Below are 62,790 nucleotides of genomic sequence, written 5' to 3'. Positions count from 1 at the left end.
TGCTCTGTGCTCCAGGCTGATGAGGACCTCAAGTCCCCGTGGCCACCTCTCACCAGCTCCAGCCTCCCTAGGATCTGTGGAGTGCACAAGCCATCCTCAGTTCCAGACCAATCCCTGGGTCTCTCCTTTTCTCTCTCCCTCCCAGTTGTGAAATCTGCATCCCTGTTGGCCCTGCCTCTGGGCATAGGACCCAGCCAGTCAGTCTGAGTCTCTGCTCAAGGGACCAAATGGAGGAAACCTCTCAGTGACAAGTAGTATTATACCATTAGAGATGGGGTGGGGGGGGGGGGGCAGGACATCCTGTGGGGTCTTAGTGGAGTAGGAAAAAGGGATTTCCAGAAGTGACCCTTGGATAGGCAAGGGGGAATCACATAGGCCAGGGCTGGCAAACTGGCAAGGTCAGGCTGGAGGAAGGAGAGCAAGAGGGCAAGTGAGGGAGGTGAGTGGGGCCCATCTCAGAGGGCCCTGCAGGCCACGCTAAGTGTAGGCGACCACAGTGGAGAGGTTTAAACATCCTGCTTTATTTATTTATTTTTTTAAGTTTATTTTATTTCTTTTTTTTTTTTTTTTTTTAATTTTTTTTTTTCAACGTTTTTTATTTATTTTTTGGGACAGAGAGAGACAGAGCATGAACGGGGGAGGGGCAGAGAGAGAGGGAGACACAGAATCGGAAACAGGCTCCAGGCTCCGAGCCATCAGCCCAGAGCCTGACGCGGGGCTCGAACTCACGGACCGCGAGATCGTGACCTGAGCTGAAGTCGGACGCTTAACCGACTGCGCCACCCAGGCGCCCCTATTTCTTTTGAGAGAGAGAGAGAGTGGGGTGGGGGCAGAAGGAGAGAGAGAATCCCAAGCAGGCTCCGTGCTGTCAGCACAGAGGCGGACATGGGGTTCGATCTCACAAACTGAGATCATGATGGGAGCCGAGATCGAGAGTCAGATGCTTAACAGACTGAGCCACCCAGGCGTTCCCTAAGCATTCCTGCTTTAGGAAAAAGGGTCCAGATCTTAGAGGAGAGTGGTTGGCAGGAACCAGTCAAAAGGCAGGGGACAGTGTGCTGCTGAGGTGTAGTGGGCATGGGTCCCGCCAGGGGGAGAGGGAAAGGAGGACAGATGTCAGGATGTGGCAGCAGCAGGCTCCGTGGTGTGGGGTAACAGACTGCAGTGTGGGGATGTGGGGGGCAGGGAAGAAAGGGATCCGCTGAGGCTCTGAGCCCTTGACTCTTGTGGCTTCCTGCCCAGGTTGCTGATCTCAGTCTCCGTAAGTCCAGGCAGACCCCCAGACCTCTGCAGCTGGGGAATGAATTGTTTCCAGATAGCATCATCTTCCTTGCTACAAAATCGACTCAGGCAGGGTTTGCCAGGCACAGACTTCTCCATGGAGAGGTTGGGGTGGGAAGCAAAAGCCCGAAGAATGGCTGCAGAGGACCCTAGTGCTGGGTCCAAAGGGCATGGTCAGAGCACCTGTGTGATGGGGAAGGGGCAACCAGGCAGAGAAAGGAGAAGGCAGGACCGGAGCCTGGCCCATGGTTGATAGAGACCCCGGACCCCCTGGTCTGTTGGCAGCCACCCAAAGTCTCCTGGCAGAGCCTAAGACAGGGCAGGGCTCAGGCTGGTCAGGGTCCCATTGGCTCACTTTACCTTGGACTCCCCTACACCTCCCTACCCTGCCCCACCACCCCATGCAATTGGTGGGACCTGGGAATCTGAGACAGCTCCGGAGCTCAGGGCTTGGCCTCTGGCCCAGACTTGCACAGCAGCAGTGAGCTGCCAGCTCAGGACCAAAGCAGGGAGGAAGCTGCATAGGTGAGGGCAAGCCTAGGCTGGTCTTAGCCAGAATCTGGCACTGGGCCTGGCAGCTCAGACCCAGTGAAATGGGGGCTAAGCCCCACTCCCCCTCCCATGCTGCCCTCCCAGGAAAGTGGCCCCCCACCCCAAAATATATACTGTCTGTCCACCAGACAATGCCCCTGTGTGCCAGTCCTGAGGAGCACAGGGTTAAACGGGGGGAGACCCACACATGAGCAGGAAATATCTCCATCCCCAGCACAACCCTCTTAGCTAAGGGCTCTGGGTCCTCCCTTCTTCCATCTGGCCAGGTGACTTTGGATTTCACTGCGTGCATCTCACTCTGTATCCCAAGGATGAGCCATGTTCTCATGGGCTTCTCACGAGACAGTTCTGCCAACCATTCCTTGTGCTGGGAGAGCTGGCAGCGTGAAAAATGCCAGGAATCCCAGGCTTGGTGAAGAAGGGACAGCTTCAGATCAGTAACAGAACCGCTGGATGGTTTCATGTAGGAGCATGGAGGGCAGAAGAGCCCTGGCCAGCCAGTCACCTCCTTCTCTTCCGAGGGGCAGACTGAGGGCAAAGGAAAGTCAAGTGCCCAGCCAGGGCTCCCAACACCCAGAGAGAAAAGGTCACGTCTGGGGACCCTGGGGAAACCCACCAGCCCTGGGAGGAGTCTCTGTAGCATAATGGCCCCTGCCACCCTTCCTTCCAGCCTTGTACACCTACCAGCCTGACATAACCACCCTGTCCAGACTATGGTGGCAGTAATTGGATCAAGATGTGGCACCAGTGGTCCAGGGGGCTGCTTCAGAGGAAGAAAGTCTACCCCCGCCCCTTCCCCTAGGCCAAACAGGGCAGAACTTACTAGGAAGGCTTGGATTAAAGAATGGATTGAGGGGCGCCTGGCTGGCTCAGTCCAGGGAACATGCGACTCTTGATCTCGGGGCCGTGAGTTTGAGCCCCGAGTTGGGTGTAGAGATTAAATAAATAAAACTTAAAAACAAAATGGATTGAGGTGGCATAAGCAGTTGTGTTCAGGAAAAAGCACTGGGCTGAGGCCAGCTCCATCCCTGTTGGAGATATGGTCTGGGGCCCACCCTGCTCTGGGCTCAGTTTCCATTTTGAGAGTCTGGGTGACCTCTGAGGCCCCCCTTGCCTTGGGTTGTCAGTGTTGTCAGCCCTATGCAGAATGGGCATCAAGGGAGAATCGTGAAGATTGGCAGCTGCCCAGGGTCTCCTAACAATGGTAGGAAGGCCAAAGTCCCAGGGGCGCCCAAGGATATAAGGACAGCTCTCTACAGGACCAACAAGGCCTGGCATGGGGAAGGAAGGCCTTCCTTCAGTCTTGGCCCTGACTCCAGGGCAGGTCCGGCTAACCCTTCCCTTCTCACATCCTTCCCCTCCACATGATAGTTTGAAAGGTTTTCGGAAAGTCCCTCCAGGATGGCTGAGTCTGAGTGTTCATTCAGGCTGGCAATGGGACAGGGACATTGAGGACTTACTTAGGTGAATGAATGACCAGAGAGGTCAGTGAGCCCTCTCCCCTAAGCCCCCTCTCTCTCTGAATTCTCCCACCCTCTCCCAGACCCTTCCAACCTTCTGCTGCCCTGATGGCCTTCCCTGTCTCTCTCACTGCACCCCCCCCTTACTCAGACCCACCCCTCACTGCATCCCTCCCCACCCCCAAACCCCTTCTCCAAACCTCCCCCCCTTTCTCAGAGTTCTTCCATTTTCACTGAACCCCCACCCTCCATCGCTGTACTTTCTCACTTCATCATGCCCCCTTCCATTCTGAGCCCCTCCCCATCTGAACTCCACCCCCATCTCTCTCTGAGCCCTGGTGGGTAAGCTATCTTTTTTACAATCCCCTCAGTGGGCCTGCTGAAAACCCCCTTCTCTAGGCCTGAGCAGCCTGAAAGCCTTGAACCCTAGGCGTGGCCCCACAGGCCAATCTTTCAGCAGGGGTCCTGGAGCCTCCTGGGTAGAAGAGAGGTTGTGGAGGAGGAGAAACCAATCCCCACCAAGCATGCTGCAGGCCCTGCCAGCTGGGGCCTTGGGCTGGTGGTACTGGCCAATTCCAGAAAGGAAGCCCAGCCTAGGCCCCACCTGGGAGGGGGGACAGAGCCAAGTGCCAAGCAAGGCAGGCTCTGACTGCCCCCTGCCGGACCTTCTGGGGCTGGGCGTCCTCACCCTCCCCTCCTCCAGGCCCAGAGAGGACAGTCAAGGACTGCCCCCTGGTGCTCTCCCAGAGAGCCAACACCGCCTACCCCAGAACCCTCAGGAGTCTCTGCCCTCGTTCTAGGTCCTGCCAGGCCCAGAGCAGAAATGGGGCAGGGGACTGGCGCCCTCAGCTCCGCGCCTTCTGTACCTTTGGCCCTGTTCTCTGCTCTGGGCCTCAGTCTCTGAGAGCCCTCAAGCCTCCTAGAAGCTCTGGTCTGGAGGACCCAGCTCACCCCCAGCCACCCCTTTCTCTGCCTTTGCAGAGTCTGGCAGCCAAGGCCTGGAGGCCCCTTCTCTGCCCTGCCGCATAGATACTCGCCACCATTTCTCTTATCACAACTGGCAAGCACTGGGCACCTGCTAGCTGTCAATCACTGCTTAGCTTAGGAAACCCTCGGAGCAACCCCATGCCACTGAGAGGCAGCAGAGGATTGTGGTTACGACTTCTGCCTCTTGCGTCAAAACTGCCTGGGTCAACCCCTCATTGGGCCCACATACTAACTGTGGGAACTCAGGCAAGTTACAAAGTCTTGGTTTCTTCCTCTGCAGAGTGAAGCCGACTACACGGACAAATACAAGTCTTGGACACCCAGCCACACTAGGCATTTTTATGAGGTGGACTGTATTAGCCCCATTTTACAGATCGGGAAACTGTCGGCCTGAAAGGCTAAGGGACTTGAGAGATTACACCACACAGCTAGGACGGGGTAGGGTGGGCATTCAAAGCCCGGCCTCCTAAGCTTTCTGCCACTGACACAGCCCTTCCTTTTGGAACACGACAGACATGGCTGAGCGACAGAAATTTCACCTTCGAGAACCGTAGGCAGCCACGCTGAAGCTGACCCAGCCGTCTCCCCTCCCAGGCCCTCAGGCTGAATTAGCTCTTTGCTTGGGGAGATGTTTGGGGCGGAGATTGGGGTGCGTGCCCTCCTGAACCTTTCCAACGTCCGATTCTGGGGCTGGCCCTGGGCGGCCACCACGCAGTTCCAAGTTGGGAGTCTCTCTTTAAAGGCGTTGGGAAAGAAAGGGCTTTTTCAGGGGTGGAACAAGCACTGGCCGAAGGAGGACGAGGCTGTGACGTGAGGCGGGCGGCAGGTGAGGCTGGAGAAGCCTTGAACGCCAAAGACAGGCAGGGGGGGCTTCGTTGCATCCGGACGCCAGGTTACGGGGCCACGGGGCCAGCGTGTGCCAGACCCAAGTCGCCACCAGCCCTGAGCCCTCTCTTCAGCTGTGTGGGTCGAGCCGGCTGTGCCGAACCCGGCTTCCTCCTCTGCAATCTGCGGGAAACGTGGCCCGCTGGGGCCGGCGCCGGATGACGGCTGCGGAGGTAAGACAGCACCGCAAACCCGCACAGGGCATCTGCGGTCGTGCCGGCCGTTCACAAACTGAGGGGCAGGCACGGGGTCAGGGGGAAAGCTGACGCCTGAGGCCCTGTCCCCTCCAACGCGCTCCCTCCACCGACCGCGGCAATGGACAGGGCCCGGAGACGTGGCCAATCGCCTACACGGCCTCAGAACGCCCCGCACAGCCCAGACCCGGCTGCTCTCTGGGTGACGACCGCGCACGAGGAGAGTGGAGGCGGGCTGGGGGAGGGCGGAAGAGGGAGGACCGAGTGGGAGGGGCGCCGGGTCGGGAGCGAATCGGACCTGGGCAGCTGCGGGGGCAGATCGGGGAGCGGGGCTAGCAACAGGCCGACCATTGGAGGAGCGGGACAGACCGGTCCGTGATTGGCTTTCGCCACTGCCGGAGATTGGAAGGCGGGCCGTGTCCCGCCCAGCTCCCATCCGGGTATCTGGCCGGTCCTGGAACCTTCGCGATTCCTGCTGGTCAGACGCCCTCCCCCTCCCCACCCCAGTTCTTGACAGCGTGCGCGGGCTCGTTCTTAGTCCCGCGGCGGGACCGTGGTGGGGGCGAGCACCTGCGGGGGGCGCGCGGGGCTGTGCGGCTTACTCACGCGGCCTCGCCCGTGTGCCCGCGCAGAACTGAGGCCTGGCGGGCCCGGGTGTCTGGGATGGGAGGCGACCCGAGAAGCCGGAGGATGGAGCTCCTACGTGGGTTGGCGCCGAGGCGGCCCAGAGGACCCCCAGAGGTCTGGGTCCAGCCTCGGTGTCGCAGAGGCTTGCAAGAAGCAGAACCCGGGGGATCCTGGCGGAATCCCGGGGAGGGTGGGGCTCCGTAGACGCGGACCTGCTGCAGAGCCGGGCGGGGCCCAGTTGGGGACAGCGCTTAGGCGGGGCCGGGCCCAGGTAGATGCCGAATCCTCCCGCCCCCAACCCGCTGCCGCGCGCGCCCCGGGCCCAGCAAACCATTCAGCACCCCAAAGTAATGGTGCAAGAGCGGCCTGACCACTCGTCGCTGGTCAATTCTGGGGGGAAGCCGTGAGGGATGGGCCAAGGTTTTTTTGGTTTTTTTGTTTTTTTTTTTACTTCTGCTATGCAGGCTTATTTTGGCCTTGTCCCCACCAGGCTAAAGAATACTTCGGGGAGCAATTATTATTGCTCCTTTTGCTTTTGCCCAGCAGTGGGATGTAGTAGATGGTTGGATGTTGGGGATCTGGACAGAATTTACGGAGACTGCATGGGAAGGGACTCCCCCCAAATGAGTCAGCCATAAAAGCTGCTCGTCCTTTATACCCGGCTACCCAGCCATTATTTCCTACATCTCTCGTCTCTATTTTCAAGGCGATCTTCAAATTTAGGGCAAGAGAATATGTTTCACTCTCAGTCTGCCTACAATCCAGTGCCCTGCATCTTGGAACTCATCACTGAGGGACCACAACATTCCCCAAAAGAAATGTTTTCAGGGGCACCTGGGTGGTTCAGTCCGTTTAAGCGTCCAACTCTTGATCTCAGCACAGGTCTTGACCTCAGGATTCTGAGTTCAAGTCCCACACTGGGCGCAAAGCCTAAAAATTAGACTGTTTTTAAGACTAAGCAGTTTGCAAATGGAGAAGGCAAAAACCCTGTAAACCATGATGACCTTATACTTCCATATTTGGGGAGGCAAGGACTTTTGGAAGGCAATATGCTTTGATAACCTTATGGAACCCAGAATCCCACTAGGCTTTAAGGAACCCACCAGCTATCAAAACCCCATCCCTAAAATCTGTATGGGCTTAGTGCCTAAGAGGTAGAAGGAAGGGTTTGAGGTCTCTTCCTGGTCCCTAAGAGTCAGCAAGTAGGGGAACTTGTCCATCATTGTAGGAAGAACCAGTTTATACCAAGGTTGGTTTAAAACGAGTCTAGATTTATTCTTCTGATGTACATTCATTCAGTATGAAGACAGCCTCTCAGACATGCCTGCCTGTTCCCTAGAACTCCTGGGAACATGGTGGGCGACACTGTTTTGCCACCTTCCCCAGGCATAGGGGGAGAACTGCAGACCGCCAGGACTCACCCTGTGGGGTGCATGTGTGCTGGCTTGCGAAGTCAAAGTGAGACCGGGTGCCTACGTAAGACTTTCTCCATCTGGGGGAGGCAAGAGAGGGCTGAAAGGAGGCAAAACATCCTAGCCTGGAAGACTCAGGTTCCCTTGGGCAGCAGGCACTCCCTCTCAGGCCCTGGTGCTGGCTACTGCTTAAGATCACCTGATTCTCAGTAGAGCACTATGAGGCTCCCATTTAATTTCACGTAAACCATTGAAGACTGGACGGAGGGGCAAAGCAAAACCCTTGTGCAAGGCAAGTGCCCACACAGGGCTGGGAACAAGTTAAAGGACGCAGGAGGAAACAGAACAAACCTGCAATGTGGGACATTCCATAAGACCATCTCTTGAGGGGCACCTGACTGGCTCCATCAGCAGAGCTCTTGATGTTGGGAGTGGTAAGCTGAAATCCCACACTGGGTGTAGAGATTACTTAAATGAAATCTCTAAAAAAGACCCATCTCATGAAGATGCCTGGTTTCTTGAAAAAGTCATTATCCTAAAAGAAAAGAGGTGGAAGGAATAGAGGCTAAAGAAACCTAATAATGAAATCCAGTTAATGAATTAATTAGATCCGAGCTGGTGGTGGGGAAGGCATTGTGGGGATAACTTAAGGAAACCTGAATATGGGGTGACATTAGCAATTATTGATTTCCTTAGGTGTGATGACAATGGGGTAGCCATGTGAGAGCATGTCCTGATATTTGAGAGAAATATGAATATGGGGAGTAAATGTCATTACTCTCTAAGTTCCACAAGATACAGTGGGTATTTGGTTATACCATTCTTTTCAGCTTTTTTGTCTGAAATTTCTCAAAATGCTGGAGGTTCAGTGCCCCACCCAACACCACCTCCATTTAAATGGAGTTATATCTTTAGAGTAATTCCCCCCCCCCCCCCAAGCTTACTTATTTTGGGAGAGAATGAGAGGGCATGATCAGAGGAGGGGCAGAGAGGGAGAGAATCCCAGGCAGGCCCCACGCTATTAGCGCGGAGCCTGACGTGGGGCTCAAACTCACAAACCCTGCGATCAGGACCCAGCCGAAATCAAGAGTTGGATGCTTAACCGACTGAACCACTCAGGTGCCCCTAAACACGGTTAAAGTATCCAAGTAAGAAGTACTCACTGAGATCACCAGATTTCAATTAACCGTATTTAAAATCACAAGGCAAAACCTTCTTTGGACCAATAGTCACTGCTCGGAAGCAGAAATCCTTCCATCTCAAAGCCAGAGTCAACTCTACTGTCTCAAACTGAGCCAGGTAAGAATAGAGAACAGTGGTTTACCTCTAAGAGGAGGAAACGGATGGCTGGGAAAAGGGTGTGGGAGAGTGAGTTATTGATGAACCAGGGGTCACCCAACTGCTAGCCAGATGGTAAACATTTTAAGTTTCGTGGGCAATATACTGTCCCTTTGCACTTTTTTTACAACCCTTTTAAAATGGAAAACCAGTCTTAGCTCAAAGACAATACAAAAGCCTGTTTTAGACTACACCCTGGTGTACTTTCATGTGCCTGCACTACCTACTGATATAAAACCCCCAAAACCAGCTAATGCTCCCCAAATTCCTGACTTTCCTCTCCTGCAGGTGGATAATTGAATGCCACCTCAGAGTACTACTTAAAATGGGAAATCCTGGCCCGTTTGTCTTGCCAGGTGTGGATGAAGTACAAACACAAGATACCAACAAACTTGACCTGGTACTGAAGGCTCTTGTCACCTTGACCCAGCCACTCTTGCCCCCACCCTCCCTCTCACTGACCACAGGTGTCTGGTTCATTAGAGGCAGGGTTTGTGGCCGTTCCCATTCAACCATTTATCCCAATCCATACCAGAACTGTAAAATTCAAACCAGCAGACTAACGAGCAAGCTGGTATACCACACTGTAATGTTCTGATTAGGCTGGGTTACCGCTTACTGTCAACTCCGAGAATTAGACAAGTGTTACCCAGCTAGTTTTCGGCAGGCTGTTTTTCCATGCTTGGAGAACTGTACACCCAGGAGGGGGCCGCCACTCTCAGCCACTCCGATCAGCCAGCGTTGGTCAACACGCAGTCTCAGCTGACCAGCGCAGAGGCCAACGCGTGTGGTAATTACACATAAATAGAGTGCGGGAAAACTGCACTGGCACCGAACAGCAACTCGCTTGCTACACTCAAGTGCCCTGCCACTAAATCTCGTTTGACAGCCCTTCCGCCCCAGCCTTGGAATGGAGAATTCTGCTTTACGGGGACGCCCCAAGTAGAGTGGATCCACTCTTCCTAATTGCTCTCCTACCCCTACCCATCACCGTTATTTAATTGCTTCACACGATGTTGTTTTTAACACTCTGGAGTGCACTGAGGAAGAGGACTTCGATCATTGGTGCCTCACATGGGGCATCCTTCAGTTCCTGACCTCTTTAAGGCCATCCACTTCCAACTACTTCTTTTTTTTTCCCTTTCCAAATACTTCAGCTCAAAAAAACATCACAACAGATCGAGTGCAGGAGCAGGTATAGAGAGTCCAGCTGACCTCTACTAAGAGATCAGGAAAACTGTAAAAACAATGCTTTTTTTTTTTGGCGGGGGGGGGGGGGAGGGGGAGGGGGGAGGCGGGGCACACAATTACTGTTCTTGAAGTTATTACTTAACATGTCATGGGTTTTTATTAAACAAATGAGTTATTTTTAATATCTGGTTTTTGATATTCTTCGAAACTGGATAGAAATGCAGCAACAGACAGCGTCCTAGCTCAAGAGAAATTTAAGTGTCCGTCCAAGTACTCTGAGCAAATTCCAGGCACTCATAATGGGAAGTTACACAGAAGAAATAGGAGTATAATGGCAGCACCTTCCAGGAGCTAACCCTTCTTTCTGATGAGCCTTGGTGAGCCTGTTATACTTAGTCCAGTTTGACTGCTCTGATGATGCCTGAATCTCTACTGTCCTATTGGCAAAATGTCGTCTGATGGTCTATACCCTCAATATCTCCTGCACTGAAAGAGCTCAATCACCATGTGCTGATGCTGGCTGACGCTCAGTTTCTTGGTCTTCCTGGCTGAGCAAAAGCAGCCTGGTGTTTGTAGGCCAAGTTCAGGAGGGCCCAGGACTGGGGCTGTGACATCTTGGGAACTTGGGCACGGCAGCCACTTCTATTTCCACAGCTATGCCTGCGGGGGCACTCTCAGGGTGGTTCTGAGTGACAAACGAGCCAACATGGGTGAATTCATCCAGCACGTGGCAAAAACTCGGTCACACAAATTGTTATTCCTAAAATGTGAATTCTGATTACTCAAAAAGTTAAAACAACAACAACAAAAACCCCACAACCCTCCACCTCTTTCCTGGAGCAAACCCAACCTGACGAGGAAAGCCTTTGTCCTGGCATTCTTCCTTCCTACAGACAAATATCCCTCCCCACAGTGATCAAGGCAGGACACACCCCACACACCCAGGGATGCAATTCTCATGGTGGCCACACTCTGACAGCTGCCATCAGCCAACAGTGGGCTACTGAGAGCTCAGCCCACACCAACTAAGGCTGCTGGCCACCTCAGAGGGGCTAAAACCACAAGACGGTTTTACTTACCAACACCTTTAAGTGCAAAGAACCACCTCATCTAAGACTTCATGAGATCTCCAACAATACTGGGAAACTAATGGAGTTACCAAACCAGGCACGTGACCCAGTTTTCATTCACACCCACACCCCCCCCCACCCCCAAAGCTCAGAAGTTCTGTAATTTGCCCGAGGCCCAGAAGGGAGCCAGATTCAAACTCAGGTCTGTGCTTCTACCAAATGATACCCCCAGAAGGACCTTTAGAGATCTACTTGAACGTGCTCGTTCTTGTAAGAGAAACAACGGAGGCTCCAAAGGTGCTATGGTTTTTCAAGGTCAGCAAACCCGGTCTGACTCCTAGCTAGCGGCGCTTTCCGATACAGTCTTGTCCCTTGCCCCCAGTCCAACTTCATTCTTTGAGCGGACAGGGGGACAGACCCCCCCCCCCCTCCGCGTCCAAGCAAACCTTCAAAGGCAAATTACACTCATTAAATAAAACTAAGTGGCACTGACATCAGATCTGTAAGTTTATTTGCTCAATGTACGACAGCTACATAATGACTCACATTCATGATATTCCATCACTGAGGAAAACTGCTAAGAATGGTCCGTGTGTGAAAGAATTCCTTAGAGAAACACGGAGTTGGAAAAATAATCACTGATTAGACCTTAAAAATAGTTCACTGCATAACATGACAAAAAAGCACAGAGGCTCATTCAGAGAACATCTTCATTGTTCTCCTACACTGTAATAGTTATAATTTCACCATGACAAACACCAGACATTAAGATTAAGCTAACACTGGTGTTTCTTTTGCTCCCCCCCCCCCCTTAAAAACAAAATATATAACTGCATGTCACTATAGCAACATCCAAAACAGATCAATTTGTTACGATCACTATTTGGTAGAGCAAACTGTACCCCCAAAAGGAAAAATTAAATTAAAAAAACTTTAAAAAATTTGAAGACTTAATTTTTTTTTGTCATAGGAATACATAACACCTACAGTATAAGTTAATAAATTTCAAGCTACTGTATAGAAATACAACACTAGCATGCACAATATTGTATCAATAGAGTAATGGAGGAGTAATCATTTCACTGGAGAGACAGTATCAGAGGCAAGTGCATTTCTTTAAAAATAAAGAAAAGAAAAGAAACCATTCAAGCTGCTTAAATATCAAGTCTCCCATCCCCTCTTCATTTTTAGCCCTCGGGTATAATTTTATCTTGCATTATTCTAAAAAGCAGCCAGAGCCAAAGCTGAAATTTGAAAGAAAAAATAGGTTTTGTAATTCCAGTAAATCATTTCCAAATGCTACAAGAAAGGACACAACACTGCTCACTGGACATGAAGATAAGTTAAGGAAAAGCCCCACCTACCCCCTCCCCCCACCCCCAATCTTTTCCCATCCATGGCATTGACTTTAGGCCCCAGTGATGGCACAAAAGCTGTACAGCTCTCTTCTAGGAGTTTACTGCTAGGGTTCAGTTAATTGGGACTTCTGCTCTAGCGTATGGAGGGAACCTTCTAAGGAAAGTCACGCTGTATAAACTGTGCGATGCCACAGAGCATCAATTCGTCGTACTTCTGGTCTTCACGGTCACCTGGATCCTGTCACACGTATCCATTTCCTAACCGTAAGTTCAATTTTGGTAACAGCAAAAGCAACGGTCAGTGTTTCCTCAATTATTACTCATACCTCTCCTTGACTAAATAAAACAAAGAAACAGACAAAACAAGTCTGGCGTCATTACCTGTCTCGGGAGTTCACACGGTTACTGATCTTCTAAAAAAGACTGAACACATACTCAACGGTTCGCGTTTTCAGAAAGATTTTTTCCAAAATGAGAAATGAAGGACCGAAGGCTAACTGAGAACAAATTTGTGGAAAACAGCAAGGTCGTTTCCCTTCAATTCCAAATCATGCGTCGACCACGCGCGAGAGAAAAGGACTCTCCAGCTTCGATGCTTTCGTTAAAAAGAAAAAAATATAGATATATAGAAAAAGTTTTGGTCAAGTAGGAGTTATTTATTATCCGAGGATGATTTTAGTTCATCTTCCTACAACAATTACTCGGGGAAGGAGTGTTTTCGGGGAGGAAAAGACTGACATGCTTACGGAGGCTCCCGCCATTGGACAGAATGTGTATGACTAGAAGAGCTCTTCCTTCTGGATTTTTCTACCAGTAAGCTTCTAGCACCTGAATTTTCACACACTGCACCGCAGACTTTCTCAGGAGGACGGCCCAGCCTTTGCAGCCCCACAGCGTCTCCACCCCCTGGGCGCCGCCAGCAGAAGGTACAGTGGGGAGCACTCAAGTGAAGAGTGAAATGGCAGCATGATCCCTGAGGAAGGAGCTGTGGCAGCTTAAAAATCAGGAGTTCTCTGAAAATATCAACACAATAAATGACATACAGACCTGAATTTTCTCTATTTTTGTGGTGTGTAACGTTTCTATTAAAGCGAGTAATCCATTTTTGTGGCGGATTGAAGTTAAGAGGAAAGAAAGACAAAAATCCCACAGCCACCTGCCAAGCACCTATTAACCAAAACCTAAAGTAGCTCGGGTTCTCCTCAGGCAAGCCTTTTTGGCCTAGGAGACAGGGAACAGCAACACCAACCCGGGTAAAGGCTGACTAAGGACGGAAAGCCAAAAGAACCAGCAAAGAAAAATGCACACTCGATGGCTTGATGTTACATATGGCTGTCATGTAGAAATACTGTAAACTGCAATTTAGTGTTAATACTGTCGACTAATCGGAGACTTCAGAAAACTGGCAAGGCCTAAAACCACAAGGATAAATATACCTTCTGTCCCAAGTCTGTCAGTTTGGGATTTAAACTATTCCCTGGCTGGTCGAGTGCACCCTGAAAAAAAAACACAACAGAACAAAACAAAAACGCACGGCTAAAAACAGATGAGCTAGGAAGTACCCAGAACTTAAGATTAAGAGCGTATGTACATACAAATCCTTACTGGAACCACAGAACTTCCTGAATGAGGGCCATTCCATTTTTCAGTTTTCTTTTGGACTCCAAACCCTACTCTGGCAATAAGTTAGACTCAAGACAGACAGCTCCACCTGCATTCATCTACAGAACAGTCCGTATGCCAGTGTGAGGCTGCTATTCCAATACCAGCACAGCTAACCTGACTTTCCACTAGTGGTGTTTTGGCAAAAACGTCAAAGAGGCGATCAAAGACAGGACAGGTCGTGGGCTTCTCCCTGGGAAGGTCGTCCCTCCCTTCCCCTCCCCCACCCGACCCCCCACTCATGGGAAAAAAATAAAGACTGCGGTAGGAGCATCAGCGTGCGCTGCCAGTCCACCTGGGGGCCTTAGTTGTTGCCTTCTCCGCCGTCGTCGTCTTGCTGGTCGCTCGTCCAGAGCGTTAGGTTGTCGCGGAGCAGCTGCATGATGAGAGTGGAGTCCTTGTAGGAGTCCTCGTTCAGAGTGTCGAGCTCGGCGATGGCGTCGTCGAAAGCGGTCTTGGCCAAGTGGCACGCCTGCTCCGGCGCATTCTGGATCTCGTAGTAGAAAACGGAGTAGTTAAGAGCCAGGCCTAATCGGATGGGGTGAGTAGGCTGCATGTGCTCCTTGCTGATCTCGTGGGCCTCGCTGTAGGCCTTCTCAGAGGACTCCACGACAGTCGCCCTCTTCTCTCCAGTGGCCACTTCAGCCAGGTAGCGGTAATAGTCCCCTTTCATCTTCAGGTAGAACACTTTGCTCTCGTACTGGGTCTCGCTGCAATTCTTGATCAGGTAGTTATCCAGCAGGCTCAGCACATCCTGACACACCGCTTCCAACTCCTTCTCGATCTTTTCGCGGTAAGCACGGACCATCTCTATCTTCTTCTCATTGCCATCTGCAGAGGTCTTCTGCTCAATGCTACTAATGACCCTCCAGGAAGAGCGGCGGGCCCCGACTACGTTCTTGTAGGCCACGGACAGGAGGTTTCTTTCTTCGTTGGACAGTGGCTCGTTCAGCTCTGTCACCTATTAGGAGGAGAGAACGAGGAGCCGTTATGGTCCAGATAATGGCAGTGGATTAATCCGATCTCTGTGCCACTAAAACACAAACAGACTCGTCGGCTGATTAAAGTGATTAACAGCCGAGAACTGAGGCCGTGTGGGTGTACGGAAGGGGATGGAGGCGGAACGAACAACAAAGAAGGAAAACACTGCTGCTCATCAGTGGTGCCTGAACCCCTGCTTCCTCCCCGGGAAAGGACACATGCTTAGCACATAGCTGTTCCGAAGAACGATCAAAGTCGAGCTCCTAGAGGACAAACCAAAATTTGATCTACGTGGCAAAAGGTCAACAGATCTCTCCTGTAACATTACATACCTACCTACCAAATCCCGGGGGTCGTTAAGCACAGGTGGCCACCCTACCTCAACAGTTTTTTAGGAAATCAGACTGACCTTTTCCTTCTAACCTCGTCCTGTCTACTCAGTTCCGTCCCTCCTCAGGGAGAATATTGTGAGTCAACTTCAAGTTGACATTTGAGAAATGAGAAGGCTTTTCTGCTCTTGTGTTAAGACCGTATGAATTACAAATCTCAGAAGGGAAATCAAAACCACCGGGGCATGGGACTGAGTCTGGCCACGGAGATACGTCAGCAACTGGGAGAGAACACGGACCTGTTGCTGTGTTCGGCCTAATGCTACGAGCAACACAAAAGAATGGAGAGATGAGCAAGGTATTTCTAAGCTGAGGTGGCCAATAGGAATTAATGCTTCTTTCCATGTGGGCATTTCGACAAGTTTCGATCTTCATCACCCCAAAGATTAATCACCCTGAGGAAGGTAAAGCAATGTCCCACCAATGATCTGTATTTTTAGGACTACCACACAACTGCTTAGAATAAAAAAGTCAGTAACACTGCACTGACTTAATTTATACTACCTGATGTCTGTCATATCAGAGCCAGACACCGCTGTCTGACAACATGTGAAATAGAAAATTTTACAAGGATAGGGCTTTTTATTCCTATCCAAAGGCACATTTTTTATTTGTCTGGCTATCCTATCTACACTGGTAGTTATACTAAGTCAATGGCTAAGCCACAACATCAGGAACCACGATTCATTCAGTATTTCATAAAGTCTTACAGAGGACCTTGTCCGGTCCTCTCCTACCTGTGGCTCCAGTCATGACACCTTAATTGCAACTAAACAAAACAAAAACTTCGCACTTCTGCCCTTTGTTCTTCCCTCCCTGAAATACTATACAAGTGTCAAGAATCCAAGTTAAGGGGCGCCTGGGTGGCTCAGTTGGTTAAGCATCCGACTTCGGCTCGGGTCACGATCTCACAGTTTGTGAGTCTGAGTCCCACATTGGGCTCTGTGCGGACAGCTTGGAACCTGGAGCCTGCTTCGGATTCTGTGTCTCCCTCTTCTCTCTGCCCCTCCCCGGCTTGAGCTCTCTTTCTCACAAATAAACATTAAAAAAAGTTAATATCCTCTATTCGTATCCTCTCTGAAACCTTCCCCATCTCTCCCTCCAACCCCAGTTAAAACTGGCCACTCTAGGGGCGCCTGGGTGGCTCAGTCAGTTAAGCGTCCGACTTCGGCTCAGGTCATGATCTCGCGGTCCGGTCCGTGAGTTCGAGCCCCGCGTCGGGGTCTGGGCTGACGGCTCAGAGCCTGGAGCCTGTTTCAGATTCTGTGTCTCCCTCTCTCTCTGACCCTCCCTCGTTCATGCTCTCTCTCCGTGTCAAAAATAAATAAACGCTAAAAAAAAAAATTAAAAAAAAAAAACAAAACTGGCCACTCTACATAGTGTTATATTACTTATAGATGTGAGGAGTGGGGGGAGGACATAATCCAAAATGATATACCAAAACTATTTTGAGGAGTTGGGATACCAAGAGACTTTTTCGTACGTGTGAATCATTCACATTCGGTCTGTATGGCACTTTTATAAACTGGGGAGGTGGGGAGGGTTATGCTTAGTGCAACTGGTTGTATAAATTAAACAGTATCTCTGAGGAGATAATTAAATCAGAACACAAACCAAATCATGCATATTAATTTACGGCAAGCAATACATTCTTTGAAAGAATTAATCACGCTTTGCTCGCTAATTCCCACAATATCCGGCAAATGACCTATCTGCAAGTATTTCTTAAACTCATCAGCCGCTTTTCTTGTTACCCTTTTGCTATGCATTACTGGTTCCCCATTATAATGCTGGAGAACAGGACCTTCCCCAGACATGGCCTACATGAGACACAGAGTGAGGAGACAGGGTTTTTGTGCAGAAGGAAATCAGGACACAGGTGCTTTCTGTTCCATGACCTCTGACCCCCGTGGCCCTGTGGAAACTCCACTTCTCCAGAATAAGGCGGCTTGTATCATCTCCCGTCCAATTCTTTATATGTTCTAGGCTCTGGAGACACTATTCTCAGCCCACAGACCACACTGTCACTCCTGATGATTTGAGGCATATTCAGATAACCCAGAAGATCGGGGTTTTCCCAGGCCCACCATTTTACTAAGTGACCTTGGGTGCAAGCATTTCATCCTCCTGGGCATCTCATTTTCTTATCCGTTAAAATGAGAGTTCTGCCTCTTTCATAAAATTACTATTAAGAGTGTATCAGATGAGGGGCGACTGGGTGGCTCAGTCAGTTGAGTGTCTGACTTGGTTTCCACTCAGGTCATGCTCTCACGGGTCACTGCCTCGAGCCCTGCGTCAGGCTCTGTGCTGGCAGCATGGAGACGGCTTGGGATTCACTCTACCCCACCTCTCTCTCAAAATAAATAAAACATTAAAAATTTTTTTTTAATTTTTTTCAAAATTAAAAAAGCCTATCAGATGAACGGTAAAGTGCTCTTGACTCAATAAAGTGACAAAGAGGTGAGCAATTACTTTTGAGAATGCCTTGAATAGTTTTCCATTTTAATTCTCAGCATAAGAAGCCTCTAAATTTCTTACATAACAATCTGCTAGCTTACATCCCTCTATCAAGTATCGCTTCTCCATTTCATCCTGTTCTCTGTTCAAAGCTGAAATTTCTTTAGCTACCTTACATCACTTCCTTTCCAGAAACTTTAACATCATATAGCCTGAAAAAAAAACAAAAACAAAAACCTCCCCAGACTGGCTTTCAAACAGGCAGAGGCCTCTGTAAGCCTCAGGCACGCAAACCATAGGACTCCAGCCTATATTCACTGGACACTCGCCTCTAGTGCAACCTGATAACTGTCTCCGATGCAAAAAGAAGCCAGAGTGCCTAAGGCCATTGAGATCGAGTTCTGGCCTTTCCCCTAAATCATGCTGTCCTTATTTCCAGAGCCGGCAACTATTTAAAGCTCAAATGACCTCACCAGTACCCTATACTGTCAGGTCTCCTGCTGCAAATGCAGTAGGGCTGCAGAGCCCACGGGCAGCAATGTGCTTATGTCAAGACGGCACGGTTGCCCCAGACGGGCACACGGAGATTATGAAACGGCAGTATCGCCCTTAGATATAGTAACTCGACCACATTTGGAACATACCCAGATGTTCTCTGCCACTGAAGAACTAAGTTAGAGGGAAAAACCTTGAACTCTTAAAAAGTCCGCTCAAAGGAAAGATGAGGTTCCTCTAGGAGCCTTAAACAAGCACTTCAAAAACTCCTTAAGATCAAAATGACTTGTGTGAGAATTAACCTGTGATTTTTACGTTCAAACAAGAGATCCCAAACAGGCTAGTTTTAAGAGTCAAGAGAACTTTTGAAAAGGGGAGAAAAAAAATTATTCTCATAGTGTCCAAAAAAAGGTTTAACCAAGATAGAAGGAGAGTGTTCGATGTGGGAAGATGAGAGAGATGTATCATCTGGGAAGGGAGAGACTTATTTTTCAAAAACAGTCACTGAATTGTTTCTACGAATGCAACACATTTAAATATGGTCCCCAAAATATACTGTCACGGCTGCTGGAAAATGTAGAAAGTCTGTATTCTCTGGCGTGTCACATGTTCCGCTTAAAAACAAAATGAAACTTTCTGTCTTTTCAACTCCTAGGATACTAGTCCAAGTTCAAATTTCTTTCGGTGAGTTCAAGATAAACAGAGGAGTAAAAAGACCCAGAAAATCTGGTATTCTCAGACAGGTTAAGAACTAGAACTCCCCAAATCCCAGCTGCTAAGGAATCAGATATTAATTAGTGTCAACTGTTCTCCCCTAAGAGTTGATGCAGAGACTTTTCAACCAAAGATCAGCAACCCTCAAGATTCTTGGAAAGCTATTTAGAGGACTTTCTGACCCCAAGATTCAGAGCACTGAGTCATTTACAATTTCCTCAACTTCTCTATCAAGGACCTTAAATTGTAATGAACACAACTTCAAATGTTTAATCTTCTTAAATAAGAAAAAACTTGAATCAGGCTTACTTTATTTAAAATCTATTTCTATTGGGGCACCTGGGTGGCTCAGTTGGTTGAGTGTCTGGCTTCCACTCAGGTCATGATCTCATGGTTTGTGGGTTCGAGCCCTAGATCAGGCTCTGTGCTGATACCTCAGAGCCTGGAGCCTGCTTTGGATTCTGTGTCTGTCTCCCTCTCTCGCTGCCTCTCCCCTGCTTGTGCTCTCAAAAAATGGACAAATAAACATTAAAAAATATATAAATAAATAATATCTATTCCTATCTTGCAGAAGCTTACAAAGAAGTTACAAAACAACAGTTATGCGGGGCGCCTGGGTGGCTCAGTCGGTTGAGCGTCCGACTTCAGCTCAGGTCACGATCTCACAGTTCGTGAGTTCGAGCCCCGCGTCAGGCTCTGGGCTGATGGCTCAGAGCCTGGAAGCTGCTTCCGATTCTGTGTCTCCCTCTCTCTCTGCCCCTCCCCCATTCATGCTCTGTCTCTCTGTCTCAAAAATAAATAAACATTAAAAAAAAAATGAAAAAAAAACAAAAAAAAACAAAAAAACAACAGTTATGGTGGTGACCACAAGACATCTTGATTTAAGAAAGCTGAAAATCTCCAGAAAAAACTGAGTTCACATCCCCAAAAAATAAGACAGAAGGGATGAACAGGTGGAAAAAAGGATGTTTAGGGCATGAAACTATTCTGTAGGATACCCTAATGGCGAGTACATGTCATTACACACTCGTCAAAATCCATAGAACATGCATCACCGAGAATAAACCCTAATGTAAACAAACCATGGACGGTAGGTCTAGGCCCACTGACTCTAACAGACCAGTCAAAAGACACTGACAGCACAGGACACTGTGCAGGCAGGCGGTGGCAGGGCAGGTAGGGGGCACATGGGAACTCTGTGCTTTCCGCTCAATTTCGCTGTGAACCGGAAACTGCTCTTAAAAAAAAGAAAAAAAAGAAAAAGTCTATTAAAGAAAAGTAGAAAGGAAAAAGAGGGCTAGCAGACACTAGGTATAACATTTGGCCCCGTCTTCCATTTTTTAGGGCCCTCAGGTGTGGAGTACTAACCACCCAGAAAGGCCAAGAAGAAATGAAAAAGATAAACACAGTGACTGCTGTATAGGAACATCCTATGCCAAAAACAGAAAAAACAAGGTGAAAACGTGCAGGATGGGCATCAGCGTCCATGTAACGGACACAGTATCTATATGTTGTACAGACAGAAGAATAAACCATTGGAAAGAAACACTTTCAAGTGTTCTGCTTGAATACAGAACTAATCCTGTATTCTAGAGATGACCAGTCTACTAAATAACTACAAAAACTTTACAAAATAACCTGAAGCTATGTCTCGCCTGAGTAAAACGCCTTTAAACTTGAAAAACTTGAATTATAGTCTGCGTGGAAGAGTTAACTGGAGACTGCTATCTTTAGAAAGGTCTGCTGGCAAAGCTGACCCCTGGCTGGCATCTGAGAACTTGAATTTTGGAAGGGTTCCCATCATTCCCAGATAAGAATGGCTCCCTGTCCCTAAACTGTTTGCGCAAACAATGTGGTTCATGGTAAACACCTGTTTTCCTTCTAGGAGTCTTCATTTTTGGTATGTGCTAGGCAGGAAGTACTATGTGAATAGTCCCAGTAAAACCCGTGGTCACTAAATCTCTTATGAAACTCCTTGGCAGACACCATTTCACACACACACCCTACGTAGGAGTCCCTCGCAGGAGTCCCCTGGGGGAGAGGATTCTCGCTTGGGCCTGGTTTACTCTTTGCCCGAGGCACCTTTTTTCTTTGCTGATTTCGCTCAGTATGGCTTCACCGTAATAAATCAACAGCCCTGAGCACAACTGTAGTACACTCATTCTGGAAAACTTGATAGAACGTGTCCTGTAAGGTCTGATGACAAGGAAAATGTACTGAAAAGCCATGCATCAGATAATCCACCAGACATTTGTTGAGCATCTATCTAGCACGTGTCCCACGCCACCACTCTGCGAAGACAAAACAGACATCCTGGAGGGGGCACACACTTATTCACTTTACGTCACCAGCCACACAGGTGGATCTTCTGAGAGTAGCACGCTACCTGGGCAGTTTAGAGGAAATTTTAATTAGAAAATAACATCAGCTGGGCTTTAAAAAAAAAAAACAAAAAAACCCGGCAGCAACCATCCTGGATAAACACTGTGCGGAAGGGAAACATTTCAGGAAGAGGAACATCCTACAACAGTCATGTAACTTCATATTCATCAGGGCCAACTGCAAGGTCTCACAGGTGACAGGAGAGCTGGCCAAGCACCGGGGCTTTTCTGACAGCCACCAAGTCCTGAGTTTTTTTTCACAACCACTCTACAGAGGCGGACATCACACTTACTTCACGGGTGTGAGGCAGAGATACGAAATGATTTTTCCCCCAAAGCACACCACAAACACGCAGCAGAGACGGGACATAAACGTGGGCCCTATGGCTTCAAGCCCTGTGTTCTCTGACGATATAAACGTTGCTGACACATCACAGAGAAAGGGCTGATTTCTCTAATACAGACCTAAAAATGAATTTCAGATGAACCAGCAACAGCAAAAGGAGTAAAAGGAACAGACAGTTGAAAGAAAGGGAAACACAAGCAGAGCACCCAAACCTCATCCATCACAAATGTTCGTTTTTTCTCTGATCAGACGGGCAATATCTCAAGTCAGACGACTTATGAAGGTGATGGCATGGGTAAAGCACTCGCTTACAGTGGGAAACTATAAACTGGCAAAACCTTTATCGGAGGGCAATCTGGAAAGGACTATCAAAATTACAACTGCTCAACAACTTTTGACTCTGCAGCCCCCACCCCTCTTTTCAAAGTAAGCTCACAACCCCAAAATCAAGAGTTGCGTGCTCTACCGACTGAACCAGCCAGGCGACCCTCTGCAATTCCCTGTCTTGAAAGGGATTCACTGCGTTATTGCTAACAGCTGAAGTCTGGAGCCACCTAAATGGTCTTCGGTAAGAGACTAGTTATTAGATTAGGACACATCCATACAGTGGAATTAAGACAGCCAATCAGAAAGTATTTGTGTAGGGGTGCCTGGGTGGCTCGGTTGGTTAAGCGGCCCACTTCGGCTCAGGTCATGATCTCTCGGTTCAGGAGTTCGTGCCCCACATCGGGCTCTATACTAACAGCTCAGAGCCTGGAGCCCACTTCAGATTCTGTGTCTTCCTCCCTTTCTCTCTCAAAAATTAAAAAAAAAAAAGTATCTGTGTATTCTCAGTGTACTTTCTAGAAAGGTCTGAAAACAGAGTGGCTGGGAGGCAGTCAAGATTGAGAAGGTTGAATTTTGACCCGTTACGGTATACCCAAACAAACCCGCTCCACAATTTACCCTGTTAATCAGATCTACAATTAAAGTTTAAAGCCAATTTTGAAAAACGAGTTTAAAAAAAAAAAAAGCTGAAGCCAGTAATTTTATATAAACTAGTTTATTGATATAAATGATTGTACATCTGCTGGTTAGTGCTCACTACCCCACCCCTACCAAGAACAACTTTTTTCCATTCATTTTAGTTGTATAAAAATCTTCCACTGTATCTTTATACAGATTAGGACCAGTATATAGTATATATACCATAGATTTCAGCCCTGTCATTAAACCAATTATTATTTCGTATATTTTCCCATTTTATTCCCTACATAATCTTTGTTAAATCCAACACTTTTTTGAATTTTTAAAAAAATATTTTAATGTTTATTTTATTTTTGAGAGAGAGAGAGAGAGAGGGAGACACAGAATCCGAAGCAGGCTCCAGGCTCCGAGCTGTCAGCACAGAGCCCGCTGCGGGGCTTGAACTCACGAACCATGAGATCATGACCTGAGCTGAAGTCAGACACTTAACTGACTGAACCACCCAGGTGCCCCTATTCCCTACATAATCTTCTGGTTTCCAAGTATCACTCTCTTTCCCGTAGTTATACTTCCTATACTTGTAATCACATCTTCCTGCATGCACAAGGGCAATGTTACTATCGCTGATCATGGGCATCTTTGTTTGGTTGTGAATTTAATGGAATACTTCCAGTGTTTCATTCTTAAATACTCACTTTCGCTTTACAAGAGATTTCTCTACCATGTCGAGAAAGTATCCATCTATTCCGTATCTTTCTAAGTAACTTTCGTCATATCAGAAATGGGTTCTTTACCAAATTGTAACTTCTATTTTGGTCCTCCAGATAACGCTTTATGATTTAGTACTGTTATTCCCATTTTAAAGTTAGGAACATTAAGGCTCAGGGCCCCAGAATGGAACCCATACCTAATGGCTCAAAATCCTATATGCCTTCCACTATAGGCCTAGTTCTTAACCAAGGAAGGGGAAGCTTTTTTAAGGTATCTCCCTCCGCAGCCCTAACCCTTGAAGACTCAGTAGTGTGTGGAATCCATACTTGTGTTTCTCCGGGTTAAGAACTGCGGCACAACGTTCCTCAAAATGTGGAGTTACCACGTGACTCAGCAATTCCACCCTTTGGTAAGTACAGAGGAGAGTACTGACAACATAACGTCCACACAAAAACTTGTAAACAAATGTTCACAGCAGCACTAGTCAAAACAGCCCCAAAGTGGAAACAATCTGATTGTCAGCTGGTGAGCAGACAAAATTAAATGCAGTATTATCCAAACGACAGAGGAGGGACACAGGCTACAACATGGGGGACACTGGAAATGCGATGCCGAACGAAAGAAGCCCCTCACAAAACACCACATACTGTAGGTTTCCAGTTTTAGGAAATGTCCCAAACAGGCGAATCTCTAGAAACATAGACTGCTGGTAGCTTAGGGCTCGGGGGTTTTGGGGGCAGGGGAGTAGGCAGTGACTCCCAATGGGTACAGGGTTTCTTTGTGGGGAATGACAATATTTATTCCAGGACTCAGACACTGGTGCCAGTTACACAACCCTGAACATGCTAAAAGCCACTGAGAGGTGTCTGGGTGGCTCAGTCAGTTAAGCGTCCGCCTTCGGCTCAGGTCATGATCTCATGGTTCCTGAGTTCGAGCCCCACGTTGGGCTCTGTGCTGACAGCTCGGAGCCTGGAGCCTGCTTCGGATTCTGTGTCTCCTCTCTCTCTGCTCTCCCCTGCTCGTGCTCTTGCTCTCTCTCAAAATTAAACATTAAAAAAAAAAAAAAAAAAAATCACTGAATTGTACATTTTCAATGGGTGACTGGTAGGTGGATTTTACCTCAATAAAGCTATAAAAATAAAACCGCTGCACTGTATCATAGTCTACACAGCACTTTCACACATACCAGCAATTAAACATTAACTCACATGTTTGAGGAGTTCAGAATTCCAGATACTTCGTGCTTCATAATACATGGGCTTATACAAAGAAAAGTAACTATAACAGAGCACAAACCTTGTGTTTTTAATTCTCCTCAAAATGAGAACAAGAGTACTGTGTTATGTTTACTGCTCACGCATACTTACATAAACCTGAAAAGGGCTAAGAAATTTACATTCCCTACCACAGCTTATTTTTCCATTATGATAATAAGCATCCAATCCCGCCATTAGGCGAGGGAAATGCCAAGGAGAGAAACACACTAAGATTACTTAACTTCCCGAAATACAGACAATCCACACGAATAGCAAACCAGAGCTCCCTTCCCTCTTACAGACCGAGTGAATGTCTTCTACCCTCTACCTGCATGCTTTCCGGGAGAACTCAGCCTAAACCCACCTTTAGAGATTCACTTCATGTTAAAACCTAGTTCATCTCCCTACAACTGCCACGGGCTAGCCTTAAGAATTTTATCTTTTGGGGCCAGAATCAATTCCTCATACAGGTGAAGAGAGCCCTCCTATCTCTGGATCTCGCCTGCTTACTATTTTCTATGATCTGGATACAATTCCCCTGCCCATCCCGACTCTCTTCCCCCAAAGAGGCTCCCTGGTCACTGCCCTTCAGCCTGCTACTTAGAATACAAGACTGCAAGCTTCAGCAAACAAATGAGCTAATATTTATAACTGCTGCTTTTACAACAGATCTGTGTTTTGGTGGGAAAGGGGGAACTCCCCCAGCTGAAAATGAAACAAACTGGCATGTATGAAAGTGCTGTATAAACTATGGTACAGCACAGCAGTTTCTTGAAAACCACTCTACTGAGATATTACCTATCGGGCAAAGGCCAGAGATGCTATTGCCACACAATATTCAGGACAGCCATCCTACAGGAGCGAAGAATAATACGGTCCAAATATCGATGTAGAAAAACCCTGCACCAAGTTACCGACACTCGGGTCATGATACTCACATTCTTCCTCATACCACACACTTCTGTGCTCTCATGCTTTTCCAACCACCTAAACACACTTCCAGAACCCATAAAGAAAAATTATATATCCAGCAGGTCCTAATTCAAATACTACATACGCTTCTTGAAAAATTCTCAGGCAGCTCTAATCACTGCTTACTCTGTGTAACTTTTACCTTCCACCTTTTATACTGGGTTTTTTGGGGGTTTTTTTTTGGGTTTTTTTTGGTAAATTTTTATTTATTTATTTATTTTTGAGGGCAGGGGGTGGGGGAGGGCAGGGGAACACAGAGAGGAAGACAGAGAATTCCAAGCAGGCTCCGTGCTGCCAGTGCAGAGTCCAACACGGGGCTCAAACTCATGAGCTGTGAGATCATGACCCGAGTGGAAATCAAGAGCCAGACACTTAATCGACTGAGCCACCCAGGCGCCCCAACATGCTGCCGATTCCTAACGCTTTGTACCGTTAACTGTATACCTTTCCTTTCCCCAAGAAGACTGAAGTCCTTAAGGGGCAGGTACCACCTTGCACTCACCAATGAATCACCATGTTACCTAACAGTCACTTCTGAATGTGTAAGTGACATGAATTTACACATGATGTATCAAGCCCAGACTGTTTGCAAAAGTGGCAATAATATTTCTTCCCAACCCTGTACACATCTTCCTTTTCACTATGATTTTGTAGCTCCTCCTATGAAGAAATGGAATACAGTTCTCCACCCCACAGGCTGCACTCGGTCATGTGACTTACATTAACTAGTGGAGTATTATCGAGTATGAGGCAAGCAAAGGCCTGAAAAGTGCTCGAGAGTCAGGAAGGGCTTGCTGCTAGGAAACTTCCACGGCCACTGTAGTTTCATCTAGCCAAACTGAGGCTGGCCTAAACCAAAAATACTTGGCCAAACAACAGAATCATGAGAAGTAAGAAATCTTTGTTTGGGGTAATCTGATATCAACAAAAACTCACTTATATACTTGTTTTAATATTATCTTGCAGTGTTAAATTCTGCTTAAATTAACTTCTGAAAATCAATCAGACTGAATTCCTACTGCGATCTCAATCAACACCCTAGGTCTCTTTGCCCCCAACAGGCGCGATTGTTAAGTGCCATCTGCATCACATGGAATAATGAAAAGCTGAATTTGGGGGCCAAAATACAAGACTTTAAGCAAAAAAAATAAGGCCATTTCATTACCCTAGATTCCACCCACTGCTCCAGTCTGATCTCACTTTCTAACAACTAGGACATTTGTCAAAACTTTGCTGTGTAACCCCACGTAGGAGGAAAAACACCTGACCTGAATGTCTTGAAAAAATTCAGGTATACATATTCCAGTGTTCCCTTGGCTGGTAGTCAAATAACCCTATTCTAAAAAGTAATTCAATCAAAATTAGTTAAAAATTAAACAGCTTCTTCTACAAACCCATACTGACTTTCTTTTACAATAAGTTCCACTTTTAGGCCTTTTCTTTGCTTCTACAACTTCTCCCAGAATCAACGTCGCGTTCACTTTCGTTGGGATTGTTCACCTACGTCCATATCTCTCGTTCCACCTCCATTATCCAAGGCTATTCCCCCAAATCCATTATGAACAATAGTTCAGCTATCTCATCAAATTTGACAACTTCTCACCCAAGCTACACCCTTGACCTCTTTGTTCAGAATCACTCACTTTATTTTTTAAGTTTTTACAAGTTTGCTTATTTATTTTGAGAGAGGAAAAAGAGCACAAGTGGGAGAGGGAGAGCCAGAATACCAAGCAGGCTCCATGCTGTTAGCATGGGGCCTGATGCAGGGCTCAGTCCCATGAACCATGAGATCATGACCTGAGCCGAAATCAAGAGTGGGACACTTAACTGACTGAGCCACCCAGGCGCTCCAGAATCACTTGCTTTTTTTTTTAAGTTTATTTTACTTGTTTTGAGAGAGACAGTGCAAGCCAGGGAGGGGCAAAGAGAGAGGGAGAGAGAAAATTCCAAGCAGGTTCCATAATACCAATGCAGAGCCTGATGTGGAGCTCGAACTCACAAACCATGAGATCATGACCTGAGCTGAAACCAAGAGTCAGATGTTTAACGGACTGAGCCACCCAGGCGAACCCCAGAGAAATCACTCACTTTTAAAATCAAACTCTTACAACCTCCAGTAATACCAGTCCTCACTCCCACCTACTGGCACTCCCACTGTGCTCTTGAATCCCATCCTTTCTCTTCCCCTTCAGACTTTACTCCTTCCTTCTAAGATTCACCAATTCCATTGTTTTTGTTTAAATATACACTTTCCTGTGCCTTGTCCTTCTGTTCCACGAGCTCTAAAGCATTCAAATGCGCAATCAGTCCAATCACTCAGCCTTTTTTATTCTTCCACCCAAAACTGAAGCGAGTAAAGACAGGGAGGGAGACCAAGAGAGACACCAAGAGAAGACCAGCCGCTGCGCATTAGGGTTTTTCTGACCCTCTGCACTCACTGCCTAGCGATCCTTGCTTACCACTGCCTCTTTGTAGAGGAAAGCGACCACTAGGTAAGCAGATTCCAAGGCCTTTTCTTGGCAAACAACTTCTCCTATCGTTGCCTCCTCCCTATGCGCCAACTAAGTGTTTCTTCCCTCTATGTGCCCAGTGGTCAGTCATTCTCTCCCCTGTATGTTCCCTCCTCCTCTCCTGCTCTTTCCCATTAACATATAACCCAAGTTTAGGGTGAAAATAAGTGATGCCTTTTAATCTCATTTTTTTTCCATCTCTTTATTTCCTACAAAATCAAGCTTCTGAAAGTTCAGTCTAGGGGCGCCTGGGTGGCTCAGTCGGTTAAGCGTCCGACTTCGGCTCAGGTCACGATCTCACGGTTTGTGAGTTTGAGCCCCGCGTTGGGGTTGTGCTGACTGCTCATAGCCTGGAGACTGCTTCAGATTCTGTGTCTCATTCTCTCTGCTCCTCCCTGACTTGTGCTCTATCTCTTAAAACATAAACAAATGTAAAAAAATTTTTTAATAAAAAAAAGAAAGTAAGCCTATACTTCCCTAGCATTTCCTCCTTTCGTTTACTCCCCACCTCTCCACCCCTGTACCCATCTAGTAAAATGCCATTAACTATCCTTCCCATTTCATATCCCTAACCAATGTTCCCTTAAGCCAACTTAAATTTTTATTCGTAAAGGAACCCAACACTGCCGACCACTCCCCCTTTCTTGACACGCTCTTCCCTTCGTTAGCATTCTTTCCTGGTTTTCTGCCTTCATCACTACCAACTCAGCTTCCTCATTCTGGTAACTATAGAAGTGCTATTCCCCAGGGTTACATGTTTTGACTCCAACTCTCTGCTTTCCCTAGGTGACCTTACTACGCCTGGTGTTAACCACCATGGATATACAGTGACCCCCACTAGAATGGCAGTTCTGGGGGGAATGGGACACATATTCTCCAGCTCTTGGACCAGAACGTAGTCTTTAGTTGGTCCTAAAAAAATATGTTTACTTGGGGCACCTGGGTGGCTCGGTAGGTTGAGTACAGCTCTTGGTTTCAGCTCAGGTCATGATCTCAGTTTGTGGGATTGAGCCCCACATCCAGCTCTGCAGAGCCTGCTTGGAATCCTCTCTCCCTCTCTCTCTGCCCCTCCCCTGCTCGTTCTCTCTCAAAATAAATAAAAATATTTAACATCTAAAAATACACACACACACACACACACACACACACACACACACACACACGCTTATGCTGTGCCAGGCACTACTCTAAGTGCTCCTCATGTACTATCTTGTAGCCATCATCTTTTATCTACTTCCACTTAAATGCTTCCCCAAACTCTGCAGGACAGCTGCATTCCTCTTCTCCATCATTTTTCCTTCTTCCTCTTTCTTATTCTATCTCCGACCATCAAGTTGTCTCTGATCTACCCTCACTATCCTTGTCCAGGTTCTCCTCCTTCAAACTAGACCCCTTGCAATGCTCTAATTAGTCTCCCTCCCTTTGTCTCACTGTCCTTGAGTTTCCAAATCTCTCCAGGCCAAAAATCAGATCACGATCCTCCTCTGCCTAGAATCCTTCCATGACTCTCCAGAGCTTAGAGAAAGAACTCAAACTCCACAAGGCCCTTCAATAAACTGGTTCCTACTTACCTCTTTGGACTCCTTTGCTAATATTCCCTCAAATGCACAGTACTGCAGCAACCAACAGTGAATCAATGAATCCCGCACCACACTCTGCTCTTCTGAACCTACACATGCTATTCCCTCTCCCAGGACAGTCCTTCCTCTACATGTTCCCCCCTCCCTTGCAGTCCCCCAAGACACTATGCCAGCATCACTTCTTTAGGAAAGAGCCACTGAAGTCCAGTGTGACTTCAGTGCCCTGTTACTCCATTACGCCGTTACTATACCTGTTTGAAGTTTACCATATTATTTTCCTTTCCTCAATAAACGGATCCTGTCCCAAAAATCTCAAGTTTTAACTGCAGGACCTTCAGACGGCAAAAAATAAATAGAACGGCAGCATATCCGTCTAAATTACTGCTAGCATCATTAGATTGGTCCGCTCCATACTTCTGAGCATGGATTCAAAGCCAGGCTGTCTGGGCTCAGACAGCTATTACATATGCTATCTACCCGCCCATGCACCCCCACACTCAGCAGGACACTGACCTTAAGGCAAAAAGGATTTTTTAAAAATGCCTGGCAAGTAACAAGGCGAAACAAAAGCAAAACGTGTTTACTTGCATCATCCTCTGCAAGTTCACTGGGTTTTAGCTCTTCTGTCAGAAGAATCTACCTCCCCCACCCTAAAGAAAAAAGGCAGCAAGAAAGGAATCCCAGTCCTGTAGTGATCACACTCTTACCCCACAGATAACACATCACCTGCATGTCAACTGAAGAGAAGCACCTTAAAATCAAGGGAAAAGTGACAATCAGCCGCCATCTGGATTAAATGGTTTAAGCAAGAAACTACTTTGCAGGGTGCCAAATTTAAATAAATGTAGGGAGACCCTGCTGCTAACTTGACCATTTACAGCAAAAAAGGGGTAATTTTAGGTCGGTAAGAAGCCATCTTCCAAGATGGTAAATCCCAAGGGGACCAACCAGTAGGCTTGTACGTAGATAAAAAGATTGACTACTATGCTGCCACCTGGTGAAGCAGGTTATGGGGAGGTTTACTCTGCTATTCATCTCAACAAATGTTTTGAAAATTTTCATATCATTGTTTTCTTTTTATTTTTTAAAAATGTTTATTTATTTTTGAGAGAGAGAGACAGAGCACGAATGGGGGAGGGGCAGAGAGAGAAGGAGACACAGAATCTGATGCAGGGCTCGAACCCATGAACCACAGGATCATGACCTGAGCCAAGGTCGGACACTTAACCAACTGAGCCACCCAGGTGTCCCTTCTTTTTATTTTAACGTCCGTTTTTTAGAATAATCTCTACACCCAACGTGGAGCTTGAACTTACAACCTAGAGATCAAGAGTCCCATGCTCTTCAGACTGAGCCAGTCAGGTGCCCCCAGGGTTTTCTTTTTAAAGGCAGTCATTCCAACCAGAAAAAAGTAACAAAAGGGAGATCTGTTGAGAGCAGATGTCTTCAGTTTATTTTTCTTCATGTAGTAAAAAGGCAACAGGGCATCCTTGAATTTTGAACCATGTATATGTTTACCTATTCAGTTACATTTTTCACTACTTTTAAAAACACGCAGTACTACTGATGATTTCAAAAGGCTTAAAATTTTATGCTTTCAAAAATTCCACTTTTGGGTCTCGGTCCTAATATATAAACTGTGGTCAAAGCTTTAGCCACAAAGATATTCATGGCAATTTTACCACAAATTTGCAAAGAGCATGGATGTTACATAAAAATATAATTAAATTATGACCCATCCACAGACTTATTCAGCCATTGAACATACTAGTAACAGAAAAAAAAAAAAAAACAACTCCTTGAAATAATGAATGTCAAGGGAGAAGGCACGGTACAAAAGCAAGCCTAAACCCCAAGGAAAAAAAAGATATGATGGACATATACCCCTGCATGGGGAATTATGGGGATACCTATCTTTTCCCCCCAAATTTTCTAGCATCATAAAGGTCAGACGTTTTTGTCATCAGTCATCACTCCCAACGATGACTCCAAAGACTCCCTCAGAAATTAACATCCCAGGGCCCGTAGGTGGGTGGCTCAGTTGGTTATGCATCAAACTCTAGATTTTGGCTCAGGTCATGACATGATCTCAGTTTCACGAGTTCAAGCCTGGCACTGGACTCTGTGCTAGCCGTCGGTGCCCCTCCCCAACTTGTGCGTGCTCTCTCTCTCAAAATAACTAAATTTTCAAAAATTAAAAAAAGAAAAAAAAAGGACATTAACAGCATCCCCAAATTCAAGATACTCTACCATATTCCTTCCCAAAAGAAAACAAATTAGGGGCGCTTGGATGGCGGCTAAGCGTCTGAACTTTTGTTCAGGTCATCATTTCAGAGTTTGTGAGTTCAAGCCCAGCATCGGGCTCTCTGCTGTCAGCACAGGGCCTGCTTCAGATGCTCTGTCCCCCACTCCCCACCCACCCTCTCTCTCTCAAAATAAATAAATAAACTTAAAAAAAAAAAATTAGGGGCACCTGGCAAGCTCAGTTGGTGCAGCATGTGACTCTTGATCTGAGGGTTGTTAAGTTTGAGCACCCACGCTGAGCGTAGAGATTACTTAAAACTAAAACCTTTTCTAAAACATTTTAAAAAATTAAAAAATTAAAATTAAAAAAAAAGGAATATTCCTTCTCTACTACCCACTTGTTCCCAACTAGCTTGTCCTTGCTTCAGGATGCTCTTTTCTGAGCCCATCCCATGAATTCTCCTTGCCCTTCTGGACTGGGTCATTTTCGACTTAGTAGAAAAAATTTAGTGTCTAACGTCTATTTCTATTACACAGATGTAGTTACAAAGACTAGATATAGGTCGTATGTGAAGAGCGGGGCATCATTTGGCAATAGCTTCTGTCCAGCTCAAGCAGGAGAACTGCACCGGCAGGGGGCGTGGGATTACCTGCAAGGCTACCATCCATGCTGGGCCACCAGGGCACACACATTCTCATTTGCTAGTTCTTGTTAGCTACAAAAGGAGCGCTGTATTCAACTGAAGGGTCCTGAACTGGAACAATTCAGGCAAAAGAAAGTTTATTTCCACATCCTTAAAGTACCGGCCCCAGAGACCACGGTTTCCTAGATCCAGGTTATGAAAGTATGGGAGCTCAGGTGTTGGACATTTAAATGATATATCTCAAAACAAACCTGCGTCTTTAAAAAAAAAGCCTTCCTCTTGGGGCGCCTGGGTGGCGTCCAAGCTTGGTTTTGGCTCAGGTCATGATCTCAGTTTGTGGGATCGAGCCCTGAGTCCTGCTCTGCACTGACAGCGTGCAGAGCCTGCTTGGGATTCTGTGTCCTTCTCTCTGCCCCTCCCCCGCTCACTCTGTGTCTCTCTCAAAATAAACAAACATTAAAATAAATAAAAATGAAAGCCTTCCTCTGATTACCTCTTACCCTTCTCTCCACCGCCACAGCTGCCCTACACACTTGGCTGTGGGGGAGGGCGGCTAAGGGATTCCTCTTAAGCTCCTGTCATTACATGTGCAGCTGCCCACTGCTGTCACTGTCCTATTCCCAGCTCTGACACCCCCGTTCTAGTAACAGAATTAAGAGGAGAAAGCTGACACTACACCTGGGTCCTACTCAGTTCAGCTTTCATCCATCTCTCCAAAAATACGGTATTACTCCAAAGATTAGGAGGATAAGACCGAGGAGTTTCTTTGGAAATTTATTTTCTAAACCTCATGTTTAAAAATTTCTGTATGTGGGGTGCCTGGCTGGCTCAGTTGGAAGAGCACGCGACTCCTGATCTCGGGGTCATGAGATCACTTAAGTAAAAACTTAGAAGGGGAAAAAAAAAAATCTGTGTATGTGAGAACACTCATTTCCATTTACCTAGTCACAACTGAATTAACGTTACGCAGCACATTAACTGTATTCAACTTATGCAAGGAAAAGTCTCCCTCTGTAGGACACACCCTTACAGGTGAAATGCTGATGAAAATTTAGCTTAGACTTCGCCAGTTCTTTAAAAAGGAAAGAAACAAAAGACTCATGCCAAGTCCTTAAGATGTAATTTTTATTGTTGCTGCAAGATCGTGGGACCAGACCAATTATTTGACCGTTTACCTTTAAACTAAAGCTCTCCTTTGGGAACTTCTACTGATCATTTCTCACAGAACGGTTTTGTGCACTGTTCAAATTTATAAATTAGAAAAAACAAAACTCAAGGATCTCTACAAGTGCCCAATTTAAAAAGTAGGATGATGTGGTGGTAGTGAACCAAACTCAACAGCTCACACCTAAAACAGAATTTGGGGAGAAGAGGAAAGGGATTATGAAAGGCAAGGCCAAAAGGCAGATGATATTGGCAGCCTTCACAACCTACAAAGGCAGCAAACATAGCATCCTCTGATTATAACCTTAAATATCTGGTTAAGCACTAACAGAACTTAGAAAATAAGACAAAAGATGGGCGCCTGACCGGCTCAGTCGGTAGCACATGTGACTCCTGATCGCAGGGTCCTGAGTTCAGGCCCCACGTTGGGCACAGAGCTTACTCAAACGAACAAAAGACGGTGGTTTATGTGTAATTTTTTTCCTCCTTTGACTAGTAAGTACCTAAGATGGCCTGTGCTCTCTTTCTCCCACATCCCACGGAATCTGATAGCAATACAGAAACAGTCAGATGCCCTGCCAGATAAAAGGGTTAAGGCTGGTGATTATGGGAGGGAGAAGCTCCTGGCAGCCTCAGAAGCCCCCAAACGATGTGTGTGACATCATATACACAGGACTATCAGTGTAGCATCCGTGCTTGAACAGCTAACCCTCTCAGCACTGCGCGGTGCTCATTAGGGTGCCGTGCGGTGCTCATTAGGGGACTGCTGCCACACAGCAGAGAAATCATTTACAACGAAGTCAGCACTGGAGTGGAAAATGAGTCCTAGTACCAACCCAGCAAAATTTCCATAATCTCCAAATGATTAATAGTTTGTTCCGATTTTAGATACATTGTTATTTATTTGGGGGACCATCACATGGTTTTTAAGCTCTGGAACTTCCATGGAAATCTTAATCTAGCTGAGACAAGTCTCTTTTCTTTTCAATTTATGCCAAAAAGGTCCAGATGTTAGAAAACAAAGAGAAGGATCCCGATTACCAGTGGCTGTAAGCTGCTGTGGTTACTTCATTATTGACACATTCCTGAATCAGTAATGTTTTGAAATCCAGCCAGTTATAGCCAAGCCATCATCCTTTTTAGAAACGGCATTCTCCCAGTTTTTCAGCTAGAGGGGACGGTTGCACAACACTGCGAATGTGCAAAATGTTACTGAACCGTACGCTCGAAAACGGTTTGCTGCATGTTACGTTGACTTTTACCTCAATAAAAACAAAATTATTTTTTCTTCTTAACGATTAGGAGTTAGGCTTAACAAATAAATAAGGCTTCCTGCCAATACTAGGGGATGAAACTCCCCCCACTGTCTGCTGTTAACACAAAGCTCTGTTAACAAGAATACACGTTTAGCAGCACCTTTTATCTGGATAGAATTCAAAAGATCCACGGGAGGTTGCTTTTTTTTTTTTTTAATAATTAGAAAAGGCACTTAATCGTCATTTCAGTTACTGCAAAGACTACTACATAAAAAGCCAACTGTTATCTGTATCCTTCCCACCCCAAAGAAGAGAACAATTGAAACCACATGACTTAGAATAATGGCTGGCAGAACTCCACCTCTGAAGTCTACAGAGGTGTCATTACTCCATTAGTGATAATGGCTATTGATCTGGCCCCTCCTGGAAGGGCTAGTAGGAAAAACACAATATTTAAGATAGGAAGAATTTTCAACTATATTGATTCCAGCAAGACTTTTTTTTTCTTTTTTTTTTTTTTTAAATAGAATTAAGAAGGCCTTTTGCAAGCAAACCCCCCAATCGGGTCACTTCAACAAGAGGAGCCCAGAAGCTTTTCTCCCTCCGGAGGCGAATACTAGTATCCTACTTAGATTATTAACTTCTCTTCAGAGGCTATTAGAATCCGAAGGACAGGACAGAACCATCTAACAAGAAACATCTAGGTGTTCCCTTTCCCCTTAAATGGAAGACTACACACTTCTCTTAAAAATTAAACCTTGGGGCGCCCGGGTGGCTCAGGTGGTTAAGCTTCCGACTTCGGCTCAGGTCATGCATGATCTCATAGTTTGTGAGTTCGAGCCCTGCGTCGGGCTCTGTGCTGACAGCTCAGAGCCTGGAGCCTGATTCAGATCTCTCTCTCTCTCTCTCTCTCTGCCCCTCCCCCACTGGCATGCTGTCTCTCCCTCTCTCAAAAATAAACAGTAATAAATAAATAAATAAATAAATAAATAAATAAATAAACTGGCTGTCTCATTTGGAAGCGTGTGATTCTTGCTCTTGGGGTCCTGAGTTCGAGCCCCCACACTGGGCATAGGGATTACTAACACAAAAAATAATAACTTAAGGAAAAAACCCAACCCTAAACTTCCCTCTTTCTTCCTTTTCAAAATATTGCATGCCGCTTTTCATTCCTATTGTGTTATGTCACCCACACACAATTTATTCCTCCACACAGGCCCCAGTGACATTATTACTAGGATAATTTCATTAAATGCAAATAGTCTTAATCCTTCTATCATTAGGATTTCAGCCTTAGAAGAACACTCATTTGAGTGACAGGACAGAGTATTTTTCTCTGTATCTTTCTGTCTTTCCCAAATTCTCCATGAGGAGATGACTCTCATAAACAGGGGAAGAATCAAAGTTTTAGAAATAGTTACTATTTTCGAACACCTACTAATTTCTTAATCCTCACACCTTTTTCAAGGGGATATTGACCTATTTCACAGATGAGGAAAATGAGGGCCGGAGAGGTAAGCACACTTCCTCAGTAAGTAGGTTTGAAGAAAGGTCTGCTTTATTTTACAACTGCCCTTTCCTCCATACTGACAAGGACCAGAGGCACAAGAGAACTTTTGCCTTGTGTTTTGTAACCAGTTCTCACTCTCTAACATTACTGAAAACGACCCAGTAGGAAGTCAAGAGTTTTTTAAGGTTTTTATTAACACCTGCCAAGTTAATAATCTGCAAAAAACCCAAGTATACAGCCCACCCCAGCACTATGATTAAGACATATTCTTGTTTAAAATTTCTATCTTTATTCCATTGTTGTCCAATTTTAACAATGAGACAAATGTTTAAAAATACAAATGTAGCTTATAAACTTTTGTGGGTAAACTAGAAATTGGAAAATGAATTGGCATATCTAGAGGTCACTGCTCTGCATGCCTAAAGGTAAATGATTATTCTTATTTTCTGGACCAATTCTTATCTGGTGGATAAGATGAAGTCCTCAATTCCACCTGCTTATCTGCTAATTTCTGCATTACCTTGGACAAATGCCATTTGCATACTCCCTACCAGCCCTTAGGTGCATTGCAGCCTCTGTGTCATTGTGTGTGACATCACTGGGTTGCTATGGATATAGGTGCGAGGTCACTCACTTTCCTGTGAAACTAGAAATATGGAAAAATTAGAAGAGTCTAAATAACATGAACTAAACATATTTCCAACACTGATATCTATTAAGAGCAGAACTTCTCATTTGAGCTTTAAAATGTTTTGAGGTAGCATCTGTGGCAATACATTAACACGGCAATAGTCCCCATTTCAGAATCAAGTCTCTTCCTTAATGAGATAAAAATCTTTTGGTAAGGTAGCCGGCTTAAATAAAAAAGCATCAGCATTGTTATCTTTTATGAACCGGCAAAGTTGTTCAAGGATTAAGCTGGGATACCTACATTGCTTCATTAAAAAAAATTAACACGCAAGATACACTCCTGAATCCACTTCACACTGGAGATGCATTTTAAAAACCTTTGTTACATAAGACAGGAAGTTAAATGTTAAGACAGTGGGAGACCTAAATCATTAACCAGGTAATTTCCCATGTTTTATTTAATAATGCTCAATATTTGCCCCCTCCTCTAATATCAAACTCTTTGATAGCCCATTAGATAAATGTAGTGTTACTGACAAAATGGTGCAATACAGGCAGGAATCTGCATCCCAGACAAAATGCGACAACTGGCGATCAGTATTCTCTTTTCATCAGCATGAGGATGCGCTAGCTTTTTTTTTTTTTTTAAGCCTCGGATGTATCTAACAGAACAAATTATTAAAAAAAAAAAAAAAAAAAAGACTTTTTCCTCCTTTAAAATAACTCCTCCCAGCCTCCACCCAGTCTAGGCTCTCTGCAATATGACAAATGCAGAATCTTCTAGAATGACTTGATACTGCCTCCCACCACTGCTTTGTTTGCAATATCAGATTAGGGAGAATATTTTTTCGACTTATAGGAATTTCAACAGATGTGTGCCTATTTAAAAAAGAAACAGCATTTGTCACAAATTAAACCAGTCAGCTAAATGCATAACCTTTATTTTAAAGACAATACCTACCCTTTTCAATACAAAACACGTTAGGAAAAAACGGAGATGACATGTCGAGAACGATCAATGAAAACGCTAGCGAGAAATACGTTCCCCGCAAGAGGACGTGCTTTGGGGTATAGAGAAAGAGGAGCCTTTTGTTAACAAAAACGTGAGAGCAGCAAGGTTTCGATTTTGCACCATTGAGCCCAGGTTTTCAGGAGAGCCTACGTTTTTTCTGTGGAGGTTCTAAAGGATCTGTCAGGAGAGGCAATGGGGAATATCGGGGCGGGGGGGGGGGGGGTATTAGAAAACCAGGAGACCTGATGAGTGAATGGGAAAGGCGCCGCCCAGACACCAGGGAGAGAAAGAGGAACCGCATCCATGCGGTCCCCCCGCCCCCACGCCCAGGCTGGGAGGAGGGGAAGTGGGGCACAAAGGATGTTCACGGCCCCCGCTCAAGTCCCCAGCGGACCCGGAGACGCGGGGCCCAGAGACCCCGCTCCCGAGACCAGCCCTGCAAGATCCCGCCCCAGCCCGAGTCCGGGGAGGGCCGAGAAGGCAGCGCCGCCGGCCCTGGGGGACGCTCGGGGAGAGGCCGCGTCACAACCCGGGTCCCTATCGCTGCCGGGGCCCTCCCCAGCTCCCCGAGTGGGTGGGGAGGGGCAGTCAACGCTGCAGTCGCGAATGGCGACTAGTCCCTGGGCCGTCCACGCGAAGGCCCGCGTCTGCGAAGGGACTGGGGCGAGGCGGGGGGAGGGGAGGAGAAACTCACGTTCTTCATGGCCGCGGCCATGTCGTCGTAGCGCTCCGCCTGCTCGGCCAGCCGGGCTTTCTGCACCAGTTGCTCGCGGTCCACCATCTTCGAGGGCTGGATCGGGCCGGGTGAGGAGACCGGGGCGGCCTGAAGGACTCGGAGGGCAGCTACGGCGCGGCTGGAGCCCGTGTGCCGGAGAGACCGACCCACGAAGCGATCAGCTAAGGCGACGGCGACGACGGCGGCGCGGAGGCTGCGGCTCGAGCTGCGACCGCGGGACCAGGCGCGAGGCGGCTGCGGCTGCTGTGCGTGCCGCGGGCGGACAACCCCCTGCGGCCCCGCCCACGCCGCGTGACGCAGACGGTCCCGCCTACCCGCCCGCGCACCCCGCCCCGGCCCCGCCCCGGCCCTTCCGCCTCTCGGGCTTCTCCTCCCCAACTCAGCTTACCTTCGCTTTCTGGGCGTCCCTCCCTTCCCCGCTGCCCCCCCGACAGTGCTCCCCGTTCTTCACTTTACCCCGGTTCCCGCGCCTCAGCTTCTCCAGATCACCCCCAACCTCGCCCCTCACACCGCCCCCCGCCCTGCCAGGTCCCCAGCGCGTGGGCCCCTGGGAATTGTAGTTTGCCCGGCGGTGGGGTGATATGTTGGAGAGATCAAGGACAAAGGGGCAGTTAGGACTACATCTCCCAATGGTCATAGCGCGCGAGCGGAGGTGAAGGGAGGGGTTCTAATTCCGCGGCCACGGGGGACCCCTGGCGGGGACTGAGGCTGCTTCAGTCTTAGCGAGTGCTGATTCACGGCCCCGCCCCATCTTCTCCGGGAAATTACGAGGTGAGGGGGCCAGGACCTCAGCCCTGGACCCCGTCTAAGAGATAAAGTAGCAGCAGGCCAAGGAGGGACAGAGGAGAGGACACGCGTCCACCGTAGGTCCAAACTTGCCAGGGTGGTGCCCGCCGGCTGGATGGGTTGAATTACGGAGCTTAATATTGGGAGCTAAACTGTCACCCTCCCCCACAGGCTTCCATTTCCCCACACGCACTTTGAGGTTCTTGGACCTGATGAGGTGAAAACATGGAAGGACAAATACTGGCCGGGCATACTGGTTAATTTACAGAAAGGATGCAGCTGTCTTCAGGCTGACCCCCGGGGGAGCTCCTTCCTCTCCAGGGTGGAGTGTCAGAGATTAAGTTCTGTTGCCAAGAGCCTACTGTATGCTTCACATGAGGTTGTTATCTGAGGGTTGACCGACCCTTCTCTCCCCACCTAAGACGCACACGCTGAGGTCGGGCTGACAAATTCTTGCTCATATGCTTCCATTTTCAACATTCCGTGGAGCTTACACATCCATAGTTTTGACTGCACATTTTATTGGCTTCATTTTTTTTCCCCCGGCAGTTATCTGTTGAGCACCTACTGTGTTCCAAGCACTGTTCTAAGCAATGGGGTACAGCAAGGAACGACACAAAAAACCCCTACCCCCCAAAAAACAGGTAAGATAAAGATAAATATGTCGAGTATGTTAGGAAGTGATAAGGAGTTAAAACAACAACAGGATATGAAGTGTTGTGTATGAGAATCTAGAATGAAGGAGTCTCTGTGAAGGACTATTCAGGCTCTATGCTAGATGGTAGAGGAAGAGGGCACAGAATCCTGCCCTCAAGGAATTTAGAATGTTTTAAGTGCTGTTAAGTTTTGTTTGTTAATTCTTTCGGGCTGGATAGGAAGAGGTTCTGAAAAGCTTCTCCAGGAAGGTTGGTAACATTTCCAACCCAGCTCTTAAAAGGATGTGTAGCATTTGAGAGCATGGAAAGGACACAGGCAGCAGGACTCAGAGGCACGTTTTCCCCTGACATATTTATTGTTAGGCAAAGAATCCAAAGTGTGTGTTGCCTTAAGTGACCGGGAGTGGGGTTGGGGATGGAGTCGGGAGCCAGAACAGGAGGAGCCCTGAATGGCAGGCAAGGGAGTGAAGTCCTTATCCTGAAATAAGTAGGAAGCCTGTGAGAGATTTTAACGAGGGCAAAAAATGATGAGATTTGCATCCTGCGTCCATCATCGTGGCCTCCTCAGAGCACTGCACGGTGCCTGGCACACAGTAAATCTGTAGAATGTATGAAATAAAGAAATGAATTAATGAATGCATGCACTTTAGGGAGGCTGCCCCCGCAGAAGTGGAGGAGATGGACTGAGTGAGGAGAGGGTCTAGAAATTGCTCTCCCCACCACTGACATAGCATCTAGTCCCTCCTCTCTTACTACAACACTCAGCAAAATGCAGTCCTGGGGGGGGCGCCTGGGTGGCTCAGTCAGTTAAGCGTCCGACTTCGGCTCAGGTCACGATCTCGCGGTCCGTGAGTTCGAGCCCCGCGTTGGGCTCTGGGCTGATGGCTCAGAGCCTGGAGCCTGTTTCCGATTCTGTGTCTCCCTCTCTCTCTGCCCCTCCCCCGTTCATGCTCTGTCTCTCTCTGTCTCAAAAATAAATAAACGTTAAAAAAAAAAAATTAAAAAAAAAAAATGCAGTCCTGGGGGTGAATAAACTCTCCCCCTTCTCCTGTCTCCTACATGAGTGTTCACCAAGTCATTCCTCTTCCTCTCTCTTCCTCTCTGGTCCAGGCCTGGGCATCGCAGGTCCGTGGCAATGAGCCCTCATAGCCAACCCTGCTTGTCCTCCTGTGCATTAAATGTGTCAATGATTCAGGCCCCAGATGCAAAATCTTGGGAACTTCCTGGCTCATTTCAGGCTGCCTCTCTGACCTCTCCACATCAGTTCCTTCCCCCACCAGTTTAATGTGCATTAAAATAATAATAATTATTATTGTTATTATTATTATTATTATAAAAATCCAGGCCAAATCTGGTTGGGAAAAGAAAGCAGATGCAAAGAAAAGGATGTTCCAAAGCCAAAGAGGAATGACATCTGCAGTCCCCACATCAAAGCTTCCCTCCAATGGTGCAGGGGAGAGCTGGCCCTGCCCTCCTTTCCTTTTTGATTTTTTTTTTTTTTTTTTTTTTTTTTGAGACTCTAAGCTTAAAGCTGCAGCAGCCCAGCCGTGCCTGGATGTTGAGAGGGCTGCTTCAGAGGTATAGCGACATTACACAGAACAAATGGCTTAATCTTCTGGCTTCTTTCGCCACTGCCTGGTACTGCTGAAAAACACCTGGAGCAAGGAGGTGGAAAACTAGCATCCTGGCTTCTGCCTGCCCCCCCCCTCACCCCCCCCCTCCCCCGGCTCTGTGTGCAAAGCCTGCCCCTTCTCAGGGTTTTAATTTCCCCAACTTTGAAGTGAGAAATCAAACGAAGTGAGCGCTAAATGCCCCACCCAGCCGCGACAAGACAAAGTTCTAGATTCGGCTTGTTCCTCTTCTTTAGCCTTGGCAACAGGGAATCTGTACCTGCAGACCTGGGAGATGATTCAATCCCAAGGATTGAGAGGCTCAAAATCGTCCCTGTTTTGTAGATCAGGAAGCTGAGGCACGGAGAGGCTGTATGACCAGCCAAAGATCACACATCAGTGACTGACTCAGATGATCAGTGACTGAATTCAAACCCAGGGAGATCGTCCAGACTCCCAATGGCAAGGGCACCCTTCCCTGCCCAGGCTGTGAGGACCTACCCTTTGGCATCTGCTCAGGAAGGGAGGGGCCTTGCCCTCTGGTGATGGGCCTGACATGAGGGCCCTGGGCAAGCACCCTGTATGGCTGACCCTCTGCCCCATCTCCAGCCCTGGAGGACGTGACCTTTAGATCCATGCTCTTTGGCTGAGCTGGCAGACAAGTAGGCCGGCCAGAGACATTAGTGTCCTGCTGTTTCTGTGCAGTCATAAATCACTGCAGTCCCATCCCCTGGCTCCTGGCTTCCTCCTGCGGCTAGAAAGCTCCCTGATTGGCGGGGAGGCGGCAGCAGCGGTGGCAGCAGCAGCAGCAACATCTTCTGAAGCAGGCAATACTCCCCGCCCTGTCCTCTGGGAACACTTCCCTGTCACTCTCCTCGAGGGTTGGGCTGTGGTAGGGGCAGAGCACGTAACAGATTCAGAAGCAAAGGACAAAAAAGAAATCTCAGTGGGTGGCCCACCCTCCTGAGGAGAGTGGGGCAGTGAAGGAAGCCTGTGCTGGGAGGCAGGACCCACAGGTTGAAGCCTTGACTTTGCTATTGATCTTGCTGGGTGACCTTGAGCAAGTCACTTGACCTCTCTGGGCCTCAGACTGTGCATCTATAAAAGAAGAGAATTAGACGGCTGCTTCTTAAGATCTGCCAGCCGGTAGCAACAGCCTTTCAGCTGGCCCGCCTCAATGTCTTCCCAGCCTCTCCAGTAAAAGATCTAAAAGATCTTTCCAAATAGACATCCCATCTTCTCCTTCCCTTGCCTTGGCTCCACCATACATGTCACTCCCCTTGCATATGGGCCAAAGTCACTTTGCTTTAGCCTGGAGTTAAAGGCTTTCCTAAGGGCCCCTGCCTACGTCTCTAGCTTCATTTTTCACAGCGCACTCGATTGGCATTTCCTAGCCATGTAGTACCCTCGTCCAACTCCGGGCCTTCTCAAAAGCTATGCCTTCTGCAGGGAACTCCTTCTACTCCTACCCCCATTCAATCCTTACCTCCTATCTTTCAGACTCAGATACTGTAAGTTAAACTGAACTGCTCCCTTTTGGAGCCCCTACCAGCTCCTATGCTACAATACTTCCGGCAAGGGGTTTAAATCTCCTTATTACCCTTATATGTATGAGTCTGTCTTTCCCTGAGGTCTTACAAACAGGTTCCTCAAAGACAGAGCTACACCTGAGCCACCTCTGAGCTCCAAGCCTAGCGTGGAGCAGGTTTTCAGGGCAGTTTGGTTCAATGAAAGGGACTCTCCACTTCGAGAAAGGATTGGCCCGATGATGGTCTAGCCTCTTGAGGGGGATTTGAAAAGTTTTACCCCAAAAGCAATGGTCATGGGCAAGTTGCAGCAAAAACTCGGGAAAGCAGAACCGTAAATAATCCCAGGAACAGATAGGGCTATGGCCAGAAAGGATAGTTTTGAAGAGCATCCGTACAGGATTTCAAAGAAGGGCCTGTTGACATGGGGCTCACTACCAGCAGAAATTCTCTGTTCTGCCTCCCTGGAGGCTGACCACTCCTCACCAAACCAGCTTCCCTACTCCAGGACCAAACTCTCAAATCCCCTAAAATCATCTATGAAGAGGAAGAGATTGAAAAGTCTAATAGATCTTTATTTTTTTTTTTTTAAGATTTCATTTTCTTTCTTTTTTTTTTGTTTTTAAGTAATTCTACATCCAATGTGAGGCTTGAACTTATAATCCTGAGATCTAGAGTCACATGCTTCATCAACTAAGCCATCCAGGTGCTCCTGACATATCTTTACATTTTAAGTTTTGCATTCCCCTAAAAAGAACCAAATTCAAAATTTACCACACCAATGGAATGTCTGTCACAGTAAAAAAAAAAAAAAAAAAAAAGGGTCATTGTCTCAAACAAAGAGATAAACTGTGCCATTCCCAAGAGATGGGCATTCCTGGCGCACCTGGGTGGCTCAGTGGGTTAATCATCTGACTCTTGGTTTCAGTTCAGGTTGTAATCTTGCAGTTCGTGAGTTCGAGCCCTGTGCTGGGCTCTGTGCTGACAATGTAGAGCCTGCTTGGCATTTCTCTCTCCCTCTCTCTCTGCTCCTCCCCAACTTGCTGTGGTGCACTTTCTGTCAAAAAATAAATAGGGGTGCCTGGGTGGCTCTGTTCGACTTCCTCTCAGGTCATGATCTCATGGTTCCTGGGTTCGAGCCCCGCGTCAGGCTCTGTGCAGACAGCTCAGAGCCTGGAGCCTGCTTCAGATTCTGTGTCTATCTCTTTCTCTGCCCTACCCTACTCATGCTCTCTCTCTCTCAAAAATAAATAAGCATTAGAAAAATAAACATTAAATAAGTAAATAAATAAATAACCTTTAAAATAATAATAATAAAGTAAAAAGAGATAGGTGTTCCAGAGCAGAGGCGCCTGAGCTAGGATCTTCTCCCAAAACTCAGCTATGTAAACTTAGGCCAAATGCTTCACCAATCTGGACCTCAGATTCCCTACTGAATCTTTTTCTTTTTAAGTTTATTTAATTTTTTGAGAGGGAGTTAGAGCACGAGTGGGGGAGGGTCAGAGGGACAGGGAGGGAGAGGATCCCAACCAGGCTCTGCACTGAGCCCAACATGGGGCTCCAACGAACTCATGAAACATGAGATCATGACCTCAGCTGAAGTCAAGAATCAGATGCTCAACCACTCAACCGACTGAGCCACCCAGGTGCCCCTCCCCACCGAATCTTAAAGAGAAATCTCCACCCTGCTCTCTGAATCGTACAATGGCAGGAATATGTTCCTTGACTTGGTAGAGGGGTCTGAAGCAGCGTTCTGAGGCTTCGAACTCCAACGGAGGACTCGTGGGAGACTGATAGTGATGAGGCAGTGGCAGCCTGCCTACTGATCACACGGAGTGAGGTGGACCTTTCTATCTTTGGAGGATTGCAAGCTTCAGAGAGCCCGCTAATGCCTGCTTATCTCAAGGGAGCAATTTCTCCATCAGCTGGAGCTGTATGGTGATGACATGAGCGGGTCTGGAGGGCTTGGGACAGGAATCGGGGGTCAAGGGTCAGCAGATAAACAGTGATTCTCAAGCTGGCTGGACATCACTGCTTCCCAATACCTGGGGTTGGGGGAGTGTGTCGAGAATATAGAGTCCCAGGTGCAGCTTAGACATCCTGGGTCAGAATCTAAGGGTGGGGTCCGGGGAACTGTATGCTTTCAAAGCTCTCTGGGGGATTCTTCCTATCACCCATGGTCTGCCAGGGTAACCTCAAAAGGCCCTGGCGACTTTGAAGGAGGCGAGGCTGGGTTGCCTGAAGAGGAAGTCAAGCGGCCGTGAGTCCTTCTGAGAACCGTCTGGGAGAGGTGGGGGAACTGGCATTTTCTCGTGTTGGCCATTCTGCCGAGTCAGCCCAGCACTAATGCTTCCAGAGTGCAAATCCCACTCGGTCATGTAATAGGAACACTGGTGCTGACGCAGCAGGCAGTCGGGAGCCCAGGCTGCACCAGGGGACAGACACTCCGCACCAACTCCTCACTCCGGGCCCCGGGACAGGCAGGGGCCAGAGGCACTCCCTCCATGCCAAGCCTTGAGTGAGCCAAGACGACTCGAGAGCATGGGGCCTGCACCGTGCTCTGAGTTTCGGGCCCAGCCAGGCTTCCTCTCTGTCTTCCTGGAGTTTGGGGTTCATAATTGGAAGGGACAATAGGAGGACTCCTGTTAGTCCAGGAGAGGAATCCCTTCCTTACGCGGCACCCCACCTCCTGGGCGTCGGCCCTTGCTAGCACCCCTCCAGCCACAGATCATTTGCTGTTCTCCTGAGGTCCCCCTTCCTCTTCGGGACAGCACTCCTGTTCCCAGAGCATCTGTCCATTGTTCCTCATTCTGCCTCCCAGCATTGCAAGAAGGAGGAGAACGCTTCTCCCCAAAAACCTTTTATGTGTAAGGCCAGAACGCTGAAGCCCTGTGGTCTCCACACTGGACGGTTTCCCCAGCAGCGGAAAGTAGGTTTGAGCACATGCTTTTCTGCCTCCAGAGTGCCTGATATGTGATGCAAACGCAAAGATGGCCAAAAAGAGATTCCCAGGACACGCAGTACCGATTCCCTGCGCACAGAGGCTTCTACGAGGCCGAAGGACACTTTGTGACAAAGAGGGGTTTGGTCTCCAACCTCATGGCAGCAGCGCCCCTTCCCCCAACCCAGGCTGGGTGCCCAGCTACATCCAAGTCTTACCTGGGGGTCTATAATCGATGCTCCTCACCCCAAGTCCTCACCTTAGTCTCTAATACTCAGAGAGCCGGGAAAGGCCAATAGGTGAGAAAAAAGAACAGGAGGGCGGATGTGATTGTTCCCATGCCCCTATAGACTCTAGAGAACCCATAGCACTGATGAGGAACCCAAGGCACACAGAAGATAAGTAACCTGTCCAGGTCATACAGCTAGTAAGTGGAGGCTTTGGGTCATAAAGGAGGTTCACGTGTCTCTTACTCCTTATCCACCATCCGGAAGCACCCAGCTGGGCCTATTTCTTTTCTTTTTCTTTTTTGATGTTTTTATTTAGTTTCAAGAGAGAGAGAGAGAGAGAGAGAGAGAGAGAGAGAGAGAGGGTGTGAGCAGGGGAGGAGCAGAGAGAGGGAGATGCAGAGTATGAAGCAGGCTCCAGGCTCTGAGCTGTCAGCACAGAGCCTGACGTGGGCTCTAACTCACAAACCTCATGAGACCATGACCTGAGCCAAAGTCAGGGGCTCAACTGACTGAGCCATCCAGGCGCCCCTCTTGGTTTTTGTTTTTGTTTTGTTTTGGTTTTTTAACTTTTTTCAATGTTTCTTTGTTTTTTCAATGTTCCAATGTTTTTTTTTAACTTTTTTCAAAGTTTATTTTTGAGGGAGAGGGCGCACAAGTGGGGGAGGGACAGAGAGAGGGGGACAGAGGATCTGAAGCCGGCTCTGCACTGACAGATGCAGGGCTCAAACTCACGAACCGTGAGATCATGACCTGAGCCAAAGGTGGACACTCAACCGACTGAGCCCCCCAGGCGCCCCCAGCTGGGTCTGTTTCTAACGGAGGGAGGAAGTAAGTGACTTACTCACTCATGGGAAGGAGTGTGGTCTCTAGGGGAGTGAATCAGAGCAAAGGCCCTCCCAGAGAAGTTGGAGAGACCGCAGTTTCCAGGTGTACAGCCCACGGTGGTGGCCATCCATGCTGGGTTCCGGGCCCTGGGACAGTGAACAGAACTGCTCCGCTAATGACTTGCTGAATAACTTTAAACAAATTACTTCTCTTCTCTGGAACTCTGTCCCTCCTTTGCCAAATGAGGAACCAATGACTCATGACGCATCAGGTCAAAACAAGCCGCTTGGGCTAATACTAAAACCTTTACATTTTGATACCTTCTCTAAAATGATCTGAACTCTGGTTCTCCTGTGCAGATCAGAAGCACCCAATGATGTCACGGGGCTTTGCTGGCTATCTGTGATATCACGGGGCTTTCCTGGGTTCTAGGGAGGAGAGAACAAGTAAAAAGGTGCCAAGAGGAACCAAGGTTGGGAATCTCAGAATGGACCAGCCCTTCAGAATCTTCAGCTAGGAGAGGTTTCACGCAAGGCAGAAAAAATTGGCATTTTAGAACACAAGCACTGTGGCAGCTGGGACAGAGGATGGACTGGATGGGAAGAAGGCCAGAGGGAGGGAGACCACTTGGGGGGGTTCCTGTGAGAGGTGGGAGGTTGGGTCAGGGCCGGCCGTCGTAGTGGCTGTGGGAGGTGGGACATGCCCAGCATGACTCCCAAGATGATCCCATTCTCCGAGATAGAACAGGCTTAAGGGAGGGGCGCCTGGGTGGCGCAGTCGGTTAAGCGTCCGACTTCAGCCAGGTCACGATCTCGCGGTCCGTGAGTTCGAGCCCCGCGTCAGGCTCTGGGCTGATGGCTCGGAGCCTGGAGCCTGTTTCCGATTCTGTGTCTCCCTCTCTCTCTGCCCCTCCCCCATTCATGCTCTGTCTCTCTCTGTCCCAAAAATAAATAAAAAACGTTGAAAAAAAAAATTTAAAAAAAAAAAAAAAAAAGAACAGGCTTAAGGGAAAGGTGATGGGCTCAGTTGGGAAGTGACAAGTGTGAAAGCGTATCTAGGGGCGCCTGGGTGGCTCAGTCAGTTAAACGTCTGACTCTTGGTTTCAGCTGAAGTCAAGATCTCACAGTTCCTGAGTCTGAGCCCTGCATCCGGCTCTGCCTCACATGGCAGAGCCTGCTTGGGATTCTCTCTCCCTCTCTCTCTGCCCCTCCCCCACTCGTGCTCACTCTCTCTCTCTCTCTCAAAAATAAATAAATTTGAAAAAAAGAGTATCTAAGTATAGGGTTGTTGAATCATTGTATTGCACACACGAAACTGATACAGCACTATATGTATGTTAACTATGCTGGGCTTAAAATATAAAAACCAAATTAATAAAATTTAAAATTTTATTTAGTTGAAAGAAAGAAAGAACATCCGAATGAGATGCCCAGGTTGGGGCCGGAAGTAGAAATCTGAAACAGCAGGCCCTCACACATGGGCTCAAGAGGAGACCTGGAGGGAGCACCAGGAAAACCAGAGTTCCTGTGTCTCAGGGATCATGGAATGATGTGATCACCAGATCCTCCTGGTGCTCTATGGCCACGTTGCTAGATGCCTGCAGAAAACTCATGTGAGGGCAGAAAGGAAGACCTTTTCTTTCTTTCTTTCTTTCTTTCTTTCTTTCTTTCTTTCTTTCTTTCTTTCTCAATATTTATTTTTGAGAGAGAGAGAGCAAGCAGGGGAGGGGCAGAGAGAGAGGGAGACAGAGGATCTGAAGTAGGCTCCACACTGTCAGTGCAAAGCCCGATGCGGGGCTCAAACGTACGAACCACGGGATCATGACCTGAGCCGAAGTCGGACATTCAACCCACTGAGCCACCCAGGAGCCCCAGGGAGGCCTTTTCTTGAGTTAGGGCGTCCTTGTTGACCTAGGCCAGCAATTTGGACAGCAAGGGGTAAAGGGGTGAAGAGTTAAAATGTGGGGCCGACTGCTTTCATCAGCAATTTAATGGTCAGATGAAGGAGAGAGAAGCCTATGTTCTGGCAGCTCAGGCAGAGGGAGGGTTTTATTTGTTCCGGAGGAGGCTGAGGGTTGTTTCAATGCTCAGAGGAGAGGCTGGGGAGAGTGGCTGGAAGAGGAGAGGACTGGGAGGGACAGGGGGGTGAGCTGAGGTGGGAGAGGGCAGGGTCCCCGGATGAGGGGTCAGCTGGGATGGCAGGTGGGTGGATGGGTCTCTGCGTGAAAAGCAGGGAGGTTCCTGGGAACCTCTTTCTCTGAGAAGGAGAAGCTGAAGTCATTCGCTGCTGAGTCATGAGAGGAGGAGGGAGGTTTGAGGAAGTATCTGGGGAGGATGGGGGAGTGAGCTGGGGAAAGACCAGCCATTCCAGGACTGGCTGGACCCAGAGGCCACCACACAGGGCCCCTGTCCACACAGACTTGTGCTTTTCACCTGCAGCCCTGGCAATGTGAGTCTTAGCTAAGAAGGCGAAGGTCAGATCACCCGGAGCAGGCAGTGGTCAGCTGTGGCCAAGTTGTTGAGGGGCCAAGGGTCTGGGGGACAGGGAGGGAGCCTGATATAGCAAAGGAGTGAGGGCCCAGATGGGCCAAGGACTGAGCTAGGTAAGGGAAATAGAGGCCAGGAGGGAGTCAGGCACTGGAGGCCTCAGGGACAGGGAAGAGCAGGGAGTGGGGAGAAGGGAAGTGGATGTGACACAGGAGTGTCGTCATTCTCAGAGGACCCCCAAGGCCTGAAGAAAATTCTGGGGAGTAGTCATGGGTAAGGTTAAAGGTTAAAGAGCTTCCCCCGGAGGCTCTGATGCAAGACGCTTGTCCTGTGGATGCTGGAATCCCAGGAGGCAGGGCCTGGGGAAAAGGCAAACTCGCATCAGGCCACAGGCCTCAGGAATGCCAGCGGGGACCGGCTGTTTGGGCAAAGGGACGAGTCACAGAGCTGCAAGGCCCGAGCCCCAAGGAAGGGGACTTGCTTGAGGCATTTGGAAGGAGCAGAACTGGCAGGACACCTCATGGCTTGGACCTTCATACCTCTCCGTTCTGCCTGGCACAGAGGTCTGCCACTCACACATCTTGTTCCCCTAACTGATCTCTGGGGCACACTTCCGCCTCCGAGATGGGTACGATTCAGGCCCTCTTGGGCTTCATAACAAAGGGAAGAGGAAGTCAAGGGCTTGAACAAATAGGAGCGTGACCACGGTGTACCCTGCTTGGTCGTTTGTGGGTTTTTGTTTTGTTTTTGGGGGTTTTTTTTTTTGGTTTTTTTTGGGGGGGGGGGGGGAGTTGTATTGTTTTTTTTTAGTTTTTTTATCCACTGGGTTATGCAGAGTAGAGAGCATTCCCAAGGGGCTGGATGTCCTGGGGATCCTCCCAAGGCAGGGGAAAGAGCAGGGAGAAGGTCCTGAGGCTGAGCTCCGTTCCCCCACCCCCCCGAAAAAAACAGAGATTAGAGAACAGTAATGACAGAGAGATAGACACACTGTGGTAGAGACAACAGACCCAGAGAGAGAGAGAAGGAGAGAGACAAGGATTCAACAGAGGGACGGACAGGAAGACAGACCGCCTGAGACAGAGACGGGGAGAGAAGGTGCTGAGCAGGCTGGCCAGGTGCCCACGGCTCATCCGGGAAGCTGCTGGGCTGGACCCAATCAGTGCAAGATGGATGGCTGCTTTGGGAGGGCGAGAGGCCGCCAGGCAGGGCAGCTGGGCCCTCTCTCCCATCTGCACGACGCGCTGCAGAAAGCCCGGCCAGCTGACCCTGTTTCCCAATAGGCCGATGGTGGGGTGCGCCCTCGGAGCTTCCTCAAGGACAGCAGGAGGGTGAGGAAGGGCTCTGCTTTGGAGACACGGACCCCAGCTCTGCCTCTCACTAGCTGTGAGGTCTCAAGGCCATCGAGTTCCCTGGCCTGTCTTCATTCCCAGCTCTAAAATGAGAACCACCACCCCGGTCCTCAGTGATTCTGACATGTTTTCACCTGCTCCGCAGAAACAGGGACCTGGGTGAGCTGGGACGTCACAGTGTCCTTCAGGTCCAACAGGAACATGAAGGGAACAGATGCCTTCTGTGCCTGGCACCCTTTGGGGCTAGTTCCGAAAATCTGGCCAAGCAGTTTGGGCTGAAAGTGGTGGTGAGTCAGGAGAATAGGTTGTGACCCCAGGTCCCAGAGTTGCACAGCTGATAAAGATCCCACCAGTAAAGGGCTCCTATCCAGCTCCCCCTACTTCCAAACCCCGGCACTTATGCTCGGTGCCAACCCCCACAACAACAGGGAAATAGACAGGGGCAAGTTTCATCGTTCTGTCCTAACCATCCAAGGGCTCTACTCCAGACAGTAGCCCTCAGCAGCAGGACTGGGAGAGGCTCTTGCTCCTGGTCACCAAGGCCACCTGCACACTAGCCTCATCCAGTCTCTCTGCCGTTCATTTACCCCTTCATTCACTCAAACGTTGAACGTCTACCAGGTGCACTCGTAGGTGTGATGAGCCCAGGATGTGGGAAGAGGACACAGAGGGGATCAATCACCCTCTCCCCACCTATCCAAACCCCAGCTTAAATGTTCCCTCTTCCAGAAGGCTTCCCATAACGTTTACTAGGATTGAGGCCTTTTTCCACCTCTGAGCCCATAACACTTCTCCAAAGACCCACACCCTGGGGTCTTATACAAGGTCTAGGAACGTATATGCATTATATCCCTATAGATGGTCTCCTTTCTGGAGGCAGAGCCCACTCCCCGTTCATCTTTGCCTCCTACAGAGCCCAGCACAGTAGCAAGGGGTCAGGGTTCGAAGGATACATATTTGCCAGTCTTTGAACCTCAACGATGCATCATAATTACTGTCTTTAAACCTCAGTCTTTTCACTTGTAAAGTGGGGACAATAATCTTCACTTGCCAGTGTGGCCAGATGGATCAAATGAGATATTGCATGCGAAGTCCCCTGGCAAGCTGGAGGCCCTACACTCCTTGCAGCCATGGGCTGTTGCTAATAATATAGCAATCTCAGGGCCGGAGCTGAGGCTCCGAGAGAGGCAGGGAGCAGGCGCCCCTCTGTCTGCAGCTTCCCCTGCCTGACGGTGTGGAGGGGTTCTCTGAGCCTGAAACAACCCAAACGTGGGCAGCCAGACTGCAGGGGCAGGAGAGAAGCCGTGGGAACCCGGATACCCAGTTTCCAAGTCTGCCTTTAGCTCAAGGTGAGTGACCTTGGTCGGGGTAGTCCCTTTTCTGAGCATGAGGTTATCCATCTGCCAAGCAGGAATAGTAATTCCGGGCTGGCAGGAGAGAGGAGGCGAGGCCCCAGTGAGGGCTGCAATGCATAGGAACCCCCACATCAATGTCCAAATACTGTGCACTTGTGGGGTCACAGAAGAGGTGTGTGCCAACCCCTCTGCAGACATCACCTCTTGCCTTCTATCCTGACTGGGTCAGACAGCAGCCCCTTTCCCTGGCAGACTGGGCATTCATTTCTGGGCCAGAGTGGTGCTCAAATACTTGCTGAATGGGAGAATGAATGAATGAATGAATGAATACGAACCCAGGAAGCATTAGAGCTCCCTTTAGACAGGTCAACAGCTCATCCTGTGCTCACTGTCTACCACTCCCACCAGAGTCCAACCACCCTCACCTCCCCTGCATTAATGCGGCAGTCTCTAGTCTCTCTACTTCTGTATTATTACCCGACAAGCTCTCTCTTCTCCATAGGATGCCCAGGGTGATCTTTATAAAATTCAGATCTCATGTCTCTCCTCTGCTTATAAACCGCTAGTTAGCCAACTGGTACCCTCATGATAATCTCCATATTCTTTAATGAGCCTACAAGGCTCTCCTCCCTTCTAAACCCACCATCTCGGTTGAACCTCCATTCCAGCCATCTGATTTTCCTCCCACCCCAATAAGGCCAGCCTCCTCTTCCTCTTCTGAAAAGTAACTTTCCTCTCAAAGTTTTCCCTGGCCTCTCCCCCCAGTATAAACTAAGGGCCCCTGTAACCTGACCCTCACGTAACACTGTTCTTTCCCATTGCCATGCTCATCAGGCTTTGATGGAATCTTTGCTTCATCTCCCGCCCGGACTGTAAACTCTTGAAGAGCATAGACCTGGTTTGCCCTGCAATGGAGCTTTTCATCCCTGCCTGGCACAAGGAAGGGGCTCAGAATATTTGATGAGTAGCTGAGTGAGCTGGAAAGAAAGACTGCAAGGAGTCTTTGAGAGTAAGCGCAAGCAGGAGCAGAGGCCAGGATGGGTGGCTGGAGAGAGGGGCAGAGCCAGCCTCCGAGACAGAGCATCTGGCCTTGACTATGAGTTTGAGAATCCACTAAGAGCCAGAGATCACCTTCCTAGCCTTGTCTATATCACGAAAGCCCTGAGAGCCAACTCCAGAGACCACATGGGCCACATCCTCAGAGTATGACCCTGCGCCCCCCGCGCCTTTGCTCGGGTGCCTCTAAGAGCGCGGCTGGTTAGACTCTCAGTCTAGTGTGCACGTCTGGGAGTGTTCAAGGGTGCCCTTCTCTAATTTGTTCACTCAAAAACTGGCTTTACAGTTTTAACAAGCCTCTGTAGGTTAATCCTCCCCTCTGGAAACAAGAGTGGAGACCCCAGGCGGGCCCGAGTGGTGGGCCAGACTTTTAAGCTGCGGAAGGCCTCACAGAGTAGAAAATGTCGCCTGCACTCCAAGCTCCCGGCGGTCATTCCCCATCGTTCCTTCCCACGCCGCCGAGATAGGCTGCATCAGGGCTCCCTGGCCCAGGTTCCGGCCAGCCCCACCCGTCCAGTGGCCAGGGCCGAACACTCCCCAAAGCTCCAACGGGTGCGCCCGGGAGGGGCTATTTCCAGGGGAGGAGAGGGCGTCTCCTTTGCTTTAGGATCGTCTCGACGGCACTTCGCAGCTTGCTGTGATTGGCTGTGCCGTTCCCAGGCTCTCCAATCGGGAAGCTAGCGCGGAGCCAAGGGTGGGGCTTCAGTTCCCACGCGGGACGGGCTCCTACTCGCTTCTTCTCCTCTGTCCGCCACGCCCCGCCAGCGCCAGGGCGGTGACTCAGCTGGAAGGCGCGACCCGACTGGGCCGGAAAGGCCAAGCCGTGCCGCTCCCTCCGGGCCGGCGGCACTGAGCACTGAGCCGGTGGGACTCCGGCAAGGATTTGTGGGTCGGGTGGGAGTCCCTACATCTGATTCCCCGATCTTTCTATGTGATCCGGAGAAGCTCCAGAGCCTTCTCTGTAGTTTCCCTTTTCTGCAGTAGAGATAAGAATACTGGGAGATCTTGAGACAAGCTAGGACTAGCTAGTTAGTAGAAAGAGCGTGGGGCTTTTGGGAATTTACTCTGGTTGCAAATCCCTCCCCCTAGTTAACCAGTTGTGTGATCCTGGCCAATCGCCAAAGACTCGTGTGTAAAATCAGAGAAGGATTTTACCTTCATCCTCTGGTTGTGATGGTGAAAATAAGACAAAATGACATAGATACACAGAAGGCAGCAAAATTCCAATTAGGACAGCCAGCTTTGATGAGAAAAACAAAAAGGGCAGTTTTGGAAAGCTAGCCCTGGAGGCTAGGCTTTGGATAAGATAGCTAGACAGTTCTGCATGAGAAATGAGCAAGAACCCAATTGAAGAGCGGGCAACGGCCTTGAATAGACATTTCTCCAAAGAAGATGTATAAATAGCCAATAAGAACAAGGAAAGATACTCAACATAATTAGTCATTAAAAAGGTGTAGGGTGCCTGGCTGGCTCAGTCAGTGGAGCATGCGACACTTTTTTTTTTTTTTTTAAGTTTATTTATTTATTTTGAGAAAGACAGAGACAGCATGAGTGGAGGAGGAGCAGAGAGGGGGGAGAGAGAGAATCCCAAGCAGGCTCCACACTGTCAGCCCAGAGACTGATGCCAGGCTTGGCCCCACGAAATCATGAGATCATGACGTGAGCTGAAACCAAGAGTCAGACACTTAACTGACTGAGCCACCCAGGTGCCCCAAAAATGTTTAAAAAATAAAGACGCAAATCAAAACCAGGAGGTACCACTTCACAACCACTAGGCTGGCTAGAATTTCATTTGTTTTTGTCTTAGAATTTTTTTTTTTTTTTAAAGGGAGGTAATAACAAGTTAGCAAGGATGTGGAGTGTTGGAACCCAGGTCATTGCGGGTGGGATGTAAGAGGTGCAACCAGTGTGGAAAAGTTTGGTGGTGCCTCAAAATGTCAAACAGGGAATTACCACATGACTCAGGAATTCCCTTCCTAGGTACGTACCCAAGAGAATTGAAAAGAAATTCTCAAATGGATACTTGTACGTCAATATTCACAGAGCATTATTCATAATTGCCAGAAGGTACAAACAGCCCAAGTGTCCATCAACAGATGAATGGATAAACACAATTGGCTGAGTCCACACAAAGGAATATTATTCCACCAGAAAATGAATGACGTCTGGGGGACAAAACAGAAGAGACTCATAAATATGGAGAACAAACTGAGGGTTACTGGAGGGGTTGTGGGAGGGGGGATGGGCTAAATGGGGAAGGGGCACTAAGGAATCTACCCCTGAAAACATTGTTGCACTATATGCTAGTTTGGATGTAAATTTTAAAAAATTAAAAATTAAATTAAAAGAAAAAGAAAATGAATGACGTCCTGATACATGCTATAACGCAGATGAACCTTGAAAACGTTATTTATTCTAAGTGATAGAAGCCAGACTAGAAAGGCCACCTACTTATTGCATGACTCCGCATCTATGAAATGTCTAGAATCGGCTAATCCACAGAGAAAGTAGATTAGTGGTTGCCAGGAGCTGGGGGAAGGGGAATGAAGAGCGATGGCTCATGGGCATAAGGGTTTTTTGGGGGGAGGGGTGATGAAACGTTCTGGAGTTAGGTGGTGGTGATGGTTGCACAACCCTGTGGATATACTCAAAAAACCACTGCACTGTGAACTTGAAAAGGGTGAGCTTTACGATGAGCAAATTTTATCTCGATGAAACTTATTTAAAAGAGAAAAAAAAAAAAAAAGCACAATGACCAAAAGGCAGGAGTCAGAGGGTTTGCAAAACAGAGAGGAGAAAGAAAGAAGCATAGTAGGGGAAAGGGAGGGTTTCAGCACTGGCATAGGCCGTTAGGGCTAGAGTGGAGGAAATGAGTAAAAGTTATCTGGGCATGTGAATGTGTGGGGTGGTGTGTATGAATATAGAAGGGCTTTGTCAAAACAAAGTATCTGCTTCTCAATTTTCAGTTGGTTGTTGGGTCCTTGCTCCAAAGCATCAGCCAAGTGTGGTACAGGCACAGCCTGGAATTGGTGCCACCAGGAATGAAGGGCTTAGTGAACAGGAAAAAGGAGAGTCACGGTGGAGGCAAAAGCAGATGGAAGTTTCAGACATCAGCAAAAGTCAGGAGTGCTTGGCAGAATCTAAGCTCCTGAAGAATTCCTGAGGTTTCTGGTAGGGATGCTGGGTGTCCCACTGTAACAGGAGACACGTGGCTGGGTCCTTTTAAGTAAATTTTGAGAGGCAAGGTGCACTCAGCAAGTTGAAAGACGTGGAAGATATCCAAGAGGCTGACATCTGGGGCACCTGTATCACTCATTTTCCAATGGATTCCCATTGCCCTTGGAAAAAAAACTTCTCCCCACAGCCTAGAAAGCCCCAAGTGATCTCGCCCCCTGCCACTTTTTCCTGACTGCTCTCTTAGCACGTTCCTCTTTGCTCCAATCATAGAGTGCCCTTCTCTCTGGCCCGTCTACAGCTCAGGCTAAATCCCCACTGAGGGATTTGGAATGTGTCTCCCCAAACCTTTTTGTGGCCAAAAGGTTCACGGCCACCTTCCTCTCATTACTGAGGCCCAACTCAAGCCTCACCTCCTTGGAGACCCTCCCTCACCACCCAGTCCCTAGCAGGACAGCCTGCTTTATGTTCTCTAGGGCACTTATCACTAGCTCAAATTCTTTCGACTATTTTTTTAAGTCATTTATTTATTTTGAGAGAGAGAGAGAGAGTGAGTGCCTGTAGGCAAACCTGTGCATGAAGGGGGAGGGGCAAAGAGAGAAGGAGAGAGAGAGAGAGAGAGAGAGAGAGAGAGAGAGAGAGAATCCCAAGTAGACTCTGTGCTCCACGCTGAGTCCAATGTGGGGCTCGATCTCACAACTGTGAGATCATGACCTGAGCCGAAATCAAGGGTCAGACACTTAACTGACTGAGCCACCCAGGCGCCTCTCTCTCAACTATTTATATGTTCAATGGCTTATCACTGGTCTTCTCCTCTTGAAGGTAATCCCTGTGCCACGCAGACAGGAAGCTGCTTTAGATTTCTTCTTGCTCTGGAGCCCCAGAGCACGGCACTGTGCTTGACCTAGCACACAGGTGCTCCAGAAATATTTTCTCATGTCCTCCATTCACCCAACAAATATTGTTTAAGCAGCTACTATGTGTAGTCCTGTGCACGAAGTTGAGCACGACAGCCCCAGCCGCAGCCCACAAAGGCCCCCTGAGCTAGGAGAGGAGACGGCCAAGTCAGCAGTCTCAGCAGGGGTGAGTGTTGTCCCCGGGGAGGTACAGGGTGCGATGTTGGCTGCTTCTAGTCCAGACCTAGAGGAGGTGGTATCAGAGAAGGCCTTCTGGAGAAAATGAAAGCTGAGACATGAGGCTAAAAAGAGTTGACTCAGGGGAAGGAGGGGAGAGGGTGACGCGTATCCCAGGCAGAGAGAACAGCATGTGCAGAGGCCCGGTGGGAAGAGAGCCCAGACATTAGAGGAATTGAAAGTAGTTCAGCCTGGCGAGATCCTGGCAGCAAGTGGCAAGAGATGATGCCGGAAACGCAGGCAGAGCCAGCCTGGACAGGACCTTGCGAACCGAGCTGAAGAGTTGAGGAAGAGCACTGGGGAGCCATGGGAGGGGTTTGAGCAGGGGAGTGGTACCATCGGGGTTGTAAACAGCTCACTGTTCTTGTGGCGTGGGGAACAGGCTAGAGACAGGGAGACAGTGAAGAAGCCGTAGTAAGAAATGGGGGGACGGAGAGAAGTGAACAGATTCCAGCAAGGTTTGGGAGATAAAATCAGTAACATTTGGTGACTAATTGGTTTTGAGGGGTGGAGATTGTTGGGGATAACACCCAGGTTCATGGCTTAAGCTAGCGGTTGGTAGTGCTACTTACCAAACAGGGAAACCCAGGTTTGTGTCGTTCTTGTTGTTTTGTTTTATTTTAGAGAGAAAGAGTGCGAGTGCATAAGTTGGGGAAAAGGGCACAGGGAGAGGGAGAGAGAATCTTAAGCAGGCTTCACGCTAAGCGTGGAGTATAATGCAGGGCCCAATCCTACGAACCATGAGATCATGGCCTGAGCGGAAACCAAGAGTCAGACGATTAACCAACTGAGCCACCAGGCACCCCACTTACAAAGATTTGTTTCTCACTCACTCTAAGACCATCATGAGTCAACAGAGGCTTTGCTCCAGGTGGCCCTCACTCAGGGACACAGGTTGATGGGGACTCCACTCTCTGGAACATCACTGGTCACCCTGAAGGAAGGAATGTGGCAAACTGTGCTCAGGTCCTTGAGGGTTCCTCTATGAGGGGTACTTCCATTCACATGTCATTGGCCAAAGTGTGTCACAGGGCCATGCCTCACTTTAAGAGGGCATGGAAGTACAAGTCCACCGTGTGCCAGGAAGGGGAGTATTGGACATGTTGGTGACCAGTATTGAGGCATCAAAATCTTAGGCTTTAAGGGGACACCTGGTGGGCTTGGTGGGTAAAACATGTGACCCTTGATCTTGGGGTCATGAGTTCAAGCCCCACACTGGGTGTGGAGCTTACTTTAAAAAAATAGAGAAATCTTAGGTTTTGTCATGGGAAACTCTGAGAAACTGGGACAAATCAGTTTCCCTCCCTGAGCCTCAGTTTTCCCCGTCTGTAAAAGGGGGTGATGTTACTTCTCTTGCAGGGCTGCTATGAGGGTTAATGGGCAGAGCATCGGTACTGATGAAAGCACTTTGTTTAGATGCGAAAGAGGAATCCAGGGATGGGAAGCTGTAACACTTCTCAGGATGAAGGAGACACACACTTGAAGGTGGGCGTGGCCGCAGTGGCTAAGTGGATCTGAGCGTGCTGCACTCAGATCTGGGGGCTACAGGCTGGCTGGTCCCTCTACCCCGACTCCCTGAGTCCTTAAGTATTTTCATTCCTTTCGTTGCTCGGATCCTCATCCTTCCAATGACACTGTGGGTCTTGGAGCTCCCTAACAAATGGAGACAAAGCCATTACTGCCAAGCGCTGATGGACTTTGGAGCTCAAGTGTCTGCCTCACTCCTTGGCTGGGAGCCAGGACCCGGGTCTGGAGCCTGTGGGAGGCAGAAAAAGGCCCTCCCCCCAACCAAGATGTCTATGTCCTAATCCCTGGAGCTCCTGAACAGTGTTATTTTAAATGGCTAAAGGGATTTTGCAGATGTGGTTAAGTTAAGGACCTTGAGATGGGGGGGAGTACCCTGGCTTATCCAGGGTCTAATATAATCACAAGGGGTTTCAGAGGATGGAAGAGGGAGGCAGGAATGTCAGGAAAGGAGATGAGGCGGTGGAAGCGGAGGTCCAAGTGATATAACTGTTGGCTACAAGGAGGTCACGAGCAGGCATGGGAGGCAGGCAGCCTCTAGAAGCTGGAAAGGTAAGGAAACGGATTCTTCTTTAGGCTCTCCTGAAAGAACACCATCCTGCCGAGACCTTGAACTTAGCTCAGGGAGACCCATTTCAGACTAGCGACCCCCCAAAACTGTAGGATAATAAATTTGTGTTGTTTTAAGCCACTCAGTTTGTGATAATTTGGTACAGCAGCCATAGGAAACGAGGGAGCCTGTGTGCTGGATGTGGAGGGCAGAGGCTTGACCAGGACAGTTGCTAAACAGGCAGGTCACCTACCCTGGGGCTGAGAGGGGCTCTGGCAAGATCGCCCACTTCTTTCTGCCCCTGGAGCTCCAGGTGAGGTGCCCCAAGAGCAGCCCCCGGGGACGCCCCTGTGCTGCTTTGCTCTTATCTCCCTACTTTTTCTCGAGTATTGCTCTAGTGCCTCTCCAGACCCTTTCCTTCTGCAGGACCTAAGTTTCTCTACATGCAAAAGGAAAGCAGGGGTGGGCTTGGGGACCCTCCGGGGCCTTACAGGCCTCATACTGCGAGTCAGCACTTCCAAGACTGTGTGGGCCTGCTGAGAGCTCTCTGATGATGCTCTTGCACGGCCCTCCATCCCCGAGCCGGTTTCCTCCAGAGAGTTCTAACCAGTCTTTGCTGCTGCCACAAATGATACACTTGTGCCCGCAAGTAAAAAGACAGGGGTGGAGGGGGGGGGACAATGCTTTATTGACTTGGCACCTATAAACAGGTGGCTACAGGCCCCCAGGGTTCTTCGCTACTGCAAAGTGGAGGCTCTGTGGTGGGGGCAGCATAAATCAGAGATGTTGGTTCCAGCTGCAGGGAGGGGCCGCTGTCCCTGCTTTGGCCCCTCCAGTCCCCTTGTCCAGCCAAGCACCATCTGAGTCTGGGCCCTCACGGAGAAGGCCAGGGCAACGACCCAGGTTCTTCTGCAGCCACAGGCAGTCTAAGGTAAGAGCTGTGGGTCTCTCCTGCCTTCCCTCTTCTTGGGGCTCCCAATATGGGTTGGGGAGAGGGGGGATACTCCATTTATAGAGAGCCCCTGAGCCTCCTGGACCAGGGTCCAGGAAGGCAGGGTCAGGTGTTGTAACAGGAGCCCCACCGAAGAAAACAGTTATGAGTCATTCCCTTCCCCCCATTTTATATTCTGGCTGAGCAGCAAGTGGGAACTCTTATTGAATTGGGCCCACAATAATTGGTGACAGGTGATGTTACCTGGGTAGAGCCAGGCTCCCCCATGCAGGACCACACTTGCTGAATAGGCTCTCTCCCAGGCAAGAGGAGGGAAGGGCAGAGTGAACTGAAGTTGTCAGAGGAGGAGGGCTTCCTGGAGGAAGAGGGGCAGGCCACAGCAGGCTCCCAGAAGAGATGGTCTGCAGAATGGGCTGGGTCACAATGGCTGGCACAGGACACTGGCGTCTTCACTGTGGTCACAGTTGTGGGCATCCCAGCGGATGTGAGAGCAGAGCAGAAGGGCACTCTCGTCCCCACGGCACTTGACATTGTCCAGGAGGATAGGGCCTCGGCCTGGGCCGAAGTGGGCCTCGCCGGGGGCTGCCAGGGCCTGGCCACAGCCCAGCTGGTGGCACAGGACAGTGGCTGCCCGCAGGTCCCAAGCGTCATCACAAACAGTGCCCCACCGTTGCCCTAGGAAGAGTTCTACGCGCCCCTCACATTGGTGGGCTCCATTGGCCAGACGCAGGTGCCCTGTGGAGAGACAAGGCCCAGGGCTGGAAGGGGCTGGCCCATGCCAGGCCATGGAAGGGGTAGACAGAAAAGGCAAAGGGTAGTGATGTCAGACACAGCATTGCTCTGGGGGCCGATGGACAAGGGCAGATAAATCAGGTTAAAATAAGCTGGGTGGCAGTCTAGACTCAGTCTCTGGACTGGAAGAATGTGTACAAGCCTTTGTGGGGTGCTGTGTCCCTGCTGAGTGTTTCATGTCTGCTCTTTCCTTAGTCCTCTGTTCATAATCCCAGATCCTCACCCCCAGTGCCACTCTCTGGAGACTGTGCTTGTGTCCCCTGAAGGTTATCGTCTCCCCTCACCCACAGGCTTAAAATTGAATTCTTTCCTTTCATCTCTTCAGGAAGGAGCCCCTTATTTTGATCCCATCTCTAGAAATCTCTAAGATTGCTCCCTTAAAATCCACCTCCCTCTTCTGGATACCATACCCTTATTAACGAGAACAGAGACTAACACATAGCAAAGGTTCTCAAACCTGGTACAAATCTGCTGAGCTGTGTAACCTCAGGCTGTGATCTCCCCCAGTTCTGGTCCTTCCGATCCTAACGTCTCTACTTCCATCTTTGGGGCTGTGGGCACCTACCGTCCCTGGGCCGAGGAGTGGGCGCCCGGGTGGTCTCAGAACCATCCTGCTGGACTTGAAGTCCTAGCTCCTCTGGGCCTGGCTCAGCAAGGACAAAGAAAAAGAGGTGGCTGTCACATTAGGGAACATGTTCCTTGAGGTAGATTACCTTCTACCCTCCCAAGGGGAGCCTGATTAAGGGACAGGGAGGGCCTCACAGGACCCTGAAGGAGAACTGCTTTCTGCCACTTGGATCAGAAATGGGGCTGTGATTCTTTCACCCTGGAAACCAAAGCAGGACCCTTTGTAGCTACCCCTTGTGGCCAAGGC

General features: G+C 48.5%; 2 protein-coding genes across 2 annotated transcripts in view; both read right to left on the bottom strand.

The window, feature by feature from the left end:
* Positions 1 to 11,491: 11,491 nt before the first annotated feature.
* YWHAG (tyrosine 3-monooxygenase/tryptophan 5-monooxygenase activation protein gamma) lies at positions 11,492 to 39,221 on the bottom strand. The gene is made up of 2 exons (XM_042921266.1): positions 38,930 to 39,221; positions 11,492 to 14,978 (listed from the first exon to the last, which is right to left on the bottom strand). Exons 1-2 carry the CDS (start codon positions 39,014 to 39,016, stop codon positions 14,322 to 14,324), a joined length of 744 nt encoding a protein of 247 aa, XP_042777200.1. The 5' UTR covers positions 39,017 to 39,221; the 3' UTR covers positions 11,492 to 14,321.
* Positions 39,222 to 60,847: 21,626 nt separating this feature from the next.
* Positions 60,848 to 62,790, bottom strand: part of SSC4D (scavenger receptor cysteine rich family member with 4 domains) — a 9,586-nt gene continuing 7,643 nt past the window's right edge. Inside the window, exons 9-10 of the mRNA XM_042922707.1 lie at positions 62,482 to 62,559; positions 60,848 to 61,859 (exon numbers count right to left, since the gene is read on the bottom strand). Of these exons, the coding sequence (XP_042778641.1) occupies positions 61,543 to 61,859; positions 62,482 to 62,559 (395 nt within the window). The 3' untranslated portion in view covers positions 60,848 to 61,542. The remainder of the gene's footprint in view (positions 61,860 to 62,481; positions 62,560 to 62,790) is intronic.

This window comes from Panthera leo, chromosome E3 (assembly GCF_018350215.1).
Source record: "Panthera leo isolate Ple1 chromosome E3, P.leo_Ple1_pat1.1, whole genome shotgun sequence".
NCBI classification, from domain to species: domain Eukaryota; kingdom Metazoa; phylum Chordata; class Mammalia; order Carnivora; family Felidae; genus Panthera; species Panthera leo.
This window is presented reverse-complemented; position numbering and strand designations above follow the sequence as displayed.

What these genes read in the sequence shown, in the direction of transcription:
- YWHAG (XM_042921266.1), bottom strand. Translation starts at nt 39,016, where the DNA reads ATGGTGGACCGCGAGCAACTGGTGCAGAAAGCCCGGCTGGCCGAGCAG. An exon ending in TGGCCGCGGCCATGAAGAAC is followed by an intron (nt 14,979 to 38,929) that starts GTGAGTTTCTCC and finishes TCCTCCTAATAG; the next exon opens with GTGACAGAGCTGAACGAGCC.